General features: G+C 34.4%; 5 protein-coding genes and 1 pseudogene across 8 annotated transcripts; 1 reads left to right on the top strand and 5 right to left on the bottom strand.

Moving 5' to 3' along the window:
* Positions 1 to 3323: 3323 nt before the first annotated feature.
* On the bottom strand, positions 3324 to 3908 carry LOC148629127 (uncharacterized). Its single transcript, XM_088573000.1, has one exon. The coding sequence runs from the start codon at positions 3906 to 3908 to the stop codon at positions 3324 to 3326; it is 585 nt and encodes a 194-aa protein (XP_088429126.1).
* Positions 3909 to 5863: 1955 nt separating this feature from the next.
* On the bottom strand, positions 5864 to 8147 carry LOC148629128 (uncharacterized). The gene is made up of 2 exons (XM_088573128.1): positions 8050 to 8147; positions 5864 to 6503 (listed from the first exon to the last, which is right to left on the bottom strand). Exons 1-2 carry the CDS (start codon positions 8145 to 8147, stop codon positions 5864 to 5866), a joined length of 738 nt encoding a protein of 245 aa, XP_088429254.1.
* Positions 8148 to 18135: 9988 nt separating this feature from the next.
* Positions 18136 to 20553, bottom strand: LOC148629129 (uncharacterized; annotated as a pseudogene). Its single transcript, XR_015915058.1, has 2 exons — positions 18879 to 20553; positions 18136 to 18752 (listed from the first exon to the last, which is right to left on the bottom strand). The product of XR_015915058.1 is annotated as an uncharacterized LOC148629129 (transcript).
* Positions 20554 to 28352: 7799 nt separating this feature from the next.
* On the top strand, positions 28353 to 54610 carry LOC148629130 (XK-related protein 6-like). Of its 3 annotated transcripts, none has more exons than XM_088544638.1 (4): positions 28353 to 29158; positions 29618 to 30211; positions 35555 to 35760; positions 38894 to 40632. In XM_088544638.1, the coding sequence occupies exons 2-4, from the start codon at positions 29649 to 29651 to the stop codon at positions 39454 to 39456; spliced, it is 1332 nt and encodes a 443-aa protein (XP_088400764.1). In that variant the 5' UTR covers positions 28353 to 29158; positions 29618 to 29648; the 3' UTR covers positions 39457 to 40632. The 3 variants fall into 3 exon arrangements, with proteins under 3 accessions (XP_088400764.1, XP_088400779.1, XP_088400770.1); XM_088544644.1 differs by lacking the exon at positions 38894 to 40632 and adding an exon at positions 54486 to 54610 and having other exon boundaries at positions 28511 to 29158; XM_088544653.1 differs by lacking the exon at positions 29618 to 30211 and having other exon boundaries at positions 28487 to 29158.
* On the bottom strand, positions 40984 to 42133 carry LOC148629131 (melatonin receptor type 1A-like). The gene has a single exon (XM_088564622.1). It carries the CDS (start codon positions 42131 to 42133, stop codon positions 41003 to 41005), a length of 1131 nt encoding a protein of 376 aa, XP_088420748.1. The 3' UTR covers positions 40984 to 41002.
* A 7360-nt stretch (positions 54611 to 61970) lies between the features above and the next one.
* On the bottom strand, positions 61971 to 67167 carry LOC148629132 (NADH dehydrogenase [ubiquinone] 1 alpha subcomplex subunit 7-like). Its single transcript, XM_088544665.1, has 4 exons — positions 67010 to 67167; positions 64936 to 64985; positions 64403 to 64549; positions 61971 to 62105 (listed from the first exon to the last, which is right to left on the bottom strand). The coding sequence occupies exons 1-4, from the start codon at positions 67091 to 67093 to the stop codon at positions 62060 to 62062; spliced, it is 327 nt and encodes a 108-aa protein (XP_088400791.1). The 5' UTR covers positions 67094 to 67167; the 3' UTR covers positions 61971 to 62059.
* Positions 67168 to 72089: the final 4922 nt, after the last annotated feature.

Consider the following 72089-nt stretch of genomic DNA (forward strand, 5'->3'; position numbering starts at 1 on the left):
TCCTCATTGGCCCAGAAGACATTGGTATTCAGACCTGTTAAAGATGCTAGTAGACTTCTACCAAGAAAATCTGTTACAGCAGTCAAAGATTAAAATAAATCATCCCAATCCAGAAATTTTCAAACTGACTGCATGTCTGACACTCTGGACAGAATTTTCAGAAACGGAGGTTTTTCTAAAGTAACTAGAAAAGCAGCTTCATGGTAAGCAAAAGGACTATTCAATCAAGTTCAGAAAGTTCAATAGCTGGTGTCGTGAAAGGGAAATTGATCCCTATGTAGCATCTTTAACAGAGGCAGCATAATTTTTAACAGGACTGTTTACCAGTGGATTACAATATCGTACCATTGAGGGTTATAGATCTATCTTATCTTCATTTTTACCACCTATAGAAAAAAATTCCAGTAGGTCATCACCCATACATTATGAATGAGACTTTTAAAGGGCGTTTTTATTCTAGACCATCAAAGATGAAATTGGTCCCTGAATTGGAATTACCAAAAGTACTACAGCTACTCAAAACTCTCCTTTTGAACTTTTAAAAAATGTTGAATTAAAATCTCTGACTTGGAAAGTCTTTTAATTGCTTTATCTTCTTTCAGGAGATGCAGTGAGATTCCAGCTTTGAGATTAGGTCACAAGAATGTGAATGTGCAAAGTAAAGGTTTGGGTTTTTTTTAATTATTTTTATTCGCGATGGACTTGCCAAGCAAGATCGTCCAGGTCATATTAAAACTAAAATATTTATTCTAGCTTTTACTGAGAATAAATTAGACTAAAAAAGAGCTTTACTATATTATCTGAATAGAACAGAGACTTCTCGTAATAGTGAAGACTCAAAATTGTTTTTATCTGTAAATAATCCAACAATTTAGTTCACTGAACGAAGGTTGCACTGACATGATAAGATTCCCTCCCTAACAATTTCTTTGGTGAATTCATCTGATGGCACGAGACCGCAATTAATTTTCAAGTGCATTTCAATATACACATTTGAGCAGATTAAAAAAAAATCCACCGGCGCAAACTGAATAAAACTTCTCCTGCCTAAAGATATGTACAAACAGGATTTTATATATAAATTGTAGAAAATTTTACCATTATTTTCTGAAATTAATACATATAATTCGGAGATGGGGTAAACAAGACAAATGAACTGAGTAAAAAGTCCTAAATTTTAACCTCCTTCCACTGAACCAAATCACAACTTTTAGTCAGAATTGATTAATGAAAAAAATCCCATGTAATTTTAACCTATTTTCTACCAATTAGAGGCAAAACTTCAGCAAATAAGTTTCCAGTAAAAATATGAAAAAATGTGGAAGGTACCTACTACCAAAGTTGGAACTATATTTGTTGGCCAAGGGGAATTAATTGTGTTCTCGTACCTGATTTCGACTGAGACTGACGTATTGCGCTTGACAAGATCACGTGGTGATATTCTGACTCAGTTAAACGTTTAAGCGAGTTGTCAGCTGTGACAAAGAAAAGTAATCCATATTGTATTGATTACCAGGAAAGTGCAACCTTCGCTCACAAATTCCAATATGTGAACCAAATTGTATAATTTCCCTTTTTTATGAAGGGTAGACAAAAATGTTTGTTTAATTCGTAATACGCCTTCAGTATGACTTTAACTGTAAATGAGATGCACATTTCCGACGATGTAAGCGCTATTTAACTAATGGATTTTCGTTGCAAGATGATGACTCCAGTTTTAAAATTGCATTTTGGTTCATATATAGACAAGCTAAGTGTGAAATCAAGGATCTAACAAATCCGACAAGTAAAGATTATGAACGAAGATAATAGGCGATGAAAACAGAGAAGTAAACAGCCAAAAGAAAAAAAATAGATGAAATTAAGAACACAAATCTACTGGTAAGAGGGTTCACTGCTAAGGTAACAATCTTGTAATCTTCTTAAAATACCCGACTCGGCAACCTATTAATCGGTAGTTAAAGGAGGAAGAAAACTTAAGCGAGAGGAATAAACTGTCTTTGTGGAAAATATTAGCACACAATATCGGTAGTGCAGACAATCTGTACAATATGAAGATAAGTGTAACATAAGCCATCTGTATATTATTTCTTTTGTTTTATTTTGTGGCATTTAAAAATGCTGAACAAGTCCTGAGTTTAATCAATTTTGCAAATGACTTCGTGAATGTTTATTAGCAAATGATCTCTTCAAAATGCCTCGGTTGTCCACTGAAATGATTCTTCTCAACTGTAAGGATGGATTCATTTTCCCTGTCATTTTTAGTCGCTGATATTGTTAGCGACCTCTTACAGTCGTTTTTCAGTACTTTACATTTATTTGCATATGATTTGCATAATTATATATTACTACTCCACATTAAGCCGCTGATATGTGCCGTGTTTACCGTCATAGCTTCGTAATTCTAGTTTCATGTAACAGTTATGTGGGATGTTCATTGACCAACGATGAAGTGGCATGTAGAGAACGATATGTGTGTTCCACGTTTATTATTGAAGAAGCGCTTTGGGGTATGCAGGGGCGGAAGTACAAGGGAGATAATTGGCACGACAATATCAAAGTACAAATGTACTTATTTCCACAATATAAGAATTAATGTTACATCTCCTCTCTTTTGAATAAAATGTCTATTCCATATTTGTATGTAGATAATAACACAATTATTTCTAAAGAACGAACGAAAATTAGTTACATATCGAATATTCTCTTGGGTTTCACAACACGACCAGAGCGGGTAGCATAAGGTTGATCAGCTGCAGGGATTTTACTTTCGTCTAATCTTACAACAGGGGGATTTGCATCTGATGTACAAGTTTCCAAAGAATATGGTTCCAATTTAGCCAAAACTTTTGGTGTTGATTCAAGCATTGATGACGGTTACGCCGATATTCAGCACCATTCTCTATTTGTAATACATATGATTACTCATTAACCTTTTTTGTCACTATAGCAGTGTTCCATAATTTAGTTTTTTTTTAATCTTCTATCCTCTACCTTGACATCTTCATACAAGTCTTAAGTGTTCATATCTTTTGCACCTTTATCAAAATAAACCTTCTGCATGAAGCGACTGGATTCCATTTTCTCACTGACTTTAGACACATTCACAAATTCAGGTTTCAGCTGATCGATACTACTGGGGAGTACAGAACGGAGTCTTCGGCACATAAGAAGCCGGAGTTGTGCGATACTCAAGTTCAGAAATTTGAGGGTCTATGTTGCTCTTTTGAGCCTTCTTGAGTATTCGTTTAAGTTTGAAATGTTTTCTCGGCAAGACGATTCGTATGAGAAAACCAATGACTTAAGGTTGTGTGTGGCCATTATCAGAGACAAACTTTCTCGAGTATGCCAAAACGAGCAAAAATCCATTTCAGTTTTGCCATAATAGTAGAACTGGTTGTGCTATGAAGCCTTTCAGACTCAAAGAAAAGACTAAAATAATCTACTACGACTAGATAATCCTGGCCATTTAAACTTGACAAATCTGAGGCAACAACCTGCCAATCAGGGATCCCATGGCGCTGTATTGGTTCCTTTAGATTTGAGTTGCGGAACTCAAGGCAAATAGGACACGACAAGACTAACTCTGATATGTCAGCGGACATTTTAGGCCAAAGTATTACGTCGCGTTCCCTATTAAGACATTTTTCAACACCCATATGGCCAGAATGAATGATTGAGAGAATTTCTGACCTTAGATCTTTGAGGATAACGATTTCACTTTCTTTGAGAATAGGTCCATGTGCAGTACAAAGTTCATGGCGATGGTTCCAATAATAATAATGTATCGGAGGGAGGGGGCAGCCTCGTTGGACTTCCGACCAACTACGGATAATGGTAAGCTCCTTCTCAGGGTCATAATATGACCAGACCTGACTTGGTGATCGCCTTATGACTGACTTGACCATTATCAAATGCGTCTTGCTGCTGCTGATCCCACGAGAAATGCACATCTTTAACAAGCAGCTTTCGCATAGGACCCCTTAATTCTGACAAATTCGGCACGAATTTAGACATGTAGTTGATCATACCACGCATCGTTTCAAGCTCGTACTTGTTCTTAGGTGGCTGCATATCGGAGTGAATTTTTAATCATACGGATCAGACTTTGAGCCTTGCAACGAAATAATGTGTCCAAAATAGGGAACTTCGTGAACCTTACGCTGGAACTCATCATGCGAGTACTTCAAACTGAACGATAAGCGACAGAACCGATACTGCCCAAAAGGGGTAGTGAAGTGAGGTATGACGATTCCCCAGCCAGTTTAATGTTCCAATAACCGGATCGAGCGTCAAGTTTCGTTAAGTATTTAGCACCTTCGAGATTATGGAGTATGTCCTCTTATGTATGGATAGGGTAGTTGGGCTTTAAAATAGCTTTGATAAGGGCTTTGCGGGTCGAGACAGACTCGGATCATACCGGTTTGTGGTTTTCCCACAACGACGAGGGAATTGACCCAATGTGTAGGTGTAGACACCTTCGAGTTTTTGTCGGAAGCTTCTATACGGTCTAATTCGGCTTGTCGCGTAGGGCATATAGTACACGCCTGGGAGAATGGACGACAGGTTGGGCATCAGGATCTATGTGAATCTTTCATTCACCTTCAGATAAACGCCCTAAAACGCATCAGGGATTTCAGTCAGAGGGGCCTGCTTATCAAGGGTACTTTGAGCTGAGGACTACTTACCAAGTGCTAAGTGAATTTTGAACTGATGAACGAGAGGATGGCTTACTGACTTTACTCAGGCCAGTAATCTTCTATGCACGTCTACTCTTCTCGGTTTTAGACTCAGATATACCTGGGACTATGGTTTCAACTGAGTAAACCAGCTTAATCAACTACAAACTGAGGCAAGATTGGAGACCTAGGATGGGGGCCCTTAGTATCAACAACATAAAACTCGACATTCTGACTTGTGTCAACTGACTGACCATATAAACGACAGACACCAAGTGCGTGTAAAGTCGTTCCATCGTATACTGAAAGTGTCGAGGAATGCGACACAAAATGAATATCAACGCTTGAACATTCCCCGTGTTGACTACTATAAGGGCCAGTCATTTGCTTCAACTGTTCTTGAGATTATTCATTGTTTAGACTGAATTCTACGGCTCTTGTGAGTGTAAGGTCTTCACCTTTGTTAATTAGCTTCTCGCAGACACGTGAATATGCTGTCCCAAAAACAATACGGTCTCGGACCATTTCAGTTGCAGTCTTTCACATTCAGTCTTAATTTTGTCACAAATTGTTCAGTGGAGTCTGCATTTTGTATAACGTTATTGAATTTGTTGCGGTCAACCACTGGGTTGAGCTTTGGTTGCACGTAACTTTTGAACTTGTCGTAATAAGTTTTTAGTCTCTGCGTCTTCTTCCGTTAATTGCCAAGTGTTAAAGACATGACGGCCTTTCTTGCTGTTTTCTTAATGTAACAGTAAGTACTTACATTAAATTGGTTCCTCCTTTTTGGTAAGGGGTCCAGTGAAAATCAAGTCGACATGCTGATCGATTTGTACTGTCCCAGTCCATGCGAGGGGGGAATGCCTGATAGATCCATTGTGTACATGGATTCCTGCAACCTGACACCATGTAATAATTCTGTGGGGTGTCCAGTGACCATTAATCAAGTGGCATGTAGAGAAATACATGTGTGTTCCACGTTTATTTTTGAAAAAGTGCTTTGGAATCCGCAAGGGAGATAATTGGCTCGATAATATCAAAGTACAAAAGTACTGATTCCCACAATATAAGAAATAATGTTACAGTTCATACGAGATCAAAATGTACCTCTTGAATAGCATATACATGTGTTCTACGTGTGTGTTATTGTTCTTTTTTGAAACCATTGTGAGTAAAGTGACCAATCAGTTAGTAGGTGGAACCTTGACCTCCCGAGAGTCCCATACTTCTCTACAAGCCTCGATACCATCAGAGTGAGGAATGTTGGTATAGGGAGATGTGACGTCCATAGTGACCAGAGTGGTGTTTGGAAGAAGGGGATTCAGACCCTGCATCTTCAGTAAGTAATCAGTCGTATCTTTTATAAATGATGGAAGTTTTTGAACATGTGAGAGTAGATGAAAGTCCACGAATTCCGAAATATTCTCTGTTGGATGGTCGTTAGCAAAGACTATAAGTCTACCTGGGTTGTTGACTTTGTGAATTTTGGGGAGTAGGTAGAATCGACCAGGTTTAGGGTTTTCAGGTTTGAGATATTCAAGAGTTTTAATGTCAATGTGATTATTTTCGTACATTTTGTTTAACTCAGTTTTTATTTCTTCCGCAAAGGATTGAGAGGGGTCTGTTGTTAATTTGATATAAAAACGGTCGTCTTTAAGTTGACGCTCGGCCTGATTAATGTAGGCGGATTTGTCCATGATCACTACAGCACTGCCTCTGTCTGCAGGTTTTATTATGATATTGTCATTGGTCCTTAGACCTTGAAGTGCAGCACGTTCCCCTATTGTTAAATTACCGTGACTCTCTATGTTGACCCTTACATTTCTTATTAATTCAAATTTTACATTATCAATAAATGATTCCAAAGTTAAATATTTGCTCTTTTCAGGGACCCACTCACTTTTCTTTATAAACCGATAGTTGTCTTCATCTTCTGAATCACTCTCATTTTGCCCTTCACTCTCTTTGAGCCAAAGTACTCTTTGATTCTCAAACTTCTGGCGAAGTTGTCAAGTTCCTCTGTCAGGATGGTTTCATTTACAGGACCTGGAACTGGACAGAAATTGAGACCCTTAACTAATAATGATGTTTCATCTTCAGTTAGGTATACATAGCCATTGCCAGTTGGTAACCAGTTCCTTTGATTGAAAACATTTGGGTCATCACGTCAGAGACCTATAGTTAAATTTATTTACAGGTCTATGATCACGGTTACGAAAGACTAATCAAGATTCTAGCGGAAGCCACCCGAATTTAGAGCATCGTGCCATTTTGGATGTTGAAAGTCAGTGGCATATATAGAATATTTGACGATTATAACAACTTTGAAGACTTCGGTCTTTGATTTCTTTTACGTTTCCAATAGATAGATAAATAAGCAAATCTAAAGATCTAGAATATAATCGAGATATAAAAGAATACTATGGTAACGGTAAAAATAGACCACGACAGAATCGGTAACGGCAGTCAAAGGAGAGTTTGTGTCCAGAAGCGCGATTTTATAAGCGCGAAGTAGGTAAGTTCTCCGGTTGGTCATCATAAAGGTTGAAGAATCTTCACTTTTGTCATCGTCTTTAAAAATAAATGTCAGTCACTGAGTCATGCGTATGTGTAAATTTAAGTTCTGAGATTTCACCCCCCCCCCCCGAAATAAACTTTGTTTTAACATTTACAAAAGCATGTAAGCAAAACACATAAATAGTAATCTGTTAAAAGATCAAGGGCATAATACAAGCATTGAAATAGATATACAGGTCAAATACACCTAAGAGTTTTAATACCTGAATACATGTACAAGTGTTAATTTACTTCTTACACATACCACAGTATCACCATGATACTTATATACAACATCAACAACAATAGACAAGTAAAATGACTCCCGAATTTTTAGGAGCTTTGGTATAAACAAAAATCTATGACACAGATAAAAGGATATTGTATGTTTATGGCGGCTCCTAGTGTGATAAAATCGTTGTAGAAGTTTAACTTATACATATGTACATATACTCTGCACTTTAACAGATGCGTAGGCTTTTAGTTTTTCCGGTTACACTTTTTGTTACGTAATATATTACCTTCACATTAAGTTTGTTTCAATTATGGCTTGTCTTTGATTGGTATTAAACGTATAAGTTGACTGGTACAAGTAGTAAATAACGCAAAGAAGTAAATAATTGTCTATCCTGTTTTAAGGGTAATCAAAGGTAACCATGTTTTAGTATAACATCAAGTAAACGATATTACACATCAAGGTCAAGGATACAAATTAATAGTGTTATTTACTGTACATACTTATTAGTAATGAATTAGGAGACAAAGTCCGTAGGCCTCTCAAAACCCAAATAATAATGTAAATAAGGATACTCACACTGCTAGAACTTCAATATAAGGCTGCAATAAAAATGTAACATTATAAGACTCTAAAGCAAGAGTTCCTTCAGTAGTCTGTACAACTAGGACTATCATCCTAAGACTATACGACCATAACCCTTTCCTAAATTTGTAAAACTCCTACAACTTTACAACAAGAGTCACATTTTCAGACTATGCAACTAGAGTCACTTTAAAAATTAAAGACTTTGAGTTCCTTCTCAGATGGCACACCAAAACTGTTCAACTAGAGTCCCGTCCTAAGAATGCATCACCTAAGTCCCTTCCTAAGACCGCACATCTTGAATCCCTTCCAAAGACTGTACAAGAAGAATCCTATCCGAAGACTATAAGTAGAGTCCCGTCATAAGACTTTACAACCAGTATCCCATCCTTGGACTTTTCAACTACAATTCAAAAAATCATACTAGAGCCTATCCTAAGACAGTACAACAGAAGTCCCTTCCAAAGACTGTACAACATGAGTCCCTTCCAAAGACTGTACAACTTAAGTTCCATCCTATGACTGTACAATTATACAACTATAATAGATTCATAAAACATTTGAATGGTAAGGCATTTGTAAGTAACATGTCTAACTGCAAAAGGAATACAAATGTGTTATGTGAAAGCTTAAAGGCAAATTCATGAGCTTACATCCCTCACACGCATGCATTGTCTTTTTTAAAGTTCTACCCTTAAGATTTACACTATAGTCCACGTGTATGGTAGATATTGATTGACTGGCAATGAGTAAAAAACATTACAGCATGTGGTAATTAACTGAACAAAACCATTTATGGATCGAAGTTTTCATCACCTCATAGGAATGACTGAAATCTGCATGTCCTTTAGATTTCCACTTGCCATATCACACTTATCATAAAACGTATTTGTATATTCAAAACCCTAACTTGCAGTGGTGTAGCATATTGTATGCACAGGAGGAAGCTGCTTCTTATTATATTTGAGGTTGTAAGTTAATAGAAGACTTTTAACTGAGGTAACATGGAGAGAAATAAAACAATTCCAAACTAATAATCAATCAGCGACATTATTCCTTCATGTTGTTATCATTCATCAACGTACATGTATGTATATATCTTTTTTTTTCTACTATAATTTATCAGAATCTTCTCCAGGTTTATTTTATATGCTTGCATTGAGATAATCCCTCGTATGACAATACAAAACTTAACAGAAAAGGGTCAGTTTCTTTCCCCATTCAAGACCATATAGCAATTACAATAAAAGACATGTTCCTAAGTTCAGTTACCAATCGTATAGATATTGCAGTGGTATGCTGTATACATGTTTCAAGGAGTAACCTCTCAGCAGCAAGATATGAGCCAAATACGCAAGAATTAAATTGAAAACAACAAGTAATTAAAACCAAAAAAAATATAGTAGCCAATTATTTTATATCCTCTGAATCCAGACAAAGAAACAACATTTTTGTCATTTGTCGGAGACATGCTAGATATAATTTTCAAATTACATAAACTTGGATTTTGACTTATTTGAATCATCCCATTGTTGACGCTTCAGTATTTTTTTTTCTTTTACGGTTTTTGATCTGTAGCTATGAAACAAGCACACGAAGCTCCTTTTATTTTGTTGAAAATGTAAAGAAAAGGATTGCAGGAATATATTGACAAAATATAAAGAGATTTTCAATTGGCAATTTTTTTTCTACATGCAAATTTGTTGGCATTATAACCTTCAAATAATCCATAATAAACAATTAAACGCAAGTAACGACTATTTCCTCTGTCAACTGCAGTATTTATTATCCATTATCATGAATGGAAATTCACATAAAAAGCTATTGCCAAAAAAATCTAGATGCATTTATCTTTTGGCGTTTTGAAATAATGGTACTTTCTGCACCATAATCGGCAACTGATTTTGTTAGAGAAATTTCCCGGAAAAGGGTAAAAATTATTCGAACATGAATATCTCGAAAACTAAGCCGTGAAGGTTTTTTTTTTTTTTTTTGGCATATTTGGGAAGAGCATGTTGAAATGGACTTCACCACCAATTTAAAAGAAAAAATCAATTGTAAATCGTAGTCCTTTAAATGGAAAAACGTTAGTGTGGTGAACCGTCCGATTTACTTGAAATATTAGTGCAACACAATCTTTCAGGAAGAGTTTAAATCATACTTGCGATAGACCATGGGATGAATGTTCATAGAGATCATTAAATAGATCCGACAATTTACTACTGGTGTAAACAAAATACTTTTTTCCCATATTGAAATCACTACGTTAGTAAATAGAATTATTTATATTGATGATATTCAGTTGCATAAAACCAATAAATGATAACAAAACAAAAATACAAAAAAGCATGTATGGTTGCGGTGATATTAAATGTATAAATAATGTATAATGTATTTCCAACCACGCTCTCATTTTCAGATCACATGAGATCACAAATACAAGTAGTATATTAATGTGGTACATATTTGATAGCAGAAGGAAGCCCGTGTATCAACAGTAAAGAACAAACAGATTATAAAAGAGTAATCAAGGGAACCATGAATCAAACGGAATCAAAAGAATGTAATCCAGGGACAAAGACCAGACATGGAAATCACGCACACACAACAAAGAATAAAATAATAACCAAAATAATACATAAAAAGTTACAAAAGTAAATGAGCAAGTCGGATAAGAACCAATTGTTCGTGAGTCCACACTGCCAACAAGTACTTTATTAATAACATGTAAATTACAATTTAATATGATTTGATAAATTTGTTGATGACATTTAAGCGCAAGTCTACATGAATTTCAGACACTGCCTTTGGTAAGGTGATATATGGCGTAGAAGAACCCACGGAACAAACGATGCTTTTTTGGTCTATATATGCTATTTTTTATGTGACAATTATCTTTTCTATATTTAGGTCGGTACTTCTGAGAAAACTACACTCTAACAACCCTCTAAAATCAGCTAAATCGAACCAAATCAAGAACAGTAACTCTTGCAAAGTGCTAATTTAATGTACACTCTATTTAAATTTTATCTCAAAAGCGAAACAGCCAAAAGAAAAACTAAGATTGGTTTTGTGGTCTACAACTGTTTCAGAAGAAGATATAAGAGCATGAATCACCTCCTGTCAGATTTTTATAAGGACTGGTACTTAATTGCGTAAAGTATGAATTTTCTATTGTAACAAATATTACAACTATTTATATCAATAATTGAGTAAACTATAAAAGATAAATAGGTATACTTTCTTTTTATACAACGACGTAGTTCTATTTTCTTAGGTTTATCCAGCTTTATCTTCGGTTACGTAATAGAAGTTCGGTTAGGATGAAACAAGAAGACTATTATATCATGGCATGTGGTGCAAAACTGGCATAATGAAGCTTGTTAACAAAAAAAGATGTCGAAGGTCAATTTTCAAAGGATATCTGATATAATTATATACAGATCTTGATAGCTGTCATCAAAATTTAACCTGTATCGTGATAGTTCGTAAACCGTGAATGAACACATTAACCGTGCTCCTCTGACATAATCATGGGTTGGGGTTCAGTTAGAAATACCCGTGTGACAAGCTGTATATGCTATCCTTCTTGTAAACATCGTTATTTAACCGTGAATATACATTGGTAGTATCATTGCATTGTTTTACACGTTCCCTTTCGTAAAGTATATGAAATAAAACATTTGCCAAAATAGTCGGGAAAAAATAGTTTAAAGCTTACAATGAAAGTATTTTAGAAAAAAAAACTCTTAGGCACCTACCATTTTTATACTGAGGGTGGGGATGGTATTATTTTGAAAAAAAAATAATAGTCATTCCAAATTTGAGCAAAAAAAAACTTTTTACTCAGCCATGGACAGAAAAAAAATTTGATTCTATATTTCCCCTATTGCTAGACATTGTAAATTTTTCAAAAAAAATTCTTACTTTGGCTGCTGCTGAAAAAAAATAATTTTCAAACTCAACATAAAATCCCAGGCTCCCTCGAGATTAAAATGGTCTATGACTTACGTTGTTTGAATAATTGCAAAGAATGACATAGTTATCAAGGTATCCTTTCCATGGAGAGTTAAGGGAAAAAATTAAGTTTTTAAATCCAGTTCGAGTACTACAAACAACCATCCACAGGTCTGGCCTTAGTTAACATTTTAAACAGTTCGAACAATATATAGCATCAAAGGTTAGATTTTTTTGTCAAAAGTTCCATGTGCTCCACCCATTTTGTTATTGAACATGTATACTTGTTTATACTTGTATATGATAAAAGAACTCGAGCTTTTACAAGATCACAGGAACAGGATTTTTAGATCCCAAACGACGAATTCGAAAGGTAACAAATAACGGGTATCAGATCTGTGAGAGGAACAGTTGAGTCTGTTTTCAGATTGGTCTTGTATAAATACGTTCGAATATAAATTTCTAAAATAATTTTAAATTTCTCGGCAAAATATGAGCTTCTTAAAGCACAAAGAAGTCTTATACCACCACAGAGCAGCAGCTGGAAAGGTTATCACGCAAACAACTAAATAAGTTAAACCAAGCATACCAAATTAGTAGACAATCTATTCCCTTTTCACTTTCTAATTTTTTTAAGTGATAAGACAGATCTTATCCTAACAGCATCAGTGCTGTATCTTTATTCCTAACTTATGTTGTTTCTTTTTCTTATATTTATAGCACACGTTTACATGCACCAAAAAATACGTTCAACTTTCGATGCGCTTTAACAAATATAAACAAGTGTAAGTAACTGAAATACCTCCATAGAACTCTACTCAGCTTATTACATTTCTATTGACTATATTCCCAACTTCTATATGTTTTAAATCGTTTGTTTTGTTTTATTTGTTGTATTTTTGGTTTGGTTTGGTTTGGTTTTGTTTTGTTTTGATTGTTGTTGTTGGTTTTTTGTTTGTTTGTTTGTTTATTTTTTTTTCTGTTTTTTTTTTCTGTTTTTTTTGGGGGGGTGTAGGGGGGCTTAACTTTGTATTCTTTAACTTTCTTGAATTTCTTTGTATAACAAAATTATCGAACTGATAAACTCTAGTCAAAGTTAAAAAATATTAGATTTATTTTTATGCTCTGAATCGTCCTACTCCCATTACGATTAATTTTTCCAGTATGTTGCAATACAAATTACCACCGTGCATAGTTGGTAATATCAGTAGTCCAATTAGTATGGAAGATATACTTATTGTATTATCAAAATCCAGATAATCTGTAATCTATAAAGATGGCGCTTAAGAAGTCAGAATAGTGGCTCCTAGCACAGGCTTACCTTAACAACCGAGAAACGGGGTAACGAGAAAGCTGGTATACAATATACAAGATATAAGATACAAGATTTTAAATAGACCTTTTGTGCTAACGTTGGGGTAGTCGATGAGCATGCGTAGAGCATGCTCAATATACCCTTCCGCGAGGAAAATCTTTTGTTCTACCCAAGCTCGTTTGTCATATATTTTTTGTACTGAGAAGACTGATGTCAGTGTGTTCGAGGTGAAAGTCTAAAAGTGACGCCGGTAAAGCTGTGTCATTAGTTTCTGATGGATAAATGAACTAAAACCATTCTCCAAATTGAGGATTATTATTGGAGAGATATCGCCAAAATTTCGATATGTGAAATAGAAGGATCTAGCTTCTTAAACATTCTTGTCTTTTACAAAGTTTTGAAGAAACTCTGATTCATAGGAATAAAGAAATTGGTCGCCTAAAGGAGAAGCACTGGAAATTTCGATAAATTGCTGAAAACGTGTCCATCCAAAAGTGACAAATATGTTGCCAAAGAGAAATTCTAGATTACTGATCTCTTGTTACCTTTGTCTTTTTGTTCTGTAGTCACGTGGTCAAGTATGTAGTATTGTAAAAATAATCATGCTTAAATTAATATCCCCATGAGTATTAGAAAAAAAATGTAAAAAGAAAACACCATTAAAGAGTAATCAAGGGAACCACGATTCTAGTGATAATCAAAAGAATGTAATCCAGGGACCACGACCAGACATGGAAAATAAAGAACATGAAGTAACTAAAATCATACATAGAAAGTAACAGAAGCAAATGCGCAACTCGGACTTCACTAAAAACTGGGAGCATGGACCAGGTGCACCGGTAGGGTAAGTGTACTCTGCTTTTCTAGAAACACCCACCGAGTTGCTCATAAAAAGTCAAGTCTGGGTAGACAAACGAGGAAAGGAAAACTATGATATATTGAATAAATCAGTTTTCATGGTGGTGATGGATACACCATAACGATCCACGAGTCCATGATGACGACCATAAAAATTATGTAGTGATGACTTCAATCTTGTAGCAACATAACCCTGTTCCAGAAGCCTATTTGTTAGATCTCTAGCGCGATACAAAAAGCTCTGGCATAACGAATTGTGATATGAACACACCATACGCAGGTGCTGAAGGGATGTTGCCACAGATGAAAGGAAAGTTGACAATTCTGAATGAAAAGTCATCACGTTTGGTCAATAGTTTTCCTTAACCATCGATTTCTAAGTGTAGGTCAAGATATAAGTCCGACTTCACAGTGCCTGTAGTATCCTTTATCAAAAGTTCTTTGGGGGAGATGCGATGTATCAAATTCCCGAAATTAGGATTGTTTAAAGATAATACGTCATCTATATAGCGGAAACTGAGATTAAAGGACCTAACTAAACGATATTCCTTCTTTCGCATCAGATCAGCTATGAAGTCAGCCTCATAAGAGTGAAGGAATAGGTCCGCAAGTAGAGGATCACGATTTGTTTCCATTGGAATGCCGACCGTTTGTTGAAAAACGCGGCCAGCACACTGGACAAATATGCTTTCGATTAAAACTTCCAGCATTTTGTGAACATCTCTCTTTGTATATTTGGAAGATGATTTGGAATTATTTCTTACAAAGTATGAGGAATATCTACCAAAAACTATATATTTGTATCTAGGTGTACCATCTTTTTTTGGAAAAACATCGATGAATAATGTTTTAAAGTCGGGATTTTAACTAAGTATGGGGGATAGAAGTACACAGTGTCGAAAAATCATGGGTTTTAATGCTATTTTATTCTGATAATAATCTTGAACTGATTGTCTCCAGAAGATCTTCCGAATTTTTCAGGATCCACATTGAATTAATACCACTACGGGAATAATAAGTGTTGTTGTAGGACTGCAGACCCTCTTTGACCGCTGTGAGTATAGAAGTTAAAAGTTTTGAAAGAGGTTTGGTGGTACATTTTGCAAATCCAGCTATGAAACGTTGTTTGTGTGGATTCTTGTGGAGTTTTGGAATCCAGTACATAGACGGTAAATCACAATCAACGTCCTTGGTATAGAGACCAAAAGAGGATAGCACAGATTTATGGTTTTCCACCATCCCTTCTTTGGAGAGTGTAGTAGCAGTATAGGTCTTATCACTGCTATTATTTTTTCTACGTCTACCACTGATAATAAACATTGGATGTAAAACGTTTTGCAGACAAAAACAATGTTGTTTTGGGCTTTGTCTCCCGGTACGACACCATATTTGTCATGTATAGTAGACAATGTTTTTGCTACATCTGGGTTTTTGAAAACTGATGTCGCATTGGCACTCATTGACCTACTTAAAACTTTCATTCGTTTCAAAATTAAGGACCTCATTGCCTTTGACCACTCTGATAGAGCATCAAAGTCTTCTTGTTCTGGTTTTATCAATTTTCTTTTTATGATAGATAATTTTGGATGCAATGGGTGAAGTATAGGAATGTGAAATAATTGGTATGGATTTATCTTTTAAATATGGGGGAATTTTGTTGGTAACGTTTTTGTGATGGAGGATGTTAGCCAAATTAATTGCTTCTATACCTTTGTTGACAAACGGTAGTGGAGGAAATGATCTTTTTTTTTTCGTCTTGACTTTTCACACAAACTGGTTTAAAGAGTCTGTGGAAATCAATATCCAAAATGATGGCAACAAGTCTGTATAATGATGAGGTAGGATCAGAAACAGGAGTGTCAAGACTTGTTTTGTAAAGGGAGTGTAGTAGAGTGACTCGGAGATATAGAATAGCGTTTGGATCTAATGTGATGAAGTCCGATAAGTTTGTGTACGAAAGGAAGGAGAACATCTATGGAGACATCATGTAACTTAGGTGACGTATAGTGGCGATGGCCAAGACCCCTTTCCCGTCTTGGATTTTTGTCAAATAATTCATCACATTTATGCTATTGTTATATTGGCTTGAAAGGTTTCCTATACTTTTGATGTTGTCATTGGATCCGTAAGGTATTGCAGTACCTAGTCTGCGTATCCAGTACTCCTCTCTTTCCCTACGATAGTTTGAACGGGAGTGTTCGTAGGATGGTAATTGTTTTCTAAAATACGAATTTTCATAGAAAGGATTGAATGTTCTTGTTGATTAAAAGGTTGATAAACTGTCGGGAATTAGGTGGTATTAATTCCCGAACGATGACCGCACATTCTTTTGTTTAACCGTTCTTGTGTTTCACCGACATATACTTGACCGCATAAGTTGCATTCTAAATTAGAATGCAACTTATGCGGTCAAGCATATGTCGGTGAATTAGAATTTCTAATCCATATGTTAGGTTTGTTGATTTGCAACTCAAGTCATTGTGACTTCTTGTATGGAAGGTTTTGTTTGTAAGGGAACTAGAGAAGTAAGAGTCGATTATAAGAATGTTGCAATTTTTAATACCACATTTTAATATAGTACAATGTGGTTCGTTGTCGTTGTAGTCAAATATATCATTTAAAGTGATATAACATGGTTTGATTATTTTGAAATAATTAGATGTTTTGTTCTGGAATATATGGTCTGCAGACTGAACGTATAATTGAGTACTTTTTTGTTTGAATGGTCGGGGCACTTTCCATACCAAATGTGAATGTGCTAAGATTCATATCTGTGGACACCAAATTCTTTCAAGACAACAGTGTGTCCGATCTGCTGTCAGGTTCGGACCTTTTTATACTGGAGAAAGTCCGCGAGTGAAATTACCGAATTTCACAGTGTGAATTATCGAAATGTATTAACTGGGAACATTCGATAAAACACTGCTATCTATGTAATACAAACAACTTTTATTTGATGAAATAATTCTTATAAGGCTTACTAAAGTCTAATGGGTTATTAACGTTGTAGGTCGACTCCATCATGTTAGAGTTATTGCCATTGGAAGGCAAAAATTGAACCAGCGATTCAGGCTCTTAGGAGCCTTAATTTACTTTACCAAGCATATAAGTTAAAAAATGAACAAATTCAATCTATATTGCCCATATAATACTTAATGTTCAAGTTAAAGTTGTTAAAGTTGTGCCCGTAATTTTTTAGCTTAAAGCGGCTTGTACAAACTTATTGCAGTAGTTTCTTTTATATAGCATTCATTTGTTTTCTTAATGACAGACATTTTACGATTTTCTTCGAATGAAATATTTTTCCTACTGAAAACTTTCACAAAAGCAGTTTTCTTCTAGTTTTAAGATAGTAACTATTGTAGATGCACAATGCGTCTAATGTTTGATATCATGAATGCTTACTTAATTCAGATACATCATAAATTTCCAGTTATAAATGGTTTACATTTAACTTGGTTATCAATTGACTCGAAAACTCATAATTTTTCATTCACTTCTACTAATGTAAAAAAATAATTTTAAACAGAAATTTACAAATATCAATGAATCATTCCCAACATAAGGATATTATATATGAAAGCAACAAATTATAAATGTATGCTGAAGATTATTCAGATACGTTTTGTTGATTAAACGGGCATTTAATTCAATTTCTTTAAGTTGTTAGAACGAATGGTTTAACAAACAAGAACTTGGACAGCTAATAACCAACAACCTCTTTGTGTTGAGCTAGTAAAGCAAAACCGGCAGGAACTTTCGTTATCACATCCTCGTGCTATTTAAATTGCGAAAATTGTCAAACTTTGGACAGCGGCCATCAGATAATTTTGGGATAAGAACGTTATTCCTTCACACTTCTCCCCTGTCACACTTCCCACAATTATTGTAAAGAAGTAAGTTCTTTGGATTGTCAAGTGGCCAATGTCATATAAAACAAAAAAATGTAAAACAAATTTAATAAACAAAACAAACTAAAGTAAATTCAAGATAAATGACATCATGAAATGAATAAACATAAATGTAACTAAATATACACGCACAAGACAGAACTAAATATAATGGAATGAAATAAACATATAAACTAAATGATTCACAGTCTCAACACACCACCATTTTTTCTGCACACCTGCCGGTAAGGTCGAACGTTGCATGTACTGTAAAATTAACGAATGAAATGGGTTGTTTCCCTTGGACTTTTGTTATAATTATAACTGGACGAAATATAGACTAATTTCACACACTTTTTGTAGATTTCTATATTGACGAAGAGAACACCAGATGATATATATTTCACTATAATGCTGTATTCAGTAAGCCATGACTGGTTAAACGAACATATCTAGCACGGACTTCTCGGTTAATTTACAAATTAATATAACGGACTTTGTGCTCCAATTCCTAGCTTTCCAACGGTTTTTTTTTTTTTAATCACCGACATTACTTCACCGACTCTAGGCGTTATTACACCATCTCGGGAACATCAGGTTGATAACCATTTTATCACCGACAGGTCGACGCTTCTAGCTATGTGCAAGACGCACACCAAAACCGGGTCTAAAAACCCCTGAGTACTGTAAACATTAGCCTAGAGATATCCATGTCCTGAATTGACAATTATAATTCCCCACTGCTACTTTACCAAACTCAATGCTTCACTCAATGACCATGTGCCGACTGATATAAAACTCACCTGTTAAATTTCTATACGTGTACAATCTCGTGATTTCACAAAAGGTCTACTTGATTCGATTTACCGGTGTTAGTGGTATTTAAAGCTAGGATAGTTTAAATAGTCCTGTATGGAAAAAATGTAAACGACAATTAACTGAAGTTTGTTACAAATGTCCCTTTCCTAAAGACTAAAGAACATTAAGTCCAACCAAAACACAAACTTCAGAAAAATTCTGTAAGAAATATATATAAAATCACAATACAAAATGTACATGAATATCATAATAAAAAATTCTGTAACACTCAGGGGTTGTCTAAACGTCATCACATCTTGAAAACACATCTGCAACAATATTCGTCTTGCCTGCAATGTAACAAATATTATATTTAAATTCCTGAAGTATCAAACTCCAACGTAGTAACCGTTGGTTGGTAGTTTTCATTCTCTGTAACCACTGTAAAGGAGCGTGATCTGTATTAATAGTAAACTCTTTACCCTCAAGGAAATTTCTCAATGTTTTTACCGCCCAAATGATAGCAAAGCACTCTTTCTCTACCACTGCATAGTTGCATTCAGATCCGGAAAGTTTCTTGCTGATAAACATGATTGGATGTCTCCCATCGTCAAACTCTTGTTCAACTATATCGAGACCATGTACCTGCACTTTGTCTCCATTACATGAAACACCCGGTAACTTAACGGTTATACCACTGATATAGTCATCAACTGTATGACCCTGCTGTGTTTGTATGCATAAACCAAACTTACTTTGCTTATTCGTGCTCTCTTTGGACTTGTTTGCTCTTGAAGAACAATTTTGTGCTATATGACCTACCTTCTTACAAATAAAGCAAGTTCTAGTCTCTTGTCGTCTTCCTTTCTGTTGAAAATTCTTACCTTGATGCTTTGCCTGATCTGTATTTATTCTCATATATGATTGTGGTTTAGAACTAACATGTTCGATTTTATGGGCTTGCTGAAATACCTCTGCTTTTTCTATCAACTCGTCAACAGTTTTCGGTTTCTGCTCCTTAATCCAAAGTTTGAGCTCTTGACTACAACTTACCATCAACTGTTCTCTTGTTACTAAATCAATAAATTTACTAAAGTCAGTACCTATCTCTTCGCGTTCCAGCCAGTGCCTAAGAAAACCTACTAATCTGACGGCATACTCCTTGAATGATTCATCAGAAGATTGCCGGGCACTTCTGAACTTCTCCCTGTATGTCTCAGCAGTGAGCTCATATCTAGATAAAATAGCAGTCTTAATTTGACCATAATCTCTACTGTCCTCTTCTGACAATCTAGAAAACGCTTCTAAAGCTTTCCCACAAAGTAAAGGGACTAATCTAAGGGCCCATTCTGGCTTGGGTATTTTGTGTAGGGTTACTAATTTCTCAAATGACTTCAAAAATATATCTGGGTCTTGATTTTCCTGAAACTTCGGAAGTTTTGATTTCAAATGTGAACTTGTCTGAGGTTGTGCTACACCCTGAGATTATTCTTTCTCTCTAAGTTCTAGCTCTTTTAACTTTACCTCCCTCTCCATCTCAGCCCTTCTCATCTCTCTTTCGGCTGCCCTCTCTTCCCTTTCTGTCGCCTGCATGTTTCTCAACAATTCTAGGCATACCTCTACTTTTTCACCCTTCTCTAACAACTCTGTAACCCATGTTGGCAGACCATCGGTTGCCATTCTATATAATACAAAATACAAAAATCAAAAATCAAATAAAAAAAAAAATTCCAACAAACATAAAATAACACAAATATGTGTCAGAAATGATTTCAATTAAATTGAAGATTCCAAAACCATGGACACTTGATTCCTTTTATTGTGAAGCTTTGATTTGTGTATTTAAGCAATAACCATAAAAATATGATAAAACAGATTTAATAAATTAATATAAGATATTAATAATTTGATACAATATATGACTAATTTGATATTACAAATTCTATCAATTTGATACAACAAATTACAACCATGTGACCAGATATTATTTTAAACAAAATCTACCACCCGCCTTCAACTATATATGCACTGTGGAAGTTAGTGTTGCACAACTTGCGCTCGCATGCAATATGCAGAAATACTTTATAAACAAAGTATCTGATATATTACTGCCATACTCCAGCAATACTAAAAGGTGTCTGGCAAATTATTTTCTCACTTGGTGCCTTGGACTATTTGAATCTCTCTCGTTGTAAGATTACTCTCTATTAATGAAGTGGCGACACAATACATGTACATGTACTTGGTAGTTGACCTTTTAGAAGTTCGGGAGCGCAAAAAATCACATTGTTCTTCTTTCATGTCAGATGTTTATATACGTTTAGTATGATGACGTAATCCTAAATTATAAATGTTGTTCACCTCCACTTTCCAGAAATTGCATAATTCTGTTTAGTTTAACATCATCATATCATGACACGCGAGTTAAACTATCAGATGATTATTGAAATATTTCCATCTATAAATTATATATATAATAACATTGAACTTTGATTTTTATAAAATGTTAAGCATTCTAGTATAATAGGTTGAATACATGTACTTTGTACAAGGTATGTGCAATACAGTAGGTTATGGACAATTAGGGGATAAAAATAGTACAACTACATATGTTTGGTAAACATATTGCTCGAATATGCTATGATAGGCGGTTTCAGAGACTTTTTGGTAAATTGATGTAAACATTTAAAAATTGACATTGTAACGTTTCATCGTGCGTTTTTTTTTTTTTATAGTTTTAAGACCGTAAACTGTTTTTAATTCAATTGAGTAAGTTTCTCAATAAAGTTGTTTTTTTGTTTTTGTTTTTGTTTTTGTTTTTGTTTTGTTTTTGTTTTTTTTTTTCTCGCATCATACGTTTACGTATGTGTTCTATTAAAAGAAGAGCATTAATAAACCGGTTACCCTTCGAAATCACTTATTTTCGATGTTAGATAACAATCGTATTTGTTACCTTCATCTAGATAAAATGTGCACATGCACACAATTCAAGCTTTCATAAAACTTATAGCATTAGATGTCGATAAAAAAAATACATCTCTTACCTCAGTCCGTACATATCTGATCCAGACGTTCACTTTCGAAGTATGTATTTAATAAAAGTTTAATAAGAGTAATCAAGGTAACCAAGATTTTAGCGGAAATAAAAAGAATGTAATCCAGGAACAAAGACTCGACATGGAAAACAGACATACACAACAAAGAACATTAAATAACCAAAAAAATACATACAAAGTGACAAAAGTAAATGAGCAACTCGGACTCCCTTTAAAAATGGGAGCATGGACCAGCTGCACCGGGAGGGTAAGCTTCCTCTGCTTTTCTAGAAACACCCGCCGAGTAATATCAATAAAAAGTCAAGTCCAGGGTAAGCGAAAGATACAAGGAAAACTATGACACGTTGAAATCAGTTTTCATGGTGCAAGATGGTTACACCGTAACGTCCACGAGTTCATGATGACGACCATAAAACTTCTGTAGTGATGACTTCAATCTGGTAGCAACATAACCCTGGTCCAGCAGCCTAATTGTAAGACGTCTAGCGCGATACAAAAAGACTGCGTAGTTTCAGCAAGCTCTGACATAACGTATGATGAATAAGATTATTCATATTTTGTTATTTCTATGAAAAATCGCCTTAATATGATGGCAGAATGTGACAAAAACATTTTTTATGTCGTTCCCTCAATACAATATTTTGTTCCCTCAAGATGATATGCCGTTCCCACAAGAAACGTATATTATACCCTCAAGATATTACGTAGTTTCGACATTAATATTATCTTGTTCCCTCAAGAACGTTTACTTTGTTACCTCAAGATGATATATCGTTCCCTGAATATGTGCCATTCCCATAAGATATTATGCCGTTTCCCAACGACATATCTGAATTAAGGCTCGGACCATTATGACTATAGAATCAATTTTGTGAACAAGGAAATGTAAGGAAACAGATAAAATAATGTACCACCATTGAAACAAGGCAGGTCTAATATTGGCGTCATTTTGGCGTTCTTTTTAAACGGAAACACCAAGACAGAGAACACAATCCCGACGATCTGGTTAATGGGTTTTTCTTGAAAAAAAAATTCCCCTGCATAACTGTAATTTCTCCCTGTAACTTGATACTTATGGAATTAAAATTATGTTTTGTCGAAAACTTCAGAAAAAAGGAAAGAGAAGTATGTTTCCGAAAATGTGAATCTAAACCCTCCCACTTGTTGTAAAAATGACAATACTTGATACTATCACTGTAGAATTAGAAAGCTCAAAATTTGGTAATAAAAGCTTTCCTTTTGTTCTCGACGGCTTGTAAAGCCCCAAGGCGTTTTGTTGATATGCATTTTTTTCTCTAATCAACAGTTGATACCAGTATCCGTTAATGTTATTAGTATTACGTAATTTAGTTATGTTTCTGTTTTATCTCTGCAAACCTTGTTTCCAAAAATAAGCACACCCTTCCAGGTGTCTTTAATTGGAAATAGTCATTGACCCTTATTTTATATACTTGCAAATATCGACATAAATACCGAAGAATTCAGGTAATATAATAATCAAAAGACATGGCAAAAACAGGAAGACAGGAAACAAAGACGATCTATGTACACAATGTATAGACAGCAGAATAAGAAACAATAAGAACTAAGGATAAGAAAAACAAGACAGCATACAAAAAAGTAAATTGAAAAAAAGAATTTATAAGTGGTCTCCGGGAACGAAACTCCAAATAGAACAAAAAACTGAACAAAATTTACAAAACAAAATTCCGCCGTATTTCAAATACAAGTCCAAACCGATTATTTCATATTCTTATACTTAAGCTATTGTATTCAAAATTTTCAACTACAAAAGGGTATTGCATGACCTCAAGATTAAGAACTTTAAGATTAAACCACCTGTTCTTGCAAAGACTGGTCCTCCCGGTCACGTCATTACGGGAGATTAAACATCACAGAGAACGAACCTCTCCGTACAGTCATTGCTGAAGATCCGAAATACCGCAAATGACGCTCCATAAATTGGAAATACACGCTGTGAAGGACTGTGCAAGAAAATGGATAAAACAAGAACAAGTAGACCTAGATTTGCTGTCAGAGTTGATGAAAGCTATGAGGTCTTTAATCTGAGAGATCTAAATAGGTCAATTTACATCAGTTTCCAAAGATCCCACTATCAATGACAAATGCCGGTATGTTGCCGTACCAGCAGACAAAGCCCAAAACAACATTGATATTGTCTGCAAAAGGGATTACATCCGATGCTTGTTATCGGAGGAAGACGTAGGAAGTAATAGCAGTAATTTGATTTATTCTGCAACCACACTCTCCAAAGAAGAGATAGTTGAAAATCATGAATCCGTTCTATCTCTATTATCCTCTTTTGGTCTCTCTACTAAAGACAATGCTTGGGATCCACCGTTCTTGTATAGATCCAAAACTCCACAATAATCTATACAAACAACACTTCATAGCTGGTTCTGTACTATCAAGCCTCTTTCGTAACTATTAACTGGATACTCGCTATGTAGATGACAATCTCTCTAATCCTTGTTCCTTGGACACTGCAGACACTATGAAATCAGATCGATGAAAAGGGGAAACTCATGACCCAACTATACAACAAACTCGAGGACTTCTTATACTGTATTGTCATATTTCCTTTCGCCTGTGGCAACATCCCTTTTCGTATCACAACTCATGCTTTATGCTAGAGCTTGGCGTAACTACACGGACGTTTTGTACTGTGGTAGACATGTTATTTCATTTTTTTGTTGTGCGAGTCAGTTTTCACAAAGTTGTTTTTATCCTTGAAATATATCTTTTTGTTTTCCACTAAGAGTCTTGGTTCTCTTGAAATATATATTACACTGACTGGTTCTCCAGTTTTGTAGAACTAGTCTAAAATGTAACCAGTAAAGGACTGAAACAAAAAAAAAAACAAACAAAAATTTTAAAAATAGGAAAATTATACAATAACATTTAGATATATGCAAGTTCTTGTCGGGTTAGGTTTTTACATCAACAAACATATCAGAAAAAAATCACACTTGTACCTTTATCATGTTTACTTCAAACAAAAAGGAATCAAGAAGTCAAGGGTCAACGGAAAATACGATTCTTTCAAAATATGTTTCTTTATTGTTTAGGTTCCGCTGTCGCGAAAAATTATCTTTGAACAGTTTTGTTGTATGATATTTAATGAGAAGAACAGATATGGTGAAAGTGAAGTACGTTGACAAATAAACCTTTCAAAATTGAAAAATGATATACCTTCAATTAAATAAAAAAAGAAAATAGTTTCCTTTTATGTGTCATGAAATGCCCAATCAAGGATAACTCTATACTCTGCAAAAATATCGGAGTTCAATTACAGTCCTTAACATACCAAAAACAATGAAAGATTAGGGTTAAGTTTCAGAAAATAAAAGTACTACATCAGTTTGGCGGTTTAACATACATCATGGTTTCACGAACATGTAGCAATGCCGAAATTTTCAAAAGAAGAGGAAAAATAGCTTGAAAAAAATATGCAACGATGAGCAGATATATTTAAAATATACCATCTCTTGAAGGAATGCGTGAATTCATTTTCGTTTCTTTGGCTAGAGATTCATTAAAGTTATGTCCTCGTCTGTCATTCATCGTCGTCGTAATATTTTTTTGACTAAATTTCTACAACGATTTATTTTTGTTCTGCTTGAATGGTACCAGAGGGCTTATATTTTTTTGATTGGCCATTTTCAAGCTAAGCTCCTCTGACGTTATATATAAGCAAATTTTACAAGTCTGCTATGACGCCGATCAGGTGAATGAATACGCATGGTCGCTCAAAGTTGCAATTGAAATCATATGAGAAAACACAATTAGCCTAAGTCTGGAGTATATCGGTGTTTATTTTTTTTTTTATTTATTTTTTTGTTGAAACCAAGGATTCATAAATAGTAAGGAGTGGAATCTCGATCGCCCAATTTTACATAGTACGATAATAAATATGTTGCGTGGGATGTATTTCGTTGATGTTGAGTGTACACTGTTAATGGCGGACGATTTCCATCGCTTCAACATTTCATCACGATAAATGTAGGTATTCTGACCCATATGGTTTGAAAAAAAATTAAAATATCCCACCTCAAGTTGCCTCCAGATTTTTTCAACGTTTTGTCCTGATCAATACCTCGATTCGAGACCTTAATTTCTTATAAAATTTTCAACCTGGTCCTACCTTCGAAGGCAGTCTTCCCTCCTCATCTAAAATTCAAACTCCTTTTTCCAAACCCGATCAATCGTCATAAAATTTGTTTGAAATTGATAAGAAATGGTATGAGGATGTATATAAGGAGTTTCATAGCTGTAGCTTTCCCTGCATTTGTGATGGTTTTTATATGCCTTGGCTTTGACTCCTGACTTCGTAGTCCAGCCTTCGAGGGCTGTTTGCCTCCTAATTTAAATTTCAAAGTACTCCTTCTTCAAAACCTGAACGTTCGTCATAAAAATTTTTTTAAGTTGAACAAAAATAGTCTGAGGGTGTATATAAGAAATTTTATAGCTGTTGCCTGACATTCTTCGTGATATCAACGTTTTTTATTTAACCAACTGTTGATATAAAAAGGCGGCCGGAGTCACGCCTCGAGAAAAGTATTCCATCTTAACTCGAATAATTCAAGCCCTCACCGTCATCGATTCTCTCTAACTCAGGAGTTAATGCATATGCGTTCGAAAGTGAGTGGAATATAACGACTGAATTATTCGGGATATATTCCATCCTAAATTAAAATTCTAACTTCTTCTTCAGAACCCGAACGATCATCATGAAATTTGTTTTAAATTGATAAAGAAAAATGGCCTGAGGTTGTATATAACGACGTTTATACCTAAAGCTTTCCAAGTTTTTGTGATATCAATGTTTTATATGACCTAAATTTGACTTCAATAGCAGTATAGGTAACAATTAGGTGTGGCGAGTATTCTGAAATCTCGACACGCGAGATACTGCGATAAATTACGAGATGCAAATCCTTCTATACTTAACTCCTTGTTGAAACATACATAAAATGTGTCCCTTTACAAACGACGCACTACACTCTTTACGTTGACGTACTCCCAAACAGTTAGAGTGGGGAAACGCTCCCGGACCCACGTGGGGTCTCGGAGTAGGCCAGAGCGTCAACATAGCAGCCCAGCCGCTAGTAGGACATACTCTGACTGAGTTCTTCGGTCGGGTATCCCGATGGCTGGGCTCCGCTACCTCCAACTACTAACAGGCATTTACTAACAGAATCCCCGTAAGGGGCGATCGTGCGAGATCCGTAAGGATAGTCAAGACCGTAAAAACCCCCAATCATCATCAAACGATCCATTATTTGTTCCGCATAATTGAACAGGGTGGCAATAGCATCTGGCTGGTTCATTATCAAATTTTTTATTTAAATTGTGGGGATGCTACTGTAAACGGTCGATTCCCTTCGTCGGCTGCGATTCCTCATAGTTGCTATTGAAACGCAGTGGAAAATACAATGTAGGCTACGCAGGGTGATACTATGCAAATTTTATTCTTATTAACGTCTTTCCAAATACATTCATTACAATAAAAAAAAGAGAGAAAAAAACTGAAACTAAATTTGTTTATTGACTAGGACCAAAAAAGAGTGCCATCAATTAAGATGTGGTTGCTCAATTTACCATTTAAAGACCATGGAATACACTTGGTTGAAATTAGCTTCCCGGTCTACACTTTTAAGTATGCAGGTTTCTTACCGATGAGCGATGTGTGATCCCATGACCTCTATTGTATATTTAGCGACTTACTTACTCTGTTTTGTTTAATTTCTTGATAAATTTATCACTAATTTTTGAACTTTAACCTGCAATTGGAAACTATGAAAATTTCCATCTGTTATGTATAAAAGTCTGCACCAAACAAAAAAAGCTGCTCTCCGAGAATCTTTTAATTATGTCTTATAATTTACAGCCTTCACTTTTTCGGCGACAGACAGACACATTTCAAATGTAAGGGAGAAAAAATAAAGTTATTTGTATTTATAGAGTAAAAAACTTGATCGAATGAAAAAAACTGTGTTAAAGTACAATGTTAAACCTTTAATATCACACATAATGCAGACATAGTGGTGTTTACAGGATGTATAATTATCAAAACTGTATGTTTTTGCAGCGCAGCATGTAATCAGATCAATTGATATAACATGATACACTGTATTTAAACCATTGCGTGTATTAGTAACAGTGATTAGAAAATAACCCAAGTTTTGCAAATTCAACATTGATGTTTCAACGCCCCGCGACGACTATGTGAAAAATGTCTAATGCAGCAATAATTGTTGAAAAATGTCGGTACTTTATGCAAATTGTTGTGTAAATTGTGAAGGTGTTGCCTGTGAACATATTCTCATAATGAAGCACTGTCATTTTTTACTTATATAAAAATGGGCGTCAAAGGAGTATATCAATTTAAGGAATTAATGAAATGTTATAATATGTTCGTGATTTATATTTTCACATTTTCACGTTTTTGTGTTATAAAACACATAAAACGGAAAGTGTATAAGCGCACATGTTTGCCCCTATTTTTCATCCACACTTTACTCCTCTGTTGGTACCCGTACTAAATATTCCAAACACTATGTGTACTTGGTAAATCACTTTAAACCTGCCCGCTTAAGTTCTAGTCTACTTTTTCACTCCCTTTAACCTTGCTTCGTCGATATGTTTTCTGACGGATTACATATATCTCTAAACCATATTTACATTATAAATTTCTTTGTTGATTTTTGATGTACCCAATCGCACAGGTGAAATTCTTAACCTATAACATTCATTATATTAAGTTGCATTTTAGGAAAGACTGTCTGTCTGTTTCTACCTCAACGTTACACACCGTGGACTTAGTAAGGCGGTAGTCTTTAGAAAAGGTGAACAATTTGATACGATTAAAAAATATAGGAGATCATGCGCTCTGAAGTCGACGCCAATTCATTGATAAAAGCCAGCTAGAACGTTTAGGAGGTATTCACCCACAATACGTGAAAAAATGGATTTTACAACACTGTTGTAGTGAAAGTGAATCGTAATATGTAATCAGTATTTATAGATTGGGAAATTCCGTACTTCTATGAATACCTGGCATCCACAGAGTATGGAATTCCCTAAGTTGCATGACTTTTTAGCGGGAAATCTGCGAACAGTTTTGATTTTTCTTTATCGATACAGTAAGGAGTGAAATATGCTATATATAAATCCTTGGATACAGGAATAAAGTTTAATTTCTAAAGGTAATATTTTAGTTTCTTTTTATCGTTAATTGTTTTCATTTATTTTTTCTTGATTTTCCATCTTCGTTGATAAGTTAAATTATCTTAATTTTTAATTGATTACTTTCATTGATTTAAGTATCAAGTGCTTAATGTCAAGTTAATTCGATATCAATGTATCAACGTACGTTATCAAATATCTAAAGCAAACAAATAGTCACTCGAGAGGTTACTATAACGATGTTTTGGTGGACCATTCAAACTTACGACAGGCTATCATAGCGGGATTTTACTTTAGGGGAAAATATATTAAACTACACGACAACAAATTTGTTGGTTTATTTCTTACAAACCTCTTCAATTGATAATAAAATCGGGGATGGGATTGTCATTTTATTGCCTTTTTTATTGTGTTCATTGAACTCGATTCCCATGATGATGGACTTATCTATTACTGACTATTTTTTCCGTTAATGCCAGGTGTGGAAAGTCCGATTGGCATACAGCACACATGACACGCGATCAGCTGTTGATTTTTAAAATGGCAGATGATGTGGAAGGAGGGATACATCGCGAGCGTGTACTCGTTCTGCATTCACCTAGACATTCTAAAAGTGACAAAATAATTGTGCAATCAAACACTGAACTAAATAATACAAAAATTGGGTTAACGAACGAAGTCGAAAGTACAAGGGGTAATAAGAACATTATCTATGAACTCGATGATAATGTTACTGCTAATTTGAAAGACGCAAAAAACCCTCGCCTGCCAAAACGTTACAAGAAGAGAGACTTTCTATTTGCTGGATTTTCTACCGTTTTATTTTTGGCAGACTTTGTCTCTGATATTATTCTTGCATTACAATATTACAAAGAATCTGAAGTTTTATTGTTCCAATTAACAGTGTGTTTTATCGTCGCTCCGTCTTTGTTCTCTTTCATCATCAATTGTGTTTGGAATTACATGGTTTATGTTGAGCAATCAGAAAAGAAAGACCTTGACTTTAAACTCTCAAAGAAACTGCTATTTCTGCGGATTTTCTTCTCATTAATACAGCTTGGACGCTTATTCAGGTATGTTTGAAAGTTGTCAATATTTGCACGGAACTTCCATTTGTAAACAAGAAAGTTAACTGTGATATGAATCAGACAAACATTGCTATGTCAATTTAACGGCAATTAACACAGTACACATTCCGCACAAATATGCACCATGCAGTAATTGCATATAGTATGTCACGTTGTCCCAAGCTGTGCACTGGATGCAATATCATTTTATGATTGTTTTGTTTTCCTGTTTAAAATGTGGTTTATTGCCTTATTCGTAATAAATGAAACACTACATATTGAGCGATTTTAAAATACTATAAATTACTTATCAAAAGACAAAATACATTGTATGTGGCTACATTTCGTAAAACAGCAGGACAGTGTCAAGTGTCACTTTGTTTAGGTAGTTATCTGTATGTAAATTGGAGACAGACGTTTTTGTTTGAAGTAAGGACAGTCCTCTTGTAAATCCGTTTATCTTTAATAGTCAGTATTACTAATCTAATTCGATGATAACGATCCACAAATTTCCCTCTTGATCGCCCAGCAGCAATTAGATTTGACATTCGTGTTGAAAGGTTTTTGACGCCTGGGGTTTTCTGCTGATTAACCTTAATCATTTTGGTTAGTTTGAATATATAGGACACCGTAAAGTGTTTTAAGTAAACTGCTTCTTGTAAGTTACGTCACTTTCATAACTCCTAATCTGCCATTATCTTTCTCTGGTTTCTCTAACAACGTTATGGTGGTGTGAATTGCTTTCAAATGGATAAACTGTGGAATCGCTACATGTGCAAACAGAGGAGAGTAAAACGGACCTTTATTACTTCTGAAAAGTTTAAAATCAAATTAAATGTATTTCAGATATACGCACTGATGAAGTCTTGGTCATTTTGTGATTCACCGTCAATAGCTTTATTTTATTTATAACATGTAATTGTGACAGTTCTGTGATAAACTTAACGACTTTTTAATACGGCCATTTTCTTAATTTCTCAAATTAAATGAAACTTTATATCATTATACACCTCATTTTATTCTATTTCTGAAAAGCACTTCGTGTCACTTTAGTATATATATTCCTATCTTTTATCATTAATTGTTCAGATTGCAGTTTTCGTGACAGCTAGATAGTGGTTGATCAATCACATTTATTAACTTGAGGAAGTAGTTTTGTGTAGAAAGGTCATAAGCAACTATTTCATTCTTTATTCCACCCTTTTGAATTTCATATGATTAGGTAAATCATATGCAGACTTTTTGGAGAACCCATCAGAACTATAGACTTGCCAATTTCCCCATCTGAAACCCATCTAACTTCTTAGATTTCTTCTTACAACCCTGGCGTCTATTAAATACCGTTATAATATATCATTTATTCCTTTCCATTTATGCCTGTATAAAGTAAATAACTATTTTAAAAAAAAAGTCGCCATGTAATTGTAAATAGCGACATAACAAATCAAATATTTTTGAAGATCTTGATTTAAAACAAACTTGGAATGGACATGCCTGCAAAAACGGAAACACCTGTAACCCCGCTCCCTTGACATTTTAAACGATTCAGATTTCAAAACGTCAGTCAAGGTAAGTCTTGACGATGGTAAATGGTGTAAGATAGGGCAATGTGACATGATGGCTGTCAAATTCTCTGGTCAAGTCTAATGTCGGAGAACACCAACGTAGCTTGATATTTAATGCAATCTAGTCTGATCATAGATCTATTTCATGCCAAAATATTAGTACTTATTTGTTTTACTTTACTTTACTTTACTTATTTAAACAAGTTTTTTTGCTATATTTCGTGACTTTATATCAATACCAACTGCATCTGAATCCACATAAGAGGTTTATTCAGCATTAAGGACAGTACCCACTGTTTGATTCAATCAATTGTACAACTATAATTGGTTTTCAGTACGCTATAAAAAGTTGCATGTTTTATATCTACTACTTGCAAACTATTTATCAGGTTATTTTCCCTTAAATCAAGGCTCAGATAAAATACAATAGTTCACGGATGACAAATTATGCACCATATTAACCCTACGCTGTTTTCCTCCTGACCACCACGCTTTCGGTGTAAATTTTATAAATGAAGGGACTGAAAAAAGATGTCAGAAACTTAATTTGAAAGTGGAAGGTCGTAAATTAAAAGGCTTGTTCTTATTAATCAAACATGTTATTTTATCCAAGGGCTATGAAAAGACAAACGTGCACTTATTTTGACCACATGGACGACTGTTTGTTGCCATAATGTTTTATCAGAAATTTATAAAATTGCTTAGTCTAAGTTCTTCAAAACTGCGTATTACTTTATATACACCATTAAAATATGTAGTATGATCATTTAAATTGTTCGGAGAAAAGGAATATATTAAGAGAAAAATAACCACTTTATACATAGCTGAGATCCGACGGCGTTACGACCCGAGAAGTGAAAAAGTAAAATCAGAGTCCTATCATTTGGAATTCTTTTTTAGTGTATTCTACAGTATCGAATAAAAAAAACGTGAAAATATCAGAACGGTGTCTGGGGGATTTGGGCGCCATGTATCTGCTTGGTGTATATTTTCCCAATTACCCAGTGACTTCAGTCAGATATTGCTGACGTCGAACCATCTATGACGAACTCCATGATTACCAAAATGAAATTCAGCAAAATACTCGACGATACTGAGTTGATGGTGTGTTGGGGGTGGTTACTAGTTATACAGTAACTGCTTCTCCAAGGTTGAAACTTATGCGGCAGAGTTTTTTCGTGGCAGATAAACTGATTCTGTTAGAGAACTATATTTACATGCATGTAAAGAAAAACTGCAAAGACGACGATTCACCAAACCTTAGGAGAGAATAGCATGGACGGTATGTTGCACTGATGAGTAAGTTGACAGAAGATGCACAAATATGGTGAAATAGTAATAGGATGACTGCATGGAGACAGCATTAATACTATTAGATGTAACGAGACTTATATAGACTTCTTTCGTCAAGATCGATTCACAGTCAGATCACTGCATGTAAGAGAATCGGGTCGGTATTGGATAGAAACGGTGGTTGAAAAGATACTTATACACATGTATTTCACTTTATTTTACAAAACATCTTTGATATATCTATAACTTCATCATGGAACTTGAATTAAATGAAATACTGTCAGTCAACATTTTTAAATAAATACGTTTTATAAACAGTTATTACAAAGCTATCACATTGTTTTCTTTTGAAGGGTTTAGTCTCGTTATTCTGTTTTCCTACACAGTGCAATTTTAAAGCAATCTTTATGTTTGCTGTGCCCTCAAAGTATTATATGCTTCAAGCCACAAAAGTTTTGTTTTTATCTGATACTCGGTCGAAAGCTTATCTATACAGCATTTTTTTTTCATAATTTTTCGACTGTTTTCAGATTAAATGTTTAAGGGATTATGAAGATTACATATTCGCCCAGTTAATGGTCCGCTTATTATACAAATAAAATAAATCGTGAAGACTTGTGTTTCTGTGAGTACAACATGGATACAGTCGTGTCATTATTTCACTCTTTAGTAACATAATTCTGCTCGCTACATTGGTCCAATAATACCGATATGGTTTTAAACAGAATGAACATTCCAAAACGTGTACTTTTTAATGTTGCGTTCCGATACTCCACCCTACCATACCATTCTGTAAATATATGGTACCTGTTGGATCAGTAGGTTAGCAATAGGTTGTAGACGTATGAACCTTGACATTTAGTAATGTGAAATATTATGATATATGAATGCAAAAACACATTTTTATGCAGCCGTTGACAGTTCAATCCGTTGTTGCGAGAAGGTTAAACAAACATGTTGATATATCAGCTAAGGCTTTTTGCTCATGGCAGAGAAACTTGTATTTAGATATTTATCTTTCTTTTTATGTTTATTTCATCTCAAAATATTAAAACGTTTTTGTGCCCAGAAAAATAAAGAATAAAATGTATATTTATTTAACAAATAGTAATAGGTGTTAAGGGTAGGAAATGCGTTTATCAAACAAATTAAATGTAACACTTCACTTAAAGTGTCTTTTTTATACAAAGTATTATAGCGTGAATAGTGTGAGTTATTGCATTCATTTTTGTGTAAGTGCAGACAGCTATATATCTGCATGTTGATTACACAAGACTATGATGAATAGATCGGTCTTTCGAAGAAATTGCTTACGAACTTGTGCTATTGTAAATATTCACTGTGCATTGGGGTTTGATTTTAATTTTGGTGATGACTGTATTTGCCGTTTTCAGGGAATAGTTTTAAAAAAGTTATACGTCAAGGGTGAAATCTCCTCACCACAAATGTTTTAATATGAAGACAGAAGAAAATTTGACTCTATAGCCTATTGCTCATTTTAAACGACCGCAAAAAGAAATTTACTTATTTGACCACATTGAGGTCCAAATAACCCACAATAATACTTTGTTTGATTTCAATGAAAATAGACTTCTTTGGGCTATTTGATATACTGATCCCAGCTGTTTTTTTATTGGAATAGATGTCCATTTCAAATTTAGTCATTTTCCCACACCATTTTCTTTCTGTTTTAGAATCCTATGCTGATCAAATATTTTAATTATTACAATCTATGGGTAAAAAGCGAAACTATATCGCAGTCGGAAAAAAAATGCATTTTGCGATTCAGTTAATCTCGAACTTAACTACGTTTTCTTATAAACTTTCCTCCAAACCTATACTAAAATAAAATCGCATTCTTTTAAACTTGCGCAAGGTTTCAGAATAATGCCTAAATAGAAGAAATAGTTTTATTACATTTTAAACTTTACATTTTTACTTCTTTTTTCTTCATTTTAAAGTTGTGTTAGCGAAACCGGACATTTTTTTTTTGCTTGTTCGCGATCATCGTCGCAGTTGGCAAAGAAAATCCATAACGAGACTAAATAAAAAACAAAGAATCTAGATCCTCATTGACAATGTTTTTGAGTCAGGAAAAATAGAGTATTACTAGTCGGAATATATTAAGTTTTGTGAGCTGCACGATTGTCATTGAATGCAAGATGTTACGTATGACAAGGAATATAATGACTGAAATCAAAACTGATGTGATTGGTAGTAGTGTAAAACTAGTGTGATTGGTTGTAGTGTAACTGGTATGATTGGTTGTAGTGTAAAACTGGTGTGATTGGTTGTAGTGTAAACTGGTATGATTGGTAGTAGTGTAAAACTGGTGTGATTGGTAGTAATGTAAACTGGTATGATTGGTAGTAGTGTAAAACTGGTGTGATTGGTAGTAATGTAAACTGGTGTGATTGGTAGTAGTGTAAAACTGGTATGATTGGCACTAGTGTGAAACTATTGAATAAATACACTTCCGGTCTCTTTCCAGAAACATAGAATACATGTACTACATGATACTAAGTTGGAGGCTGAAAGGTACAGACCGGGAAATGAGGGCACGGTTCAGAGCAATGGAGGAGAAAAGGGACACGTGTATCCTAGGATTGGTCGATGGATTCTTGGAGTCCGCAATGCAACTTCTCCTGCAGTTATATTTGGCCTTTTATCACAGCCTTCCAGCATCATTTCTTCGGAGTAAGTATATGTTCTACCTAAACCCTGGCAAGCATTGGTTAGTAAGATATCATGCAGATGATCAAACTTATGGAAGCATCTGTGTAAATAATATAATATTTAAAATATATATTGATTACTTTCACGGGTCGGTTTCGTTTATTTAAGATGTGAACCTTTTATTAGTAATTACAAGTACACAAGGATCTGACCTGTTGCGGGGTTAACGACCTCGAGGTCAGGTATTTTCTTCAATTGATAGATTACTTGATTTATGACCTTCTTGACCGCAAAATAATCAGACAATGTGCCCTTTTGATAATGAAAATCGTATCAATCTTTTGTAAACTAAATCGATCAATCTATGGCGACTATCTTTGATGTAACTAATTACACAATTACACGATTAGTAAAACACTAACTCTCTCGACCTCCGTGTAAACAACTTAATTGCACATGGTAAATATTATTTTGCATCGTTGATGTCAGGTATTAGCTTACTGTGCCAAAACTTGACTAGTTGTGTAGCATAATTCATCGTAAAGTTCGTGGACTTGTTCTGTTCATTATAAAACAGGTAGCATTATTATTTGATCTTTAATGTGGCGAGTGCAGTACAGATTATGTTGAAGGAATTGACTAAATGTAGTACTTTGCTGATGTGTAATGGCGTGGACTCATTTCAAACCTTTAAAATCTCGTGTAATACGATAATAAAAGGTCATCAATGCTTGAAAGTATTAAACTGAACAACACAAAGTGTCAGAATGTTTTTTTTTTTAAATCTGATTTTTATACGCAAAATTTTAAGTGCATGCATGGAAACACACGGCAGCCGATTTCAAATGCATGCGTGGAAACACCCGGTAGCCCATTTTAAGAATCTTCCAGGAGTTAGCTAGTCATTTTACAACAAAGACCAAATTGCAAAGGAAATGTTGAGTTGGTTGAACATTTATACCAGTCAAACATAATGCTTTTAGTTGGCATGATACCCGAAAAGAAGAATCACATGTTGTATTCGCTCATCTTTCTAGAGATGACACATTATGTGTACTGTTATATTCGTCCGTCCTGTCGTTTACACTTTCGCACAATAACTCAAAAAAGCGTCAACCAATTTTCATAAAACTTCGAAAAACAATTTATTTCTAAAAATGTTAGATGCGTTTTTATTTCTTTAAATAAAAATCTGCTTTTCCGTTTTCGAGTTCTGCGATTTCATTCATAAAAAGGGTATTTTTTTTAATTCGCACCAATTCTTCCAAAGTCAAGATATAAGACGCACTCATACACACTTAAAGAATGACATTTATATTCTTTTCTGTCAATGAAGAAATAATCTTTATAACGTGGTGCACACTTCTCGCAGGTTCCCAAAACGGGTCGATTTCCCGTTTTCGGACTTTAATACATAATCGCTACCACCAATTGCCTTGGAACTGTTGCGTTTTGTCTATTTCTATTTCCCTTTTTTATTAGACCCTCTAGATGCAAATTTGGGGTATCCGTCTAATTTGCTGTCCTTGTGATGTTTAATAAGTCTTATTTCGATTCTTGTCAAAATCTGATCCCGAGTCAACAAAATCAATATTAAGAGCTTTGTCGACCTTGAATGGTGCCTCCAATTTCTGCCCGCTTGTTCAGGGTCCGGCATCTGCGGGCGTATCAAGCTGTGCTCCGCGAAACATTTTATTTAAAAAAAAACAAATTAAACCATTTAAACATAAAATAAGCGAATATCGAATTGACCTTATTTTTATCCGATATCATTATTGATGTTTATGTTGTAACTCAAAACAAGCGAATTTTTGTGCATTTGAAATTTGTAAACGTGCTGTATTGTTAGGGGACAAAATCTTTTTCACAGTTTACAAATGGTATCAGTTTAAACAGACCGACATGTATTGCTCTGAACATCATCCATGTCTCCATCCATTTTTGTGGTACCACCTGAACACAAGCAGATAAAATAGATATAAATATTGTTTTTTTTTTATCCTGCAATAAAATCACCGTCGCATATAGTTTTACCCTTGTCCGTTAATACACGTATCATCTCATCAAATATTTTCTGTATACTTGCGTGCAGATTTTGCATTGATGTATGTTTTGCGCATAAATATTGAAAGGTTATAAATGTAAATAAGGGCTTTGTATTTATTTTTCATTACAAATATATATCATAAGATTACTTTGGGATTTATTTCAATGCTGAAATATTGGTATGCCAATGTTTTGATGAGTTTCTGCATATCGAGGTTTCGCGCCATGACTCCTCTGCAGTTTTTGGACATTGAAAAATTACATACATATACAGTTATGGAATATGCAGTTCATTTTATCATCTCTTTTCTTATTAATATATGTTCACTGTGTATATAGAAACTCATGATTTATATATCATATCTGCCATGATTTAACACAGTAATATATAATTATAATCTTAATTTCCTCTGACCATGCAACTCTCTACCATTTTACCAGTGTCAACAATGGCGAAAGCAGGTCTTGTTGCCGCTTGACTACGTCCCTCCGTCGCGCTCTGGCGCATCTAGCTATTCTGGAACTCAAACAGCATTGACCCAATATTGTTCAAAATTTGCACATTGTTTATGGTGAGGTAATTTCATTAAAATATTGGAAACAAAAAGTGTTAATTTTCCTATTATCATTTATTCAAAACTTATTTGAAGTGAGAAGGTCTATTGTGTCTGGTCTTAATATTTTCATATATTTTGTAATGGTACATTGATCTCAATGGTTCTACCTTGTAGGTTAACATTAGCACATGTTTATGCACAAATAATGTATAATTATTTTTGTATATACGTACATTTTGTAAATTGCGCATATGGGTCTTAACCAATTATTGTAATTGTGTTTGAACCAATATATATTTAGTATTTAGTATATTCGTATTGAAAATGTTCACCTCATATTATGAAAAATTCGATTATTTTTTCCTTCATTTTTGCATCCAGAACTTTTTACAGAAATTTGCCTATTTATACAAATTTCTTAGTTTTTTTTTAAATCTTGATTAATTCCTTATCAATTAATATTTTTATTAATTTAACTGCTAATATAAGGTTTAATTTGAAACGAAATTTATTTTATAAAGAACTACAAAACATGTTTTATCTGTTTTCAGTTGCGACCCTTTCACTTTCCCTGGCTTGTACATCATGGATACATGTAGCTTATTATCGCCACAGTAGAAATATTGACATTAAGAAGAAAAAGATGGGTATTCGAGTATCCTTTGTTTACTGGTTGTGTGTCTTAGCGGAACTCTCACCAAGATTCATATTACTCTCATCATTTGGAGCATTTTTCATGCCATATTGTTTCATACTTCCGGTTGTACATTTTATAATAGTGATGACATTTCATATCTATGCGAATCCTGAACTTTATGGAATGTGCTGTTGCAAAATTGGCAAGTTCCTGTTTTTAGTTTTGTGTAGTTATATAAACATTTTTTGTTTTATAAATGTTTCGGGGGGACGAACTTTAAAAACAAGACTTATTTTCTATGTTTTGTTTTATACAGAAAACGCTATTATGACGTCATTGGTGTGGTACAGAACCAGAATGGACCAATCATATTTAGCCTACACTTTGTTAATTGTTCCTGTAGGCTTCCTTTGTCATCTGTCATTTTTATTATTGTATTACAAACTGTTTCATCCAAATAATAGAACTTTTTTGTAACTAAGTGTTTTTATTATTTTTGAAAATGTTTTATTTTCTTGAAATATAACACTGATCATTTGCATATTCACACATATAAAAACCAATAAGTTTTCAAGTTACAGGAAACTTGAGTAAATATTTTATTTGAACAACAATTTGATTATTGTTCTATTTTTACATACTATGTCCTCTTTTAAAACTTTCGATATAAAACGTGTGCCCCGGGTGTCACATATGTTATTCTATGTGAAAATGTCGACATTCTTGAATTTGTTGGATTCAAATCTTAAGAGCGTTCACTAACCGGTTGGATCTTCTTTTGTGTGTGTGTGTGTATTTTTTTTAGTGTCAGCGACTATGTAGCGATTGTAGTTACTGCATTAAAGAAATCGAGTTTCACGTACAGAACGTTAGATTTGTTTTCGAGTTCCTGCATTGCCTTATCAAAAAAACCTTGGGATTCTGTTGCAACTCTGAAAATAAATCATGTTATTTGATTTCTGTTTAAAAGTGCACGTAGACACTTTGATAAGATAAGGCAATTTAAATCAAATTCCACGTTGTTCATGTCAACGTACAGATATCAAATGACATTCCTATCATCAAATGAGCTAAATTGAGTGCAAAGTACAGTTTACTGCTGTAGAAATTCTATGAAATTAGAGTGCTTGTCCAGTGAAAATTTTAGCTTCTTAATTAAACAAATGTTTAGAATTTACTTTGAAATCTCTCTGCACTTAAATTTCAGAGATCAACAATATATGCTGTAAAGCTTTTTAGATGTTTCAAGTACATCAAATATGAATACTACTGTAGGTAAGAAATGTGGGGTTGTAACTGGTGCATTGTTCATTGACTTAAAAATTAAGGGTGTTACTAAAATTTTCCTTTTTCCGTTTTCGTTCCGTGTTCCGCGTTTAACTAATATCCCGAAAACTAATGCGTACATACTAATCTGGTTTCTCATTTCGATTTTTTTTTATTTCGAATATACTTCTTATTTACATTCTTGAACTTACTACGAATTTGATTCTAATTCTGTTGATGCAATATTTATACGATTGGTATTTTTGTATCATCGTGACTAGCTAAACGAACCTAGGAAGTAATTGTTTATTGGTAGTGAACAAAAAATGGAGGTTTCTACATGAAATTCGAAGAATTAAACCAAAAATATAAAAACAAAAACAAAAACGAACAGTTCTGTATAAATAACTAGATGATGTTTGTTATCATTTATGGTGTGTTAGGTGTGTAACAATTCGAAACGAAATTCAAGTTCATGAAGGTTTACTAAAACGAACCAATCGTTAAGAAGCAACAACTTGGCTCGGGGCACTCAAATTTGAAACAAATTAACAGGACCAGCATTTAAACTGAAGAAAAAACAAGAATGAAAAGAGCGAAGAATTATAATGGAAAGACAAGAAAAGAAATAACAAAATGTAAATTCCGGGATGAAGGAAAACTCACAAAAAATTAACTTCTTGTCTCCCGTACATAAGATAGCAAAGGATAAGGTGAGTTAAAGTAATACCGATAACAGTTGATAGATGTATTCTTTTCAGAATTTCAATTTTATATTTTTGACTGTTGTATTTTGAACTGGTACAACGTTCACAAGTATAGAGTTTTCATTGGAGTACGGCTGAACTCGAACAGGGTTGGACCTAAAACTTCTGCAAATTTTAAAGTAGGCAGAACGAATGTTCCCATTGAAAGCACCGTAAATGATTGAGTTAAATGCACTAGACATAAATATCAAGTATACAGCAGCCGAATGGAAAGATTCAGGCAGAGTTTCCTTGTCTACTAAGTACGTGAGTCCATATGGAAAATACAACAGTAAATAAGAAACCAATACAAAAAACTGAGTTCGTACAGATTTAACCCTCTCCGAAACTCGTCCGTGTGCCAGTTGGCTGTGTGAATGGAGCCCTATCCGTCGACGACTTTCGCTAATACTGGAGTATGTTTTGTTGTAACATATCACCGTTACAGAAATCGGAACACACATACAAGTAGTAATGAATGCTGAAGAATATGTCCTACTCTCAAAACGATCAAATATGCACATATGCATCGATTTGTCAAGAACGAACGCCCCGTCGAGTCGAAACAGCAACGGTAAAATGAACACAAGATTTTGTAATAAACAGTAAAGAAAGACTAGTAATGTATTGCCTCTGCTAAATAAACAATCAAAGGACAATGGATGGCAAATCTTGACGTACCTTGTTATACTTATAAGCATTACACATTGTAGACTGCTGGTCAGCAGTACGTGAAGCATGGTTCCGTTGGTTTTACAAATTATATAATTAATTGTTTCTCCTTGCTTCTGAAGATGGTAAATGTTCAGTGGTAGTAGATACGTAACAACTACCAGGTCAATAAAGGCCAAAACGGCGATGAAAATGTTCACCATCACTCTCAGGTTTTTGAAACGAATTATTGTTACAATAATAAGACCATTTCCTATAAGTCCAATAAACGTAAGAACACAAGACAAAATAGTGAATGTATTCCTCGATTCCATTGGGAAATGGTCCAAATCCTCATGTGGAAATAAATTCGACCGTTTCCTTTGTCCGGTATTGTAAGAAAGTAGACAATTACGGAAGGTGTGAACACCTAAACTACTAACTCTGAAGACAACTAACGGATCGATAACACAACCTTGGATGTCAGGCATTAACGCTGACACATCAAATGTCAACAAATATTATGATACAAAGGGAAAAAATTAAATGAATAATTGGATATATCACCACTTTGTTCGTCCGTCCGTCCGTTTACCTGTGCACTCGTTTACACTATCGTCGAATACTGCCTGTTTCCAATGGATCAAAGGCTTCTATATTTGTATTGAGTTTTACCATCCCTTTTTGCCAACTACATACGTACTTTCTATTTTCTGTTCGATTAAGAATGTCTGTACAACTGCAAAATGCAGTCGTATAATGGTATCATGCTGTCGACTTCATTGCCGCCGTCCTCCGTATGAAATTCGTGTCCGGACATTAACTCAGTATAAACGAATGGATCTCGTAAATTGTATCACAAGATGCCATACCACATAAATAAGGCTGGGATTGATTTTTGGGGTTGTGGGTTGTGGGTTGTGGTTTGAGGGACCAGGGACCAGAAACGAAAATTTCCATTATGTTCTAAATTCACTTCGTTCAAACGAACATAAAGCATTTATTTGCATAACTTGCCATAATTTTCTATGAAATAAGACCCAAAGACAAAGTGCTGATACTATCAGGCACGGTGACTCGTTTAATAAACTATATAAACAAATCAACTAAATGTCACCAAAACAATAATCTCTGCTACAGTCCCGCACTCCGGCTATCCGAAATTACAGAACTCAAGCAGATTTCTATAAATTTAAAATGAATATCAGCATAAATATTCACATATCCATAAAATATATTATAAATGCATTAAATACCCCAAGAAATAAAGTTGTCTACAAACATGTATGTAGTAGTCGAGTGGTCACCGCCCTAACTTCGAAAAATTTTAAATCTTGCGCAGTTCCTTTATATATTCAATCTACCAAAACCGGTTCCACTATTTATAAACCCACTTTAGAAATAACTGCGCGAACGGCAAATAAATATATTGATATCTGGACAATGAGCGGATGAATCTCTTTGAGATCGTACCACATTGTTCCACACTACAAGACTTAAGACTTGGATTGCATTTTGTGGTTCTAACTGTAACCATTAAGAACAAAGGGCCACTTTGATTCTGGTATATCAAAATTCAGAGCTGTATCAAGCTTGAATGGTGTGTCCATAATTTTCCAATCTTTAAGGGTTTGATCTTTGAGGTTGTATCAAGCAGTCACTATCAGAATAATAAAATAACATATTTTCGTTTCTACTTAAACATATATCCCCGTATTTGGTTATATGGCTACCGGCTGAAGGTTTGTACCGTATCTCCCCTTTTCGGGATGCATATATATTTCCGGTCGCTTGCACGACTGTTTTTGTTTATGTCTACTTACTTCAGAGTCACAACACAAATAATTAGTGCTGCATCGTTATATTAAAATTTCTTCAAATTCAGCATAAATACAATTTTGCCCCAAAATATTGTTGACAGATGAACCTTTTAATATGTTCGGTCAGTCAGTGCGTTGAACAAGACGTTGTCTTGAATCGAGAAGACTTTGGTAGAACTATCATAAGGATCGTTTCAACGATTGAAAGTTTCTTTCTATCCATTATAGTTTTCAAGATATTGGCTGAAAACTGTAAAAAAAACCCGTCATTTTTCATCTTTCAAGGGCAATAACTATTACAAGGAGTCGCCTGACAACGGTTTTGAAGATATATGCGAAAAACTACTGTCTAACACCTATGCTCTAGTAACGGTGGCAATGTTTTTCGACGGATCAAAATTCCTCACGTCAGATTTATGCAGGATACCCCAGGGAAGGTTCATACCAAGTTTGGTTCCAATTGGTAAAGTAGTGTCAGAGGAGAAGAGTTTTGAAATATTGAAACGACGACGTCGAACGCCAAGTGATGGAAATAGCTCACATGGCCTTTGGCCATGTGAGCTGGAAAAGGAATAGTAAGTTAAAGTACAATTAAAAGTGTAAACTATTTCTAATACTGATTAGCAGAAATCGCCCACAATCATGGCACAAAAGTGAATCAGAAGCATTAAACAGAGGACTTCTTTATAATATCAAGTGAACGTGCTAACGACAACTATCCTTTGCTTTATATAACATAATTGTGCATAGCTAAATACTCTCCTACATGCTAGATGTAACCTGTGAAGACATTTTACATGCATGTTAACCGATCGAACATAATAGTTTGACTAAGACACGAAGATCGGACAGAAAAGTAGTCTTGAACTATAAATAGTAAATTTCTCTACTTTCACTATCGTTTTTGAAGTCATCAAACCAACTTTTGCAGAGGAACATTTTTATATTATAATGTTAATTTTTTTTTAACAAAAGGTTTGTCATCTTATAATGTTATGTTGTCTCTATTTTATAAATCACTGTTCATATCTTTTGACAAAGCATTAGTTTGTAAAGAGACAAAAGGAAAACACACTATATTGTTATACCCTTCATGTATGAGTGGCGGATCATGTCATAATAGGGATATTTCTATCGGCTTACTTTTTCTATCGGCTTACTTTCAACAAGTATCGGCTTACTTTTCAGAAGTATCGGCTTACTTTCAACAAGTATCGGCTTACTTTTGAAAAGTAAGCCGATACTTTTTTAAGTTTTGCAAATCTGTCAGCCAATCAAATCACCGTTTATATAGCATTTAAGCCGTTCAAAGAAATTACTAAAATGTGATAATTTGTAATTCTGATTCGAGTCTGGTGCATACTTCGTTGACAACAGTAAATTTTGATTTCATTACATTCTTATCGAAAGATGTTACTTGAGTATGTTTTTACAACAATTTAAAACTTGTTAATCAATATAATTATACATACCAAGTATTATGCAACCAGATTTGATATAAGCCAGTGGATGTCTTTTCACGACACACATGTGGGATTTGTGTACTACAACAGAAGTTTTTTTTTAAGTCAAATTGGGACACACACATACACGAGTGACGGATTTAGACACCTATTAAGGTAGGGGTTATAGTGATTGCTTAGTCCCCCCATTGGGTCCCAGGGGCGAAGCCCCCAGAAGCATCTTTCAGATATAGAAGGAGATTTCATAGAAGAGACGGGGATATATGCCTAAAATAGTCTTCATAACCTTTCTGCTGTCACTTTCTCGTTGTATTGATCCAGGGAGTGTACTAGTATATTAATGCAATATAAAGTTCCTGATTAATCAGATAGACCTTATGTCTGAGATTCCTCTCAAGGTTAGACTTTAACAATTGACGGTGTATAAAATTGAGAAAAATGTACTAGCATTACCTTTATCTACGATGAGGCCGGTCGCACCATTCTTAGAACTGATATCAAAGTCAGTACAGCTTCCTTCGTTGCGGGAAGAATCAAAAGATAACGACAAGAGAATAACTATTCTAAAGTACAGGCAGGAAAAAACATCAAAAAACACAAAAACAACAATAAAATACTACTAAATTTACTGAAATCTCGGTAAATACAGTTTAATATGAGTATACATATGCATGGTTCATATAAACAGGAATAGAAGTCGGTCTTTCATTAAGCGGAAAATGGCTTCGTCAATATATCAATGTCATTTCTTTGTACGAATGTTGAAGCGGAAAATGTATGTACTCCGTATACACTGCCATGAGCATAACTAATTGCATTTTGCATAACAAAATATTGTTGATAACAGACTGTCAAGAGAATTTTCTAAATGAAATAAGAATTACATCATTCTTTCAAATTTTTGGAGCGTTTAGACTTTAATTTTTATAACGATTAGTGTTGTTCTTATTTGTTTTGGTTTCTTCTTGAATTTATTTTCCGTTTGTCTTTCAGTCCTTTGTTGATCGGGATATACCTACGTCAATCGAATAAAGGGATAATAAACAGAGAAACCATTTCTTGATCGCCCCTTTTCTTTTCTATATATACATTTGCAATGGTGAGGGAGAGCTTAGTTTCTTCTTACACGTCCCGGTTACGTCAGTACATTGTAAAATCTTGCCTATATCTTAATCTGTTGAGTGTAGATCAGTCAGATAATTTAATGCATAAAAAATGTAGTGCATTTAGCTGAACTAATAGAAAGAAAGGGTTTTGTTATACCTTGGGATTTCGTTTATCTCCTTAAGTTTATTGTCTTTTAAATATTCGGAATTCCTGATTTTCAAGTAAATTTGCATTTAACTTATCTTATTGGATAGACGAATTACAGGAGGTCCCAAGTTTATTTTAACAGTTTCTAATCATATAAAACTGATCTTTTTTTTTATTACATCTGTTGACATTTGAGCATGGACTAAAATAAGATCCAGCTTTTTGGTCAGTTGTACTTGTCGTTCTTGGATACCCTTGTTTTTAAAGTTGACAGATTTCTTCAATTACACAGTCTTGGACATAATACAATATACAAAGAAGAGACTTTCCAGTACCCTGAAAGGTCAAGCTCACACCAATATGTTGTATTCAAAGGCTTTATAAAAGCCGAGACTATAATTCGCCACGTTAAGAAACAGAACGAAAACTAGTATTAATTGTGTTGGACACCAATACAGATTCCTATTGTCACAGGAGATCCTAAAATCAGTTTTTTATGGCTCCAGGAATTTTTTTTTTTTTGTTTGTTTGTTTTTGTTTTTGTTTTTTTTTTTGTTTTTTTTGTTTTTTTTTTTTTGTTTTTTTTATTTTCTTTAAAAAATTCTCGACCAGCAGTCATCTTGGAATGGCGGCCGTTTTTTAAATTTTAAATTTTGCTGATTGGAAGCTCTTTAAAACCAAATATCAAGTCTCTACATTTTTTTTCTCTCCATTTTTATGATTTTCCCGCCTTTAAACGGCGGCCAGGTTTGAAATTTCAAAATGTTTGGAAAAATTTATATATAGTCCCTATTTCTGTGCCAAGTTTGGTTTTAATTCATTCAGCCGTTTCAGAGGAGTTCCGCGGACAAGAGTAACAGACTATGCCAAGTAAAGAACAAAAACAACGTATTCTCCCGCTACGATTAGGAAGATAATTAACCGTGTAGACTTACTGGTGTATTCAAAAAATATGTACCAAAATGCAGACATTTTAAAAAATCATACTTGAAACTTCTGAGACTCGTAAGGTAAAAAAAAAGATGTATAATAATTATAAGACAGTGAAATTATTAATAGAAAACAATAAGAACCCTTTACTGAATACAGCTTTAAAACATTTAAAGAGAGCGATATTGAAACATATTGGAACTTACTCCAATACATAATCAAAAATGAATTTTGGTCTTTTGTAGTCTATAGCTAAAGTAAAAAGAAATTCTTACAGAAATATAAAATGAAATGCAGCTAGATACACCAGCAGAGGTAGAACACTGCATGACAGAAGGGGCAAATGTGGACGCACAATTCAAGCTGAATACATGAAGCTTTGAATTTTTAAATAGTGTGAATATATCACTCAATATTGTCCAGCATTGGAACTATCCTGTAGGAAATCAATCTCTCAATAATGTTCATTAGACGGAGGTGCGTTCAACCAACCCGACTAGCCAAAAAATAAACTAAAGCATTTTTGTATTTTGTTGGCACTTTTTGTACCTCGAACAGGCAAAAATCCATTGCTTTTGTTTTTTGATTCTTCCAACTTTTACTTTCTTCAAAACGGAGTACATTTGGTCAGACAGCCAAATATATTAGCTTTCAATTGCTTTCAGTTGGTACCAAAAAGTCGCAGTTAAAAAATATGTACCCCTACCCCATCGAAAAATCGCCTAAATTGACATTTTGTTTCAATGATAAAACCCCTAGAGTATTTATGCTTCTGTAAATAATGGCTTATTTAGTATTTACTGTTTAGTATTATCATGATTAATACTTCTGGGGTTCTTTTTATAACTTGTGTCGATTTTCAAAGTCAAAATTGATCAAAAATTGCAAAAATGGGATTTTCGATTTTTTGGACTATATGTAACCTTCCAGGTATTTCTTACACCAGAGACAATTATTATCATAAACACAAAATGCATATGTTGATTGCTTTATACGGCCTTTTAATTGACACGTCACAGCCTGTGTCTTTCCGTATGATTTTTTAAAAAGTTTTCTTGCTGCATGCTTTAATTTCTTACAATAATATAATCGTTACAACTCTACCATATTAGACACTTACATACATATACATCATTGTTAAAAATCGGTAGTATATAATTACTCTTTCTTTCTCGAGTTCCGATAAATCTTGATTCTCCAACATTAATTTGTGCGTATACTACTTAGTTAGATATATTTTTAATTTCATGCATTGTTTTCCTTCATATATTTGAAAAATGAAATGGTAAATCAAAGGGAATTGGCCATACTAACCAAACTTTAATTTGAAGTCAATTTATCATGAAGTTCGATTGTCTATTGCCGCTTTCAGTCTCAAAGTGGTAAAGCGGTAAGGAAGTTTCATTGTTTTCTTTTTTTTCGTTCTGTTGAATGTTATAATTCATGATCACTAACAATATCATGAGAGCTCTGCAGATAACCATAGTCAAAATAAGCTTTTATTGAAATTCTGTGGTTGGTTTCGATTATATTCAAATAAAAAAAAAATATATGTATCTACTTCTATCGAGATTTGTAAGTGGCTTACCTTGAACGAAAAAAAATGTGCCTTCTAGTTGTAAAGTACTATGAAAAAAAAACGGTTTGATAATTGCAAAACCGACACTGAACGTTCTTTGGCGTTCGTTGCAAACGTTCTCAAACGAAAAACAGCAAATAAGTGCGAATGCAAAATGAGTCGAATGCTAGACGAGCGTTTAACAAAATTGCAGTTCGTTAACCAATTCAACCACCCTAACGAACTTGTATGAATGTTTATCGAACTTTACTACTTTTTAAGACTGTTTCGATATATGAATAAAGGAACACAGTAATAAATCAAAATACTCATGTACTGAATAAATTTACATCCATTGTTTGAAATTTTACGCCCCAAATAATCGTCAAATTGTATAAATATGGAATAATAGGGAAGTACAGGGGTCGAATTCAAACGTAACTAAACACAAGATTATTGTTTTATATGGTTAATAATAAACTCTGATTTGTTTTTAAATATACAATTCTGATTACAAAGGACATTACAAAAAAAACACACACACACAAATTTATGACGCATGGTAACGGTGCGCCAATTTGCGTGATATTCAGGTTCAATGTTGGTAAAACAGGAAACAGTTAATTAAGTGGGGATATGCCCCCCCCCCACTATGCACTCAGAACCTTTGGGTGCATAGACGCAAAAACCTGCTTTCTTTGCTGACACTTAAATCTACATGAATACAAAGTTCTTTTTGGTGGAATATTTGAAAAATATTGAAATTTATAACAAAATGTTCAGGGTTGATATATTTCCTTTAGGTTTAATAGAGCTTGGAATTTGTCTCACCACAAAAGAAGTGAATGGGAATAAGCTGTTAGTCGATATCTATTCTATAACTTTCACAACCTTGTTATGAACTATGTTGGTGTCTAGTTAGTAAAAATATGGCAAGTGATATCGATTCTAGATGGTGATCATAACGATATCTCATTACAGCCCAGTAAGAACTGGTTAAAAGTTCAGTTTTATCCTCGCAACAAAACGGAACTACAATACCATCAGTTCTAATAAACATTTTAAACAAAGCGCCAAGTTTACCGCCTATAAAAGGGAAATCAAGGGAGCCACGATTCGAACGGCGACGAAGAAACATCAACGAGGGGCAAAAAATGAAAAAAAATATCCGCTTCCAAAAGTTTTACAGGTTTCTTTATTTTTGTTTTTTCTTTTCTGATTTCCAAATAAATGTTGATCCGGTTTTCCCATTTCCAAAAAAAAAGCGTGTCACCACATTCCTTTTCAGGTGTCTTTATCGCATCACAAAGTGAGTGGGAAAGTAAGGTTGTTTCATGCATGAACGTTAACCTCGAGTCTGATGCAAAATGTATTTCCCCCTTTACATTCTGACAGGATTCCAAGTGTATTTTCTTGCTAAACACAGATAGGACATTTATAAACCTTTGTATTACAAATGTATTGATGAAAAAACACCTATATAAAGAAGTTTTTTTTTCAAATTTTAATTCAATTTACTTATTTTATTAACAATAATACTGTACTGATTTCATGCTTTAAACCATGTTTGAGAGTAATTTCTAAATGTGTAAGATAGGGTACACACTTTTTATTGCACATACAAAGGACATTAACTTTTTTTGTAATTTTAAAAGATAGGAAAAGGTTTTTTTTAATGAGAATATGCATCGGACCTATCCCCACAGCCAATAAATATTGACAGTTCCTTTTTTTCTCTCTCAGTCAGATTCTCATTTCCTTCATTTTTATTTGTTTTTGGTTTTTGGTTTTTGTTTTTGTTTTTTGTTTTTTGTTTTTGTTTTTGTTTTTTTGTTTTTTTTAACATGTGATTTTTTCCCATCCAAACGAAGTATTTACTCATTTGTTATTTATATAAATCGATTGAGTATAAACGGTGTTTATCCTGGACGGAGTACCACCATTTTGGATGGGAAAGCGTGTAGAATCATTTGCAGTCGATAAAATGCACATAACATAATAGTCCGAATTTCCTCTGACCCTACAACCCTCCTCTTTTTTATTTGGATATTGATATGTCGGGTTCAAATAAAAAAGAGGATGGTTGCAGGGTCAGAGGAAATTCGGACTAATAACATAAGTGTTCTCTCGAAGTGGGCAGGGTGCTGTAAATCTCACAAGAATCATCCAATCTGGAAATTTGTATAGGAAGTACATCTATTTACTTGCAATCGATTGATACCAAGTTTGAAAAAAAATCCTCTTACACAATGAACCGGTATATTTAAAGCGTGTCCGTCTCCTAACCGTCTTGATTGTTCCACCTGGCAATTGATATGCATTGCATCTACTTGCGTAACAATATCTTCGTATTGCATGTATCAAATGAATTGCATCCAAGTAAAATTCACTTAACGGAAATGTTGACTAGGTATATTTCTATGGATCAAGGGCACGTTATCAAGAAATATGTCGTTCAGTTATTATATGATCATGTAAATCTTGCAAATTCTAGTTTGTTTACCATTTTCATCACCCAAATGCCCCACTTATTAAACCTTATCCAATAAATATGGTCACTAGATGGTTTTATTAGCCTTCAATTAATTAACACCCAGTTATTTATAGATACACTTAGACAGTAATATATATTGTAACAAGAGGCAAATATTATACATATTTTCATCCGAATATACAATACTAATTTATAAAACATGTCGATATATCATGACTGACTCCATACAATAATTAAATTGTAGAATTTACAAAACAAAATGTTATCTCGGAAGTTTTCTATAAAAAATATTGAATCTCCTTGAGGCTTAGCAACTAATAAAGTCTGCAGACTCAGAACTAACTCGAAACTTGTAGATAACGAGGTATAGAAAGAAAAAAAAACAGCAAAATAATCATTATGTAGAATAAAAAAAATAGGCGATGAATCCAAAGTTCTTCGGTTCTCTCTCGAGGAAAACCATCTCTCAAATCATTGCAATACATTCAATTTTTTGAATTTCAGATGTCAACCAAAAAAGTCATTTGTTCTTCATAACCTTTTTGATTTGATAATATTGAGAACTTTCCTCTTTAATCATATCATCTACTTAATTTGTCGGTTTGATACAGTAAAATAAGGTCATAGGGATGTGTCCTGGTTGCGGAACCAACTACTGAATTGAGACTTATGCAGAATCACTTTCCTATTAACTAATAACGACCTTTTTCATTGGTCAGTGTAATTATGACAGGAATGAAAAAAAGTATCGATTTACTTTTCAAAAGTAAGCCGATACTTTTGAAAAGTAAGCCGATAGAAATATCCCTATTATGACACGAACCGCCACTGATATTCATGTTTTCGTACATCCGCTCAGGGATATGCAATGCATACTGGTATCTATAGTATATGCTTCTATGATTGGTGGAGCAAGGAACGTAATTAAAGTATATAGATCTAGTTTAAGAAACAAATATTTTCTTTTAAAATCATATTTTCCTAATTTTTGGGATGCCGCTCTGACACCATTCCGCCGTCAATTTGAGTAAACAAAGCATTTATTATATTCAACCCAGTAGAAAACGGGGTCATTTTACAAGATCATTTGTACAATAATTGATTCTCATACTCAAACGATGCATTAACTACAAAAAATAAACAGGCAACGCCATTCATTTTTGCCCATGATTATGAATATGGTATCAGACGCAGTAGCCACTTAAGAGCGCTCATCAATAGACACTGAAGATTGTTAAATGCTCTTGCCGTGATATGGCCCTGGTCGCCGAAACGGCATTAAAAAACGACAATCAGTCAAGCTTTAATTTTTTTTAAACCTGTCCAAAAGTTAATTTGCAATCACATTCGAAAGTATTTCAACAGAGTATTATAATTATACTAAAATGGAACCATTTTCGGCTTAAAAAAATAATTTCCTTGATCTAAGATTTTCAAACTGGACATTTTTTATCAATTTGAATTTTCCCGTCAATTTTACATGGTTAAAACCACTGCTCTTTACTAATAATTACTTATGATAGGATGGAGATTTTGCCCGATAATTGTATTAAATGGAACATGCTTAGCACATCTATAGTCGGCGTCACATAAATAACATACTGTTAAAATTTGAATAAAAATATTTTCTACGACTTTATTGACACCTGCCGTCGTTTAAATTGTCTTAAATGACTTGCTCATTCGTTTAGCCAAACAGCTTCTCCCTGAACATTGAATCGTTAAATTCCGGTCAGATTTTAATTCTAGGTGCCAATATTTACATCGTAAAAAGTCGGCCATGTTTACAGTGATCGGGTTGCCAGGAGATGTTGTTAACGTTTAAATGGTTTGTCCAAAAACCGAAGAACCCAGAATGCACTTCGGCGTTATTTCGGATATCTCGGATCTATTTTACGCGAACAACGTACAATACCGAGAAGTTGATCAAGCAGACGATTGTCACCGGAGTTCGACGGGAACTTACGAACTTCGTTTGTAAACAAATCGTCCCGTAAAAACCAACATGGCGGATATTAGTATGGGATTTTCCCGTAAGGATTTGTTACGCATGATCGACTTGTTTTTGAGAAGCTGTTTGGCTAAACGAATGAGCAAGTCATTTAAGACAATTTAAACGACGGTTGGTGTCAATAAAGTCGTAGAAAATATTTTTATTCAAATTTTAACAGTATGTTATTTATGTGACGCCGAGTATAATGGATCTTGACACATTACCCCAAGAACTTTATTCCCTAGATCCTAATTTATTACTCAACATCCTTCAAGGCCAAAAAGGAGTCCCTCAAATCTGTATTTCATTTGAGGGCTAGATTTGATTTTTTGCAGAAATACATGTAATAGAATATTATTGAGCTGAATAATTGCCAGAAACAGGTTATAAAAGAAGTATTGAATGATATAAAAGGAATTCCATTTGGACTATATCATTGTGTAGTGGTTCAGAAACAGTAGTGAAGTTCCAAGATCATCAAGACAGTAAAAACATTACACTACAGCCTATAATACCCTTGTTACCCTTTTAATCCCATTTTATTTATCCAAAAACCTAAAAACAATAAAAAGCACACAGCTTTATTACATCAAGAGAACTATTCTGCTACAAAATTGTTTAAATCCTTTAAAACATTTAATATCCCCCACTTAATAAGAGATCGCATTTAATGCAATCACCTTGCCTGTCTGTCCATCTGTTACACTTTTCTGTAACAGATTTATCAGCTTCTTTTGGAGAAAATGCTTATTTATATAATAGTTGTTGATAAACTGGTCAATATCGTGATATTTAGACTGCCCACAGGACAGTGGTATTGACTAAGACAGAGATAATGACTGAGTCCTAGAGGAGGTCATTATCGGTGTCTTAGTGCCACTGTCTTGTGTGGGCAGTCTAAATATCACGATACTGACAAGTTTATCAACAGCTATTATGCTTATTTCATAGAGGAACCATATCTTTGATTTTTGTTGTTGTACATAATTAAACCTAAAGAAGTGTGCACACCCGACTCCCAACTGCGTTTCATTAAAGGGGCGTAACTCTAAATCCCCAAATTGGCATTATCGCGAAATGTTCTGATAATGACTTGTTTTCAGGTCCATTTTTCTTCATGGTATTGACTGATAGAGATTCTACCATGGAATTAAGAATGACACATGATCACCTTTTATCCATTAGAAAATCAGATTTTTCACCAATATGAAATAATGGCAGATATTTTGTATATTATTTTTCCATGATGACTTAACTTATAATGCGTCTTTCCTTTCCAGGTTCCTCGCTCATTTACTTCCTGTTTATCATACAACGTAATTATTTTTTAGGTGATGCATGATGGAAATCAAAGACAAAGTGCTGATACTATCAGGCACGGTGACTCGTTTAATAAACTATATAAACAAATCAACTAAATGTCACCAAAACAATAATCACTGCTACAGTCCCGCACTCCGGCATTTACAGAAATTACAGAACTCAAGCAGAATTCTATAAATTTAAAATGAATATCAGCATAAATATTCACATATCCATAAAATATATTATAAATGCATTAAATCCCCCAAGAAATAAAGTTGTCTACAAACGTGTATGTAGTAATCGAGTGGTCACCGCCCTAACTTCGATAAATTATAAATCTTGAGCAGTTCCTTTATATATTCAATCTATCAAAACCGGTTCCACTATTTATAAACCCACTTTAGAAATAACTGTGCGAACTACAAATAAATATATTGATATCTGGACAATGAGCGGATGAATCTCTTTGAAATCGTACCACATTGTGCCATACTACAAAACTGAAGACTTGGATTGCATTTGGTGGTTCTAACTGTAACCATTAAGAACAAGAGGACACTTTGATTCTAGTATCAAAATTCCGAGCTGTATCAAGCTTGAATGGTGTGTCCATAATTTTCCCATCTTTAAGGGTTTGATCTTTGAGGTCGTATCAAGCAGTCACTATCAGAATAATAAAATAACATATTTTCGTTTCTACTTAAACATATATCCCCGCATTTGGTTATATGGCTACCGGCTGAGGATTTGTACCGTATCTCCCCTGTTCGGGATGCATATATATATTTCCGGTCGCTTGCATGACTGTTTTTGTTTATGTCTACTTACTTCAGAGTCACAACACAAATAATTAGAGCTGCATCGTTATATTAAAATTTCTTCAAATTCAGCATAAATATAATTTTGCCCCGAAATACTGTTGACAGATGAACCTTTTAATATGTTCGGTCAATCAGCGCGTTGAACAAGAAGTTGTCTTACAATTTTGAATCGAGAAGACTTTGGCAAGACTATCATGAGGATCATTTCAGCGATTGAAAGTTTCTTTCTATCTATTATAGTTTTCAAGATATTGGCTGAAAACTGTAAAAAAAAACCGTCATTTTTCATCTTTCAAGGGCAATAACTCTTACAAGGAGCAGCCTGACAACTTTGATCCTTGAAGACTTTTGAAGGCCTTATAAATAATTTTGCTAAACCTAATGGTTTTGAAGATATATGCGAAAAACTACTGTCTGACCCCTATGTTCTATTTTTAGTAACGACGGATCCCCACGTCAGATCTATGCAAGATACCCCAAGGAAGGTTCTTACCAAGTTTGGTTCCAATTAGTCCAGTAGTGTCAGAGGAGAAGAGTTTTGAAAGAAATAACATTAAAAATAGCAAAAAAAAAAAAACGTCGAAAAAGGGCAATAACCCCAACATGGCTTAACGGATTAAAATGAAATTAAGACCACAGATCGATCTCATAATGCCGAACACTATAGTTTGTCAGAATTTGGCTAAACCTAACGGTTTTGGAGATATATGCGAAAAATTACTGCCTATGCTCTACTTTTTAGTAACGGTGGCCCTGTTTTTCGACGGATCAAAATTTCCCACGGGAAGGTTCATATCAAGTATGGTTCCAATTGGTAAAGTAGTGTCAGAGGAGAAGAGTTTTGAAAAATTGTTAACGACGACGACGGACGCCGAGTGATGGAAATAGCTCACATGGCTGAAGGCCATGTGAGCTGAAAACGGAATGGTAAGTACAAGTACACTTAAAGTGTAAAGACGTAACGTACGGTGTCGGTGTCATTTTTGGTAACGTCGAAATCGGCAAAATTTGACGTCTTTTTTGTATTGCGACGTACATCGTTCTATAATTGTTACATGTAAATAGAAGTGTGCTTTATTTATTTTTAACATAAAAAAAACACGACATGTTTAATTATTTAATTATTCGATTCGATATTCGATATTAATTTTTCGTACGTTTTGGTCAATTTTGAAATGATCAGATTACATCCCGATATTGTAAATAGTTTGGCATCAACCATTTAAAAATGATTTGAAGAAAATTTGATCCTATGAGAAAAATGCTAGGGATTATGAAAACAAATTTCGTGATGCCCTAAAAAAAGCAAAACACCCTCGGTAAAACAGAAAGCCAACAAACCTACAAGCAAAAAAGTCAGTAGCACCCCCACCCCAGGAAATCATATTGTGAAATCGTATAAAGTGAATCTTTCCTATTTGGTTTTATATCTCTAATGTTAGATGTATGTTGATATTTCCGAATACATGTACTCGTTTCAGAATTTTATAAGGTATGCTGATAAACATTTTGAGAAATCAAAACCTTGGCAAATCTCCCTCTTTGGGAAAATTTGAGAGCGAAATCTCCCGTTTTTATTATACGACGAAAAAAACTTGCGGTAGTATAATGTTATGGCGCAGTCGACGTCCGCGTCGTCGTGGTCTGGGGACACTTCGTTTCCGTGCGATAACTTTAGTTGTGGTTGACGAATAGTTCTGAAATGTTGATATGATTTTACCAACAACTAAGAAGATTCCTATTTAAGTTAGACTTTGTTGCCCCTGTCGCTTTAGAAAAAGGGACCAAAAAGGGTAAAAATACGTATTTCATGAAAACCCATGTAGATTGTTTTTTTTTTCAATTTTAATTATTCTATTTTTAATGTGTTCTTTATTTAATTCGGCTAAACAAATGTACAGTAGATTTTGTACAGTTTTGGACCGTTTTTCCAGTTCTAGGGGGTCAAATTGGGCAACGCCTTAAACATTTTCGTAACTTTTTTTTTTTTTTTTGGGGGGGGGGGTTCCGATTTCGATTTTTTGTTTTATTTCACTGGATTCTTTATTGGATTCCTCATTAATAATCCTTCCGCATTTTTCAATCAGATTTCGAATATCTCTTGCGGTTTTCGAGTTGTAAGGAGTAAAACAGGCCACGCCAAAATAAATAATTTTTTTTTGTTTTTGGTCCAGTTAGAAAAAAAATCCCAAAAAATATTTTTTGCAATATTTGTACATCTTATTATATATTATAGCTAAAATAATTGTCAATGGGTAATTAGACAATCATGAAATACGTTGATTTTACAATATTTCACTAGCGAATGTGCAAGCGCGTGTCTACACATTTCTTTGATACAAGCACGCTGATCCCGATTTCGCTAGGACATCATTGCATTTGAACAGACAGGGGTGCACGCTAAAAGGGGGGTGGGGGCTTTCTTTTCCTGTTTTCTTTTCAACATTTCTTTCATTATTTTATCAGGTTCGCTAAAATCGTATTTTTTTTTATTCATTACGTCCACAGTCATAATAATTTAATCTAGTATCGTAAGTTTTCAATACTGTTTATTGTTTTTATTGGGTTTTTTTTAATTGACGTTATATATATAACCCATTTGTTAAGCCAAAGAAAAAATTAAATGATAAAACCATAGAGGAGGATGAATAAATAAATATATGAAGAAATCGACTCAACACAAAACACCATTTGCCTTTTTGAAAAATTCGTTCGAATTTCGCATGGTGTACGCGTGAATAAATAATATATACACATTTTAGATGTTGTGACATTTTGGTTAGACACAGACAAAACTCTGCACTTAGATACATGTTAAACCAAGTATAATAAATTTTAGAATATACTATCTGCAGCTTATATACATGTAAAATTCAAAATTTCATAGTTATTAGTTCACTCAATGCCAACGAAAAAAACTTTCGATAAAGACTGGGTAGCACGCAACGTGTAGAAAACGTCGGGAAAAAGACAACGTGACATCACAACATACATGCGTATTTATCTACTATTAGACAATAAAACTCATTATTTTTTTCAGAATAAACATGATATTCTGAATATTTATACAGTCCTTTAAGCGTGAATATACTTTGGTTAAAATACTATTAGTTGTTATATTTTACAACCGTAAGGAAGAATGTAGCCAATGACCAACGTCGAAAAAATTAAGATTTGTGACATGATTAAAATACGGACAAAAAGGCTTTTAACAAAAAGACTGATTGAACATTTTATATATATTTTCATTGGGGTTATGTAATAAATTGTCAATATAGTTAATGAAAGTCCCGATTACAAAAATCTGTTCGCATAACTTTATAAAAAAAAATGCCTAACATTTTGTCTTCAAATCGATTTCATTCTATTTTAACAATGTCCACATCAAAGGGGAGACATTTGTGATATTGTATTACGCTTTGATCTTATCATTACGTCATGAAAAATATGACATCGTCTGCAGCACTGACTGCTCTTTTCAAAAAAGTTTGTTTTATCAAAATATGCCAAGAAACAACTTGGATATATTGGTGAAATTGGAAGCAAGCATTTCTTAATGTTACCCGTCCACATATGAAAACGGACGTTCTTGTGATCGAATAATGGTTTCCCTCCACAATTAACGGCATCTTTCAAAGATTTGTGATTGTAATCCTAAAACAACAACCATTTTCGAACATTTTAATATCTATATTGCCTTTCATAACTCCACATTCTAATAGCAATATTTCGGTTTTCGTAACCAGCAATGGTTCAATCGAATGTGACAACGTACGCAACGTCGAACTATTTCTAATACTCATTAGCAGAAATCGCCCACAGTCATGGCACAAAAGTGAATCAGAAGCATTAACCAGAGAGCTTCTTTTGAATTTCAAGTGAACGTGCTAACGACAACTACGCTTATTTCAAGTGAACGTGCAAACGACAACTACGCTTTGCTTTATATAACATAATTGTGATTAGCTAAATACTCTCCTACATGCTAGATGTAACCTGTGAAGACCTTTTACATGCATGTTAACCGATCGAACATAATAGTTTGTATCTCCTGAAATTGGTTGTGAAAATATTTACAAGTGATTTAGCAAATTCATGGTTTAGCTTGAGCAACTGTAGGTGTCAGTCTTGCATTAATTTTCCAATGGAGTTCTAAAAGTGAAGTGCATATTTTTTAGGATTTAAAAGAAATATGTAATTTTATTCAATTAAATTTTCACTTATGCAGCATTTCTAAGGGCATGTGAAAAATTCATCTCCCGCAAAAAAGTAGGGGAGACCACGAAGATCGAACTATAAATAGTAAATTTCTCTACTTTCACTATCGTTTTTGAACTCATCAAACCAACCTTTTCAAAGGAACATTTTTATATTATGATGTTAACATTTTTTAACAAAATGTTTGTCATCTTATAATGTTATGTTTTCTCTATTTTATAAATCACTGTTCATATCTTTTGACAGTGCATTAGTTTGTAAAGAGACAAAAGAAATCAGGGATATGCAATGCATACTGGTACCTATAGTATATGCATCTATTGGATTAATTAAAGTATATAGTTCAAGAAACAAATATTTTCTTTTAAAATCATATTTTCTTAATTTTTGGGATGCCGCCCTGACACCATTCCGCCGTCAATTTGAGTAAACAAAGCATTGATTATATTCAACCCAGTAGAAAACGGGGTCATTTTACAAGATCATTTGTACAATAATTGTCTCTCATACTCAAACGATGCATTAACTACAAAAAAATAAACAGGCAACGCCATTCATTTTTGTCCATGATTGTGCAAATTTATTACATCGTTATAAATATGGTATCAGACGCACTAGCTACGTAAGAGCGCTCATCAATAGACACTTTGGTGCCATTTTTTTCTGGGCGTGCTCAGTTAGCACTTCCGCGAGGTTCATGCCAAATTTTTGCCATTCACCTCGCTAAAGGACCGAATTCAATAAATGTTATTCTATGAATTTTTTTTAAATTAAATGTAATCAAATGTTATAATGATTACTCTACCAATGGAATCATCAATTTAATCAGTTACTTTCAGAAATAACGTAATCATTAATGTGATTTAATTGTACATCTAGCAAAGCAAGTATAATTTAATTAATTGCAATTAAAGTGATTTGATGCATTTCTGCTATTGATGGAGAAGCCAATATATTTGTTTTGGTCTTTCACACTGTCTGGTTAATTGAATGATTCATTTAAAGGTGAACTTAATATCTACTAGAATTTATATAGCATGTAGGAAGAGTCTGTTGATTAAGTCTACGGTTGAATCAGAACAATTGTGATCAAAATCTAATAGATAGAACCTATAATACGCTCAATTAGAAGCTTTCTGCTCCTTTTTTTTTCAGATTGTTACATGCTCTTGCCGTAATATGGCCTTGGTCACCGAAACGGCATTAAAAAACAATAATCAATCAAGCTTTACCAACGTAATACTAGTATGGATACCACAGGCGCCAAGGACAAGGATTTTGTTATCACAAAAAAAATTTCATTAAATCATTTCGTTTCCATATTTGAGATATTGTGTGTTCTCAGACATGTCTGCTTGCTGTTTATACTATGCCCAGTTTTTCGTCGGTCTCCTTCTTCTCTAGAGAACGAGATTGACGAAAAACTTGACAAAGTATAAACAGCATTAAATAGCAAGAGGCATGTCTGAAAACACAAATCATAACTCAAATATGGAAACATAATTATTGAATAATTTTATGATAAAAATAATCATGGTCCCAAGCGCCTGTTGTCAATATCAAAGACTCCCTCTCTTTAAAATGCGTAACCTCAATAGTAGTCACAAATAATCGCTATATTCAGTATGTTACATATACACATATACATCGTGCCAGTGTATGGCTAGTAGCTAATTCCTGGAACATAGTCCCGAGAACCAGGAAAAGGAAATCGTAGCTCAGTTTTCAAAAGATGTATCCACAACTTCCGGCGTTATAGATCAGCAACCGATCAATCCACCAACGCAAAAAATGAACACCAAACATAAACATACGTGTACATACCATTTAGGGCAAGTCAAACTGAACATGAGTCCTGGGGAAACTAAAAAAGAAGTCCCTCAAATCTGTAGTTCATTTAAGGGCTAGATTTGATTTTTTGCAGAAATACATGTAATAGAATATTATTGAGCTGAATAATTGCAAGAAACAGGTTATAAAAGAGGTATTGAATGATATCAAAGGAATTCCATTTGGACTATATTTTTGGGAAGTGGTTCAGAAACAGTAGTGAAGTTCCAAGAATGAACCAGTAACATAAGGTATATTTGATACTGAAGAATCAAACACCAAAAAATTCATACAGATCTACCAACTTATATTCAAGTAATTGCATGAAAACCAAAGGTCTATGGACAATGACAACATGAACAAAATGACAGCATCATATCATTATACACCAACAAAATTTTTTAATTCCTATAAAAACAGGTCTAACAACACCATACTAACACAGCTGCAAAAATGTTCCAGTCCTATAAAAAGCACAAGAAAGTTTTCATTTATACAAGGTAGTGGTTTTTATGCAATGAGTTTCAGAACTTACATCCCCTATTCGTTGTAATATTGTTTAAAAATAGTATTTATTCCAAAATATCAAGTTTTTTAGATTTATTGTACCACCTATTGTAGTAATCATACATATAACACAGGTAAATCTCATTGATTTAATATTTCAAATATGTAATTATACAGTCCTTGCAGTAAAAAATCAACAACAATTTTCATATCACATGAATAGTTCAAGCTCTTGGCATCGAGGGTGGAACCTTGGATACTGATGGTGATCTGTAATAACAAAATAAAACAGTAATGTGATAATCCTAAGTTTTTAGCCACAAATAAACAACTTGACCAAAAACTATGAAATCTATAAAATTTGAAGAAAATATTCTGACACTGACCAATTCTCTAACTATAAATTAATAACTTAATGCTTCACAGATACATGTAGCATGTATGCAAGAAAGTGAATTAAAACAAGCATTCTGACAGTACTGCTGATGCAATACAGTGTCCCCTTTCAGCCTTTGAACTCATTGCTTATGAGATTTTTTTTATATATGTTAACTACCAATGGATGGTGTTATTTTTTAACAATGAAGAGAAAATAACTCTTGAACAGCAAAAGCAAATTCCATCAAAATCAAACCTGAGCTTCATTTTACAGTAGATAATAACATTTTTGCATTACAGAGAGCTGCATAAAGACATTCTCTTTCTATCACCTGGAAAGTTGAAAAAAACTTCGTTATTATGAATTAAAGGGCAAATAACTCTAGAATGACAGCAGCAATTTGCATCAAAATGATGCAACATAAAATTTTATGTAATTTTCTATGTCAAAGGGCCATAAGTTCCATATAAACCATTTTGCCGCAATAATATTTAAATTTAATTTGTAACTTGTCATGATAAGACTAGCTAACAAATATGAAATCAATTGGATGAGGCATTACAAAGAAAAGTCCGGAAAACATAAATTTCATGAAATTTTCTTTGTCCAAGGGACACAACTTCTGTAAAAATCGTTAAACTGTAAGTCATTCGAACTTAACTTGTAACTTGTCATGACAAGACTATATACCAAATATGAAATCAATTGGATGAGGTATTACAAAAAAAAGTCCGGAAAACCAAGTGTGAATGATGGACTGACAGACTGACTGACGGACGGACAGAGTGCAAACCTAAGTCCCCTTCGGCATTTGCCAAAAGGGGACAATAAAAAGTTCCAAGATCATCAAGACAGTAAAAACATTACACTACAGCCTATTATACCCTTGTTACCCTCTTAATCCCATTTTATTTATCCAAAAACCTAAAAACAATAAAAAGCACACAGCTTTATTACATCAAGAGAACTATTCTGCTACAAAATTGTTTAAATCCTTTAAAACATTTAATATCCCCCACTTAATAAGAGATCGCATTTAATGCAATCACCTTGTCTGTCTGTCCATCTGTTACACTTTTCTGTAACAGATTTATCAGCTTCTATTGGAGAAAATGCTTATTTATATAATAGTTGTTGATAAACTGGTCAATATCGTGATATTTAGACTGCCCACAGGACAGTGGTATTGACTAAGACAGAGATAAAGACTGAGACTTAAAGGAGGTCATTATCGCTGTCTTAGTACCACTGTCCTGTGTGGGCAGTCTAAATATCACGATACTGACAAGTTTATCAACAACTATTAAGCTTATTTCATTGAGGAACCATATCTTTGATTTGTTGTTGTACATAGTTAAACCTAAAGAAGTGTGACATTGTCACAAGCACATCTGATCCCCATCCCCAACTGTGTTTTATGAAAGGGGCGGAACTCTAAATCCCCAAATGGTCATTATCGCGAAATGTTCTGATAATGACTTGTTTTCAGGTCCATTTTTCTTCATGGTATTGACTGATAGAGATTCTACCATGGAATTAAGAATGACACATGACCACCTTTTATCCATTAGAAAATCAGATTTTTCACCAATATGAAATAATGGTAGATATTTTGTATATTATTTTTCCATGATGACTTAACTTGTAATGTGTCTTTCCTTTCCAGGTTCCTCGCACATTTACTTCCTGTTTATCATACAACGTAATTATTTTTTAGGTGATGCATGATGGAAATGTTCTTTACAGATTTCTCAGCTCTACTGGAGGGAATCATGCTTAAATACTTCATATGTTGCTTTTACACAACTTGTATTGTGTCCAAGGTTCCTTGTTCAATTACTTCTTGTTTACTGTACCTTTTGGTAGTTTTTAGGGGATACATAATGGTTGTAGCTTCTATTGGAGGGATGCTCAGATGTTAAACCCCAACAATCAATCAATCAATCTATTAGAGGGAATGTTTAGATATTTGGAATATTATTGTTTTTGCATAATGACTTGTACCCTGTCTCCCTTTTACAGGTATAACAGATATGGTTGAGTGGGATATTCTTAGCACAACATAGCCTACAACATCTTGTTTTGTTGTTTTGCATGTGGACAGAAAGACAGGTATTTATCCAGGAGAGATATCATATTAATATTTGATGTTTACCAAGCATCAATGAAGTCACGAATGCATACATACATTTCCTTGACCTCCCCTGATGTTAAGGATTTTCCTATGAATACTGATTCTGGAGCCTCACAAAACCTCCTCCCATCTCTACTACAATAAGCATTGGCTGATAAACTACTTGATGAACCCTCAGGTAAACTAGGTGGAGGTTGTGTTCTGTAAAACATTAAAAAAATATTATAACATTTCATACTAGCATATCAGCAGTCAATTAAAAGCATCAACAGAACCTTGTTTTGAAATATTAATTGTCGTGGAACATGCGTTTTGGTTTTTAATTTTTTTTTAACAATTAAAACTTAATATTATATGCATTGTAACTAAGTAAAAGTGTAATCTGTGAAATAAACTACTGATGTACAATTTTTGTAGAATGCTTGGTTGGTTTTCATTACTGGGAAAAAAATAGCTTCTCAGACTAAATCAGTCAATTAGCAGTAAGGGAAAAGTTTGATGTTCTACAAGTGCAAATGGAAATATGACTTTTTATAATTAATGTACATGTGTATGTTCATCTTTTAAAAACTGTACTATATCACTACCTTTTTGCCATTTGGTCTGTATACCGTAGTGGTTCCTTATATGCAGGAATCTGAAAGAAAAAAAGATATTCATTTAAATTAAATGCTGTGAATAACTTCAACAAGGTAAAAATATCATGAGCTCAAATAGACTAAATATAATACATGTGTTTTACCATATATGAAATTAAAGAATGTATTGTAAGTGCTTATTTGTGAGCAGGCATAGCAAGTACTACTTCTAAGATAATCCTGCAACAAATAGTGCTCAACTACTGGAGTTTTGTGTGGTAGTAGACTAAGTACATGTATATTTACATATTTCTTACGTTAGATCACCTTCTCCAGTAAAAGAGTGATGAAACTTTAAAAAAAAAAAGCATTTAAAGGTAGAATTTTTAATATAATTTTTCCAAAGCATGGAAAACACATGTTGTAAGATGACATTTGGAGGTGATTAAATGTTAAATTAAACATTAAATTAAATACATGTGTATGAAGTCTGTGTTACAAATTGTAAGACTTAGGGCACCAGAAAGGCTGTTGTGATGAGATGAGAAGCATGTACAAACATTTAATGCTACCAAAGGAAGTGTAAAATGTAAATGCTTGTATTATCAACTGAGTCCAGAAAAAATATTTACATGTATATCTGGTTTGCAATTTCATTCAGAGGCATAAAAATAGCATCAAAGCAACTGTATTTTCATATATTGTTAGGGATTGTTATAACATACCTGTTAACCTAGTCTAACCTAATTGTGGGAGATAGAATTCTGTTTACAGTTTTCAATTACTGTAACATCAGACTTGGTGCTTTTGCCTGTGTAACAGGAGAGCATGATTTGATTCCCAAAATTATACTCCGCCACCGAGGATCAAACCCTAGACTACTCGGTGACAAGCCAGCGACAAACCGATTCGGCTAAAGAATTAATCCTTTAGCCAAGTCAATTAACTGGCTATTTAAATCTCACTACCTACTACAACGCAGGTAGGCTGTCCTGCCACATTTCATCTTAAGAGTCTTCGTACCACGAATGACTCTAACACTAGCTCAATAGCTAACCAAACCCTGTGGGTTTTTTAGTTGGGTGCCAAATGTAACGGGAGAGCATGATTTGACTCCCAAAATTATACTCCACCACCCAGGATCAAACCCTAGACCGCTCAATGACAAGCCAGCAACAAACCGATTCGGCTAAGAATTAATCCTTTAGCCAAGTCAATTAACTGGCTATTTAAATCGCACTACCTACTACAACACAGGTAGACTGTCCTGCCACACCTGCTTTATGATTTTGGTGCATTTAGTGTCTTTTACATGAAAATTTCTGTGCAATTTTACTGTCAGGGAATTGTTTTTTTTTTTTCACCAAGTTAAGGAAGAGGAAGTTGTGTTCGGACACAAAATTCGATCATTTCTTGACATACTAGCATATGGTAACTTGTCATTGGAAATTGTAAATCATGCTATTTGTCAATAGGAACACAGATAATACTAGAGAGACTCGTAGGTCAATCAGCTGTTCCAAGCGTTTTGACGATAAAGTGCTTTCACAACCCACACATTTATTGACATAAACAAAAATGGCAGACAAAAATTGACGAAAACTTGAAAAATCCAATTACGGGAGGTTTTTACAGGAGGAATCCTTGAAACAGGGAAATATATGCACTGGAGACTTTTTTTGCGGGGCAAGAGGAAAAACTACAGGAGACTCCTGCAAAAAACAGGTTAACATCTGTGATTAATAACCAAACGAGTCTCTGGAAACTTCACAAGCTTTGATGATTAAATAAAAATCAAATCATAGGGTCACTGGCCACCGTTATTGTTTTTGTTTAACCTGGTACTGTCACAGCGGTACTTGCCAGGTCCGATAAATGTGTGAGTTAGTGGACTGTATTGCAAAATAATATTTGTAAGAGTTTATATAAAAATATATATTTAAATCACTCTGTAAACAGTGTAATGTTTTTGCCATGTCCGTGTTATGCTCGAAGACTAAAAGGGCGCTTTAATATCAAGAAATAAAATATTACAGTAGTCTTCGTCTATATGTCATTTTTCATCAAAATTTCAAACACCTACCAATCGAAGTCTGTCTCGTATAAGCGCTATCGCGGGTGTTACTTTTCTACCGATTAATGAAACCTTGAAACCTGGGCCTGACATTTTCACATTGAAAACTTCAAAACACTGTAACTGGAACCGTTTCACTGGTTCAAGGTGTTTCGGTAGTGCAGTCCAACAGAAATCCAGTCGATTATATTATTATAACAACTAAAACTGATGTCGGTCAATTTTTCCGTAAAAAAGTAACTTTTTATCTGGGAGTAGAGAGGGCTAGTCAAAATGTGGTGGGGGTGGGGGGTTGGCAAGTTTTTCTATAACTTGAAAAGTGGGTTTAAGTTCTATGCTGCTTGAAGGAGGGGAGGTCATTTGTTTGCACATAGTTATTTTATTTTATTTTTATATTTCTAGGTTTTTTTTGTAGTTCAGTGAATATGGTAATGGACAATGTAACTTAAGCATAAAACAGGTAAAACAAATTTATTTCATCATTACACGTACAGTTTCGAAAAAAGTACACTGTTTACATTAAGTTTAATTAAAAGTAGACCTTTTTACGTTTCTGTACAAATAGAAATCGGGGCAAATTTTAATAGAATGTGTTTACATGGTTTATGCGATTGATAAGACCAAGCGATTTCATACACTAATATCCATCAGGACATTTTTAAACAGCAATAAAGCCAAAAGAATCGTTTAATATACCTTCTGAAGAAACAGTTTCCTCGATTGCTGAATATTCCACTTCATCGCTGCTTCATAGTCTCATGATGTTCTTGTGTTTCACAAGTTTTTTGCTTTCTTTTAACAGTATTGGATTTCGGAATGGACAATTTGAAATTTTTGTTGTAAATATTTTAATCCGATGATTCCGCTTGATTGCCTCCTTAAAAAAAAACAAGTGCCGAAGAAATCTTTTTAAGACTGCCAATTCCTGTCTTGGTTGGATTTACTCCAGTCCGTCAGATTGTAATCCTCCAACACTGATTACATATTCCTGATGGTTGGGAAAACGTTATAACAACAGTTTATGTATGTCTCTAGTGATACTAACCTCTTTAGCAATTTCTCAGAGGTTGTGAAAGTTTCCCCCCTTCAGTTTCCTAACCTGTCGTTTGTTTTCCCATTCCCTTCTGTTACTTGTATATTCCTTCCTTTTTGGTTTTTGATGCAAGATGTCACTTCAAATATTCAATGAAGCTTTTCCTTGTTTGATGAATTAAACAAAATGCTGATCATTAATAAGTCTCTGCAATATTCTGGTATAGTGTAGTACTCATTATGATTTACGTTTCCCTTTCGAATAATTTCTTGTTTATAAAGCTGTATATTGCCTCAGTAATAAAGAAGACATCGGCACGCAGGGCCTCTTGTGTTTTTCTAAGTTTTGCGACATCATCCTTCATTTTCTGAAATTTTAAGTACCATAAAGCTCTAGTAAAACCTCTTTGAAGTATATCATTCTCTCAGTCTTCAACATGGTAACTATGCTATTGGTTTGGATTGAAAACCCTTTTTTTCTTTCATTTACAATTCTTATAAATATCTACGAAGCATTTTTTAGTTTGCACTTTCTTCCTCATTCGATAGTTTTGGTTTTGAGTACTTCTTGTATACAACTAATATTTTGACTATGATCTTCCTACATATTTAATGCTGCTGGTTAGAGGTTACTCCTTGAAACACGTGTACAGCATATCGACATTTACAATAAATAAAACTGATATTTTTTTGTATTCTTAAAAAGCGTTGAATTTTAATGATCCTTTGTAACTAGGCACGTGTGGGTTTGTATTGCTTAAATGTACATGTAATACATCAAAAAGGGGTACCTATCCCAAGAACACAATACCTTTTGGATCCCACACTCTGCGTCATGTTAATAACAAGATCACATATGAGTAGACAACCATGGTCCTGGGGTCATGTCAAATTAATGAGCTTTTACTTAAGTTCCAAGCTGTTCAAATAAAAACACCAAACTTGCAAAGTATAGATATTTTGCTCCATTCATATCAAGACAGAAACCAGGGGAAAAAACCCTTCATTTCCACAAAACGAACCTTGTTAATATAAAAATAACCCAAATATATATATGTGTGTGTGTGTGTCTGTGTGTACAAACGTTTCACTCAGAATTTGACGACTAATTGCTACACTGCTCCATCGAATCAAATTCATACTGGCCTAGGGAAGATAGTGTAAGCATAGAAGGGTCTGAAAAATTCCCAACGATGTTAGAACTGTCAAATCTGCAAAGAAAATTTTTGGTCATTCCCTTCGCGGGAATCGAACTCGTACCGCTGTGACATAGATGGCAACACTACCTGCACAAAGTCCGGCACCCTAGACCACTCGGCCAGCTAAGCTATATTAGAAATAAAGCTTTCGCTGGCCGGGTCATTCCTCTTCATAGGATTAATCTAGGGCGAGTTGCTCATTTAATTTTGTTACTTTGTATGTATGATTTTAGTTACTTTATGTTCTTTGTTGTGTATGTCTGTTTTGCATGTCTGGTCTTTGCCCCTGGATTACATTCTTTTGATTACCGCTATAACCCTGGTTCCCTTGATTACTTATTACAGCTCATTAAGGTGTTTTTGTGTAGGATAGAGGATCAAATTAACGATATATGTCACAATGAATCATTATTATACAAACGTCTCAGAATGTGATGACTATATTTGCTACACTGCTCCATCGGAAATTGATACAAGGAAGATAACGTAAACTTATAGAAGGGTCTGAAAAATTCCCTACGATGTTAGAACTGTCGAATTTGCAATGCAAATTTTTGGTCGTTCCCTCCCCGGGACTCGAACTCGTACCGCTGTGACATCTATGGCAACACCGCCTGCACTAAGTCCAGCGCCCTACACCACTCGGCCAGCTAGGCTGTATAAAAATATAGCTTTCGCTGGCCGGGTCATTCCTTCTCGTAGGAGTAATATAGGGCTGTAACTTAGTACACGATGTATGGTATTACGGGACACCATTTACACCTAGATGAACTGTCCCGTACTGTCATACATCGTGTACTAAGTCACTATTTGTATTAAATACACAAGATATGCAAAGCATAGAGACTACACATACAAATGAGCATGCAACACTCAAAAGCAAAAAGAAAAGCAAATTATGTAAATAATTACGAACACATACAAACAGGCGCTACACAAAACAGATTGGCAATAAAACAAATAGCACATTAACTAGCGCATTTTACAAGGCATACATTGACATTATAAAGCACATTTTTGTGCACACACATAAAAGACATAGGCATAATAAGTCGGAGTAAAATGTCAAAATTCATGCACAACTACAGCGTAGCACTAGTGAGATAAAAACAGATAAAGCAATAGAAGCTATTCAAATGGAGAAAAGTGACATTCCGAGGCATCCAGGACCAAACTAAGCTCTCAAAATGATGCCCTGAAATGGTTCAGAAGCCTTTCCATAAAGCAGCCGCAAACAAACGAAAACTTTTATTACCATAAGTACTGGTTTTGACATGTGGTATATCTAGTATATTTTTGTACCTGAAAGTATATTTATATGATTTAACAGTAGTATGATCATGTAGGTAAACAAGTCATAAATCATCCAGGATTTTAATGATTTCAAAAGCCTTTGTTCTATTATGCAGACGGCATTTAGGCACGATCCAACAGTTATTCGTATCATATATATATATAGAAGGGTCTGAAAAATTCCCAACGATGTTACAACTGTCAACTTTGCGAAGCAAAGTTTTAGTCGTTCCCTCTGCGGGACTTGAACTCGTACCACTGTGACATAGATGGCAACACCGCCTGCACTAAGTCCAGCGCCCTAGACCACTCGGCCAGCTAGGCTATATAAAAATATAGCTTTCGCTGGTCGGGTCATTCCTACTCGTCGGATTAATCTAGGGCTGTAATTTAGTACACGATGTATGGTAGTACGGGACAGTTCATCTAGGTATTATTATGTAGGATAGAGGATAAAATTAATGATGCATGTCACAACAAATCAATATTATACAACGTCTCAGAATGTGACGACTCTATTTGCTGCCCCGTGCAGGTCCGGGTGTTAAAAGAATAGGCCTGCAGCAGCGCTAAGCTTGTCGTAAAAGGCGACTAAATAGTGCTCAGAAACCTAGCCGGGGGCTAGGCGCTCTGCCCACAGAGCAACTGGGATGTGTGCCCCAGGTGGTGGAATGGGGTACCCCTGGCGTGTTACATGCTGGGGTTGTCAGGCTATAATACGGAAAACCTGACCGCAAACCATAGTGGTGCACCGTGTTGGGAAAGATGCCACGTTCCTCGCACGTTAAAGAACCCTGCTGTGGTATTCGATAGGAGTAGGAAACTTTGCGCTCCGCCACAGGAGGCTAAATTGCCCGACCTTACCCATCCCCCTTTTTCCAGTGGCAATCAAAATTTGTCGACCCTATTATCCTTGTGACCCATCCTTTTTTTTTTCATTTCATGTTCATTTTATCATCCATTTCATGTTCATTGTCTGAATATAGCTGAAATATTGCTGCTCGGACGTTAAACTCCAACAAACAAACAAACAAACAAACTCTATTTGCTACACTGCTCCATCGGATCAAATTGATACAGGGAAGATAACGTAAACTTATAGAAGGGTCTGAAAAATTCCCAACGATGTTAGAACTGTCAACTTTGCGAAGCAATGATGTCACAGCGGTACGAGTTCGAGTCCCGCGGAGGGAACGACCAAAACTTTGCTTTGCAAAGTTGACAATGTTTTTCACACAAAAATGTGAATATTGGTGGCGTAAGTGTCAGATACTTTTGAATGCGAAATTAAATGGTGCAAATGTAACGCTTTGAATTTTACAAAATCCATAGGTACCGTGGTTTGGAAACTGCTAGAAGAAAACCGATGAGAATAATATAGATTGACATCATACATGCAGTGTATGAAACTTAGTAAATAAAATTACTACAGCACTACTCTTCTTTGTAAGAAGTTGCTAAGCTAGAGTATTCAAGAAAATTTCAGCAAGATCGTAAAACGAACTATTTACTTTTGTATATTCATATTCAGGATGTGGAAATTGTGAAGCATTGACGGATCCAGA

The sequence above is a fragment of the Perna viridis genome, chromosome 1 (assembly GCF_037379345.1).
Source record: "Perna viridis isolate PV_CMFRI_1.1 ecotype Kerala chromosome 1, ASM3737934v1, whole genome shotgun sequence".
NCBI classification, from domain to species: Eukaryota; Metazoa; Mollusca; class Bivalvia; order Mytilida; family Mytilidae; genus Perna; species Perna viridis.

Excerpts from the sequence above, each read along its gene's own strand:
- LOC148629127 (XM_088573000.1), bottom strand. The coding sequence starts at position 3,908 with ATGGTCAAGTCAGTCATAAGGCGATCACCAAGTCAGGTCTGGTCATAT.
- LOC148629128 (XM_088573128.1), bottom strand. The coding sequence starts at position 8,147 with ATGATAGTCCTAGTTGTACAGACTACTGAAGGAACTCTTGCTTTAGAG. Across the intron at positions 6,504-8,049 it reads TATATTGAAGTTCTAGCAGT|AAATGTAAGGGTCAACATAG; the intron begins GTGAGTATCCTT and ends TGAATTAATAAG.
- LOC148629130 (XM_088544638.1), top strand. The coding sequence starts at position 29,649 with ATGACACGCGATCAGCTGTTGATTTTTAAAATGGCAGATGATGTGGAA. Across the intron at positions 30,212-35,554 it reads CAGCTTGGACGCTTATTCAG|AAACATAGAATACATGTACT; the intron begins GTATGTTTGAAA and ends GTCTCTTTCCAG. Across the intron at positions 35,761-38,893 it reads TCCAGCATCATTTCTTCGGA|TTGCGACCCTTTCACTTTCC; the intron begins GTAAGTATATGT and ends ATCTGTTTTCAG.
- LOC148629131 (XM_088564622.1), bottom strand. The coding sequence starts at position 42,133 with ATGCCTGACATCCAAGGTTGTGTTATCGATCCGTTAGTTGTCTTCAGA.
- LOC148629132 (XM_088544665.1), bottom strand. The coding sequence starts at position 67,093 with ATGTCAGGCCCAGGTTTCAAGGTTTCATTAATCGGTAGAAAAGTAACA. Across the intron at positions 64,986-67,009 it reads TACGAGACAGACTTCGATTG|ATTCCTGCATATAAGGAACC; the intron begins GTAGGTGTTTGA and ends TTTTTCTTTCAG. Across the intron at positions 64,550-64,935 it reads ACAGACCAAATGGCAAAAAG|AACACAACCTCCACCTAGTT; the intron begins GTAGTGATATAG and ends AATGTTTTACAG.